The sequence below is a fragment of the Aotus nancymaae genome, unplaced genomic scaffold, assembly GCF_030222135.1.
Source record: "Aotus nancymaae isolate 86718 unplaced genomic scaffold, 86718_ANA_hifiasm-v0.15.2.pri h1tg000040l, whole genome shotgun sequence".
NCBI lineage: Eukaryota > Metazoa > Chordata > Mammalia > Primates > Aotidae > Aotus > Aotus nancymaae.
The window spans coordinates 1283442-1355530 of record NW_026988454.1 but is presented as its reverse complement, the minus strand read 5'-3'; the positions used below and the strand labels follow the sequence as shown (position 1 = coordinate 1355530).

Here is a 72089-nt window from a genome sequence, read left to right as displayed (position 1 = left end):
AGTTAAGAGAACGCGGTGTGAACTCACAGGAGAATGAACGCCACGTGAACACACGAGGGAGAACGCCTGGTGAACAGACTGGAGGGTGGACGCCTGATGAACGCACGGAAGGGAGAACACCCCGCTAACACACAGGGGAAATAACGCTGCGCAAACTCAGAGGGGAGAACGTCGCTTCAACGCACAGGGTGGAGAACGCCACGGAAACACGTCAGGGAAATAATGGCCTGTGAACACACAATGGGGAGAACCCCGGGTGAACACACAGTGGGGAGAACGCACATGAACACACAGAAGGGTGAACGCCAGGTGAACACACACGGCAGAGAATACCGAGAGACCCCACAGGGCGGAGAACACCGGGTGAACACACACGGGGAAAAACGCCACGTGAACGCACAGAGGAGAGAATGTCGCATGAACGCACAGAGGTGTGAATGCTGCGTGAGCGCACACAGTGGAGAAAGCCACGCGGACGCGCAATGGGAGAATGCCTGGTGAACGCACGGGTGGAGGGGAGAATGCCAGTGAACACGCAAGAGGAAAATGCCATGTGAACGCACAAAGCAGGGAGAATGCCAGGTGTATGCACACAGGGCGAGGTACCAGACGAAAACACACAGTAAAGAAAACGCCATGGGAACGCACAGGGAAGAGAACACTGAAAGAACACACAGAAGGGAGAACACACAGAGCAAAGAACTTCTGGTGAACGCACGAGCGTGGAGAACACCGGGTGAACACACAGCGGGGAGAATGCCACACCAACACTGGAAATAACACCGAGGGAACACAAGGGGGCGAATGCCGCACGAACACACATTGGGGAACACCCGAGACTGGAGTGAAGTGCCCACAAGCCAAGGAACTCTGGAATCACCAGCAACCCCGGAAAGCTGGGAGACGGAAGCAGGGACCCTCCCCCAGAGGCTTCCGAGGGTGCTAGCCCTGCGTACACCTTGCTTCCAGCTTTCAGACTTCTGGCCTCCAGGCCTAGAAGCGCAGTTCCATCATCATCAGTGTGTTGTCATTAGTTAGGGCAGCCCTGGGACACTCAGACAAGCCAGACCTCGTCTAAGCTGCGTCACCTACTCTGAGTGCTGAGGACAAACTGCAGTCCCCGAGCAGGAGGGGCTGGGGACTGCAACCAGCCTGCACCAGTGTGTTCACAGGACTGCCTCCCGCCGCCACACTTTGATGAAAGCCTCTCTCCTGCAGGTGAAGCTTACGTGTTCATCTAACAGACACCATGGGGCACGCTGGCCTGATGCCCAGAGGACCACGCTGCTGCTGCTTCGGCCACTGGCGAATTTGGAAGGACTTGGCTGCAGGGCCACCTCCCTGTGCCCAGGGGAGATGGACTAGAATGGGGAGGCAGGCACAGCACTAAGGGGCTGTGGGTCTTAGTCCCCGGGTTGTTGGCTTCCATTCCCATAGGCCTTGCTGCCTGTGATTCATGGGTCACCTGAACCAAGACAAGACAGCCTCTTCATCAGTGACTCCTGCGCTGAGACATCCGCTTCGCTCCCTTCAGAAGCGTTTCTAGCTGGTGCCACTTGAAGGCTGAATCCAGTCCAGAGCTAACACGGACCTTGGCGGGCCGGTACTCATTGCAAATGGCTTCTGTCAGATGTGTTTACAAATGTGAGCAAACCCATTATGCCATTCTTCCTCCCAGGGTTTAGACAGGTCATGCTTGCTGTATCACCAAAAGTTAGTGCTTCAGGACACAACAGACATGACATACGGACACGCACTGTCAGGGAACACTTCTCAGCTGTTACATCAGGTGTAGCCTAAAGCTGCCGCCTTACATATTTTAAGTCTGGCCTAAAGATGTTTCTGTACTTCGTGAACTATAACAAGGAGGGGTAAACAGACTGTAGTCTACACTTGTGCCAATCAACAAGTTTTGGCCAATCAAATGTAGCCAACTGTTCAAACCATGTTCAAATAAAGCAAACGCCGAGCTGTAGGCAATCCAGCTGTTTCTGTACTTCACCTCCGTTTTCTGTGTGTCACTTTCTTTTTTTTCTGTCCATAAATCTTCCATCATGCGGCCACTCTGGAGTCTCTGAGCCTACTCTGGCTCAGAAGGCTGCCTGATTCTCACATTGTTCATTGCTCAATTACACACCTTTAAATTTAATTCAGCTGAAGTTTTTCTTTTCTCACAGCCCACCTGCTAGATGTGGCTGTCACTGGTGCTGGCCAGAGGGGCATGGAGGGACCAGTGCTCTTCCCAGCACAGGCTCTAGGAAGAGGCTGTGCCTGCTCCACCCTCTTCTCCCTGACTCCTGGCTGGAACTCTAAACCCAGGGTTAGATTCAGGGGCCTGTGACCGCCAATGGGAGAAAAATTACATCTTTATTTTTAGTAACCTCAACCTCATAGTATTTCCTTCAATTATGAGTGTAGGCAAAAAAGCACAGTCGCTTCAGCAGGACTGTTTTGCCGGCAGTACAAGGCACATTTTCATATCCTATTCCTGGCCATCCTATGTTCTTTCTTTTATGTGTTAAAAAAAATCTTATTCTGAGACGGCCATTCATCAGGCCAGTGGAAGGGTTCATGGCACAGAAGAGATGAAGCCCAGCAATAAAAGGGAGATGACAGAGCCACTGGACACAAGGAGACTTGCACCGAGTCAGCCCGTGGAGCACTGACGAGCCTCGGGTCCTGAGTCACTGTGTGGAGTGCTGCCCAATGCCAGCAGCAACAGCACTGCACAGTGACACGAGTAACACAAACCTCTGTGCGTTAAGCTACTGCAGTGATGGGAGGTGTTTATCATGGGCTGGCATCATCCTAATCAGCATGGAGACACACAGGGCTCTGAACCGGAGCCTAGATCTGCAGATTGCACAAGCCTGGTGAGGAGACCCTTGCAGGCTGCAAAGCTGCTCTCTCGTTTGCCTCCTCAGTATCCTAAGGGACCTGGGTGGTGAAGGGAATTCTGGGCCAGGAACCTGAGTCAGCCGGAATAGGCCGTTCCTCCAGCAGTTTCCTCAAGCTCTGCCCTGGCCCCTTCCTCGGTCCACCCGCAGCTTACCGTCCAAGGGACATTATCACCCTGACCCTTGTCTCCTCCTGCTGTGCAGGCCTCACTATGGCAGTGCAGCAGCGCCCCTCACGCAGAGGGCCCTGCATGCTGTTCGGCAGTTCTCTTCCTGTGCAGCCAGATCCGAACTGCAACGCCGCCACTTCTCAGGAATGTGACCTCCAGTGGAGTTGGCTAGGAGGGTGTGACCAAGGCACAGCAGGTGAAGGCTGGAGCTTGGCTAGCAGGCAGGGGGTGAGCAGCTTCCTGACCTGCACCCTGGCACCTCTCACCTGGCCGGGGCTTCTCAGGGAGTGACAACTGCTGAGCCTTTGAGACCCCGACACCCGACATGTGCAGGCTCATTCGTAAGGCTTCCTTGCTTGGACTCGCTCCTCCTAACGCTGTTGCGTGGACTAACTCCTCCTAAGGCTGTGGCGTGGACTCGCTCCCCCTAACGCTGTCCCATTTTCCAGACAGGGTCTCCCCCACCCCCACTGTTGCCCCTGCTGCTTTGATTCAGCCCCTCAGCTGTGAATGGAGTTGGTTCCTCATATCGGATCTCGATAAGACTGTGGTGGGAGTCAGCGTAGATCCGGGAAAGGCTGGACTTTCTGTCGGAAGGTTGGGGTGGGCAGTGCCGGCCATGGCACCTCCTGACTCTGTGCATGGGGTGGACAACCCCGACCTGGCTCCTCACACTTCCCTGCCTGCAGCAGTCACCTGGGCCCTGTGAACATGCAGACTGAGCAGCAGGACCACGCAGGGCCCACCATCTGCATTTCTAAACAGCTCCCAGGGGACGCTAATGCCGCAGGCCTAAGGCCATGCTGGTGGAACGCTGGCCGGTGGGCAGCTTTGGGTGGCCTTTAAAGTGGGTGGGGAGCACCCCTGCTGGGCCTGCCCCCACGGCTGCTGCAGGACCAAGCAAGTGACACCACCAGGAAGCACAGCACACTCCTAAGTGATTCGTCACCATGGGGACTTCTGGATTCCCACTGCCAGTTCCTGTGGAGTCAGAGAGATCTTAGCTCAAAAGTGCTGCCAGCAGGGGCTGACTGGCCACTGGCCACGAGGGAAGAGGCAGCAGGAGCCACCGAGAGGCAAACAAGCTGCAAGACGCCGCTCTGCCTGACTTACAGCCCCCAGCACAGGTGAAATTGGCTCAGAACGGCTCAGCATGTCCTACTGAGGGGCAGGAAGGACGCTGAGAAAATCGATCTGAGGGTGAAAAAGGCATGCTGCCTGCAGTCTCTTCCTTGCTCCTTGCAGGTTATATTTTAAATGAATGTCAGAGCCAAGCAGCCGCTGCCAACTAATTCCCAGCTAGGAAGGTGAACACCAGCATCACCTGGGCCTTCTGCTCTACCTGATTCTGCAGCTCAGAGGGAACCACGCAGCTGGCAAAAAATGACAGCGAGTGCAGGACTGTGACCCAATTGAAGGAATGTGAGTTAAAATCTGGGGAGCCAAACACCCCAATTCCAGCCTTCCTGGATGCATGCTGTGATTCCCAGCACTGAGTAGAAAGTGTGGCAGGTGGCTTTGCGACACTGCAAATACCACTGTTTTACCGGCCTGCAGCCTCCCTCCTTTTGCTCACAGCCTTGACTACAGCTAGCGGAGACAGGCACTGCCTCCAGCACAGCCCAAGCGAGCTGGGTTTCCATGGAGGCGCGAAAGGGCCCCATGCCTCCTGCACACTCACATGGCTTCTGCTGCTGGACAGGCACATAAAAGCATGTGTACGCAGCCTTGTGTGGAATCCACAGCAGAGGTGCAAGGAGATCTGGGGTTCTTGACCTCCTGAGAGTCTTTGGTGGGGGTTGTGTAGAGATATTTAAGTTTTTTCCATTCTGGAAACCACAGAGACAGTGGGAGGGGGAGATTCTCTCTTCAAGAAATGAAATAGAGAAGCCTAGAGAAGAGGAATGGGGAAGTTGGGTGGCACTGGGTCTACCTGAAAAAGATGGAGGAGCTGGGTGGTACCAGGTCTACTGAAGAGGGCTGGGGGCCTGGGGAGCAGTGGGTCTATCTGAAGAGGGCTGGGGGGACTGGGTGGTACCAGGTCTACCTGAAAAAGATGGAGGAGCTGGGTGTACCAGGTCTACTGAAGAGGGCTGGGGGGACTGGGTGGTACTGGGTCTACCTGAAGAGGAGGGGGGCTGGGTGGTACTGGGTCTGTCTGAAGAGGGATGGGGTGCTGGGTGGTACCAGGTCTACCTGAAGAAGAATGGGGAAGCTGGGTGGTACCGGGTCTACCTGAAAAAGATGGAGGAGCTGGGTGTACCAGGTCTACTGAAGAGGGCTGGGGGGCTGGGGGGCAGTGGGTCTATCTGAAGAGGGCTAGGGGGACTGGGTGGTATCGGGTCTACCTGAAAAAGATGGAGGAGCTGGGTGTACCAGGTCTACTGAAGAGGATGGGGAAGCTGGGTCTACCTAAATAGGGATGGGGAGCTGGGTGGTACCAGGTCTACTGAAGCAGGATGGGGGGCTGGATGGCAGTGGGTCTACCTGAAGAGGGATGGGGAGCTGGGTGGTGCCCAGTCTACCTGTGCTCCACAGCCCCGGTGCTCACAGCACTGTGTACATCCCCTTTGAGAACCATGGGAGGCATCTGTCCTCTCTGAGGAGCAGGAAGCAGCAGGGACCACATTCCTCCCATCACCTGGGTATTCCCAACCCCTGGCTCACTGTTCCTCCCCCAGAGCAGGAACTCCGCAAATAGTTGCTGAATAAACAAGTGAACCAATGAATGAAATAAATCAAGGTGAGACCCATTGGGAAGTGCAAGAGTTGCCAGGAACAGCAGGGTGACCACACTCCTGCTGGGAGGTCTCCCACACCATGATGCCCACATGCATGATGCCCCCACGGTGGAAGCATAGCACAGGTCCGGGTGTGGAGCGCACGCCCCTCCAGAGCACAGGTCCGGGTGTGGAGCACACGCCCCCCGGAGCACAGGTCCGGGTGTGGAGCGCACGCCCTCCGGAGCACAGGTCCGGGTGTGGAGCGCACGCCCCCCGGAGCACCTTTAGGACATACAGGACACTGGTCAAAGAATTTCCATCCAGGAACCAGCTAGGACTCCCAGGGTCTGTCTCTTCAGGCCTTTCCCACTGCCTTTCCATCATCCCCACAGAGCACCCATGGCCCCGCAGCCCCACAGCCTGCAGTCACGCTGTCCTCCCACTCAGCAGCATGCCCGATAAATCCTAAATTTCTGTGGCGGGCCTTTGTTCCCACCTTTCCTATGCTGTGCATGCTTTCAAACTGAGTCCTCTGGCTTCTGTCCCCACCCTCTCTCCTCTGCGGTCGGTCGCCTGGTCCCCTCTGACCACCAGTGCCCTCCCCTGCGTGACTGCTGCAGGTTTTGCCAATGCTTCTTCCTTCTCCACCTCCAGCACCTTGGCATGGTCCTTGAGGCCTTGAACTCCTTTCCTATGCTGCCCACTCCTGTTCACAAGCTGTGTGCCACCCCACCGTCTCCACCCACCGCTGCTGCATGCCCAGGTCATTACCTGCTGATGTCACTGCTGTCACCATCCACCCCACCTGAAGGCCCAACCCACTCTCCCCACCAACTCCTGATGCCAGCTCACCTCCCTGCCCGGCCCCACTCTTCCCACCAACTCCTGATGCCAGCTCACCTCCCTGCCCAGCCGCACTCCCCACCAACTCCTCCATGCTAGCTCACCTCCCTGCCCAGCCCTGCTCTCCCCACCAACTCCTCAATGCCAGCTCACCTCCCTACCCGGCCCCACTGTTCCCACCAACTCCTGATGCCACCTCACCTCCCTGCCCGGCCCCACTCTTCCCACCAACTCCTGATGCCAGCTCACCTCCCTGCCCGGCCCCACTCCCCACCAACTCCTCCATGCCAGCTCACCTCCCTGAGCAGCAGGCTCCAGCGGACACATGGCTGACTTCCTCTCAGTGTGAGTTCATGAACTGGGGCTTGTCGGTGCTTCTCTTGCTCTCTTACTACCTGGATTGGGTGAAAATCTGCCTGAATGTCTTTATTACCAGCTAGTGAATCCTAATGCATCGGCTTTCTGAGTGTATCTTACTTTAGTCCAGCTTGCATTTTGCCAATGGTTTCTCCTAGTCAACCTCCGAATCAAGGTGGATATCTTTATTAAGTTAGAACATGTGGAATAAAAGCCACTTTGATTCAGGAGTTTTCTGAATGCTCCTCTCCGCTGAGGACCCCCACTCTGTCCCGGAACCCACACTTCGGGGAGAGATGCCAGGTCCTTCCCCCGTCTTCACAGCCTTCCTAGCTGTGGGATGCAACGTAAGCAGCTTTCTCAACTGCTCATCAGCAATGGGCTATTATTAATTTTAAAATAGCCCTTGCATAATATTATTGATTCGTGTGGTTTTCTATGAAACTCAAAGCTTAGTTGCATTGTGCTTGTCTGGGATTTCCTGTTTCATTTTGACCCACTGCCCAGCAAATCCCCCATGCAAAGCTCACGAGAAACTCTTGTAAGATAATGAAGCCACGAGGGTGAGCACCGGGCAGTGTTGATGGCCGCCTTTTGTGTCTGTCCTTGGTGCACCGAGCAGTTTATGGAGGACACGACAGTCGGGGAGAGCTGGCTAGGGCCGGGGGCCTGGGTATAGTGTCTGCCTGGCCATGGACCTGCAGGCCCCTGGCATGTGGCAGATTCTCCAGTGACTCACGAAGGAATCAGTGTCTCCTCACTGGCATCTCATTTGGGGTGAAACCAACATAAGATGGCACACACACAGCAGAAGAGCCGTGCACTAAACATCCATTACATCACAGTTCTGCTTCCTGGTCTATTTGAGGGGCCTTCCGTGGTAAGCCTGGCAGGAGAAAAGCAAACACTCCCTGCTCCATTGCATCCACCGTGGAAACTCTGAGAGGAGACTGCTCCGTCACACCACACCAGGGAGGTAGGATGCTGAATACAAGATTCTGCCCTCATTCATGGGCACAGAACCTTATCAGGACCTAGGCAAATGAGCTCTCTGAAGCCTAAACATTGGTACAGCAATGTGACTTCTCTCTCCCGAGCTCAAGGACATGCTCTCATCCTTGGCTGCTCAAGACAGAACACTGCCTGCTCACCTAGCCTTTCCCTTGAACTGTTGCCTCCCTCTGGGTGACAAGCTCTGCTCTGCTCAGCTCTGCTCAGCCCAGCTCAGCTCAGCCGCCTGCAAGTGCACCTTCTGGATGCTTCCAGAAGACACCTTCCCTCCTGCCGGGCAGACACAGTCCACAGAAGCGCCCCTGTTCTCCCTGCCACTGCCAGCATGGGAAGCAGGAGAGAGAAGAAAACAAATTGTTGTGAAAATATGTTATCGCAGCACCACAAAAATACATGTTATAGGGAACTAGAAACACCACCGTAACTCAGCAGAGGAGGGAACCCGCCAGTCTCCCCGCACGCCAGCAATGAAGCTTCTCCGGATGAACTCTGCAGCCTCGGAGGCTGGCCTTCAGCGGGGACAGCCAGGGCAGCCTCCTTTCCTAACTCTGCGGACAGAGGCCCGTCCCAGTCCTCGCAGGGACTCACACAGCAGATACCTGTGCGTTGGCTGTTAGAACACAACAATCGCATCCTCCTCGCTTTGGCCTTGCGCCTGCGTTTCACTTCTCCGGTGTGAATACGTAAGTGTGCACATGAATGGACTTGACAAATTCTAAAAATGAAAACATGATAACACTTGGAAACATGGTAATATTTCCTTCCCTCTCTGTTCCCTCCCTCCCTTCTTCATCGTAGGGTATTAGGCCCCAGTGGAATGAAGAACTGTGACAGTGGAGGATGGCAGAGGCCTGGCAGGGCATGTCAGTACTCGGGGAGGTGGCACCCCATCTGCAGGGCAGACAGCAGCACAGCCTGGTAGCGTGCACACAGATTGATAAAATAAGTAAAGACAGTGGGAGTCAGGTTTATCAATATTAGGGAAAGGTACGAATATGGACAGAAAGAAAACTAGAATGGTCTCTGCAGTATTAGATTAGAATGAAAAGCATTGGTGCGAACCCACGGCTTGCAGTATATGCGGATCAACGTGGACGTGAATGCAGACGTCCGTGTGTGTGCAGGGCGGCACTTCTCTCCTATGCGGATCAATGTGGACGTGAATGCAGACGTCCGTGCGTGTGCAGGGCGGCACTTCTCTCCTACGCGGATCAACGTGGACGTGAATGCAGACGTCCGTGCGTGTGCAGGGCGGCACTTCTCTCCTATGAGGTTCAACGTGGACGTGAATGCAGACGTCCGTGTGTGTGCAGGGCGGCACTTCTCTCCTATGAGGTTCAACGTGGACGTGAATGCAGACGTCCGTGTGTGTGCAGGGCGGCACTTCTCTCCTACGCGGATCAACGTGGACGTGAATGCAGATGTCCGTGTGTGTGCAGGGCGGCACTTCTCTCCTACGCGGATCAACGTGGACGTGAATGCAGACGTCCGTGTGTGTGCAGGGCGGCACTTCTCTCCTACGCGGATCAACGTGGACGTGAATGCAGACGTCCGTGTGTGTGCAGGGCGGCACTTCTCTCCTACGCGGATCAACGTGGACGTGAATGCAGATGTCCGTGTGTGTGCAGGGCGGCACTTCTCTCCTATGAGGTTCAACGTGGACGTGAATGCAGACGTCCGTGTGTGTGCAGGGCGGCACTTCTCTCCTACGCGGATCAACGTGGACGTGAATGCAGATGTCCGTGTGTGTGCAGGGCGGCACTTCTCTCCTACGCGGATCAACGTGGACGTGAATGCAGACGTCCGTGTGTGTGCAGGGCGGCACTTCTCTCCTATGCGGATCAACGTGGACGTGAATGCAGATGTCCGTGTGTGTGCAGGGCGGCACTTCTCTCCTATGAGGTTCAACGTGGACGTGAATGCAGACGTCCGTGTGTGTGCAGGGCGGCACTTCTCTCCTACGCGGATCAACGTGGACGTGAATGCAGATGTCCGTGTGTGTGCAGGGCGGCACTTCTCTCCTACGCGGATCAACGTGGACGTGAATGCAGACGTCCGTGTGTGTGCAGGGCGGCACTTCTCTCCTATGCGGATCAACGTGGACGTGAATGCAGATGTCCGTGTGTGTGCAGGGCGGCACTTCTCTCCTATGCGGATCAACGTGGACGTGAATGCAGATGTCCGTGTGTGTGCAGGGCGGCACTTCTCTCCTACGCGGATCAACGTGGACGTGAATGCAGACGTCCGTGTGTGTGCAGGGCGGCACTTCTCTCCTATGCGGATCAACGTGGACGTGAATGCAGATGTCCGTGTGTGTGCAGGGCGGCACTTCTCTCCTATGCGGATCAACGTGGACGTGAATGCAGATGTCCGTGTGTGTGCAGGGCGGCACTTCTCTCCTATGCGGATCAACGTGGACGTGAATGCAGACGTCCGTGTGTGTGCAGGGCGGCACTTCTCTCCTATGAGGTTCAACGTGGACGTGAATGCAGATGTCCGTGTGTGTGCAGGGCGGCACTTCTCTCCTACGCGGATCAACGTGGACGTGAATGCAGACGTCCGTGTGTGTGCAGGGCGGCACTTCTCTCCTATGCGGATCAACGTGGACGTGAATGCAGATGTCCGTGTGTGTGCAGGGCGGCACTTCTCTCCTATGCGGATCAACGTGGACGTGAATGCAGATGTCCGTGTGTGTGCAGGGCGGCACTTCTCTCCTATGCGGATCAACGTGGACGTGAATGCAGATGTCCGTGTGTGTGCAGGGCGGCACTTCTCTCCTACGCGGATCAATGTGGACGTGAATGCAGACGTCCGTGCGTGTGCAGGGCGGCACTTCTCTCCTATGCGGATCAATGTGGACGTGAATGCAGACGTCCGTGCGTGTGCAGGGCGGCACTTCTCTCCTATGCGGATCAACGTGGACGTGAATGCAGACGTCCGTGTGTGTGCAGGGCGGCACTTCTATCCTATGCGGATCAACGTGGACGTGAATGCAGACGTCCGTGTGTGTGCAGGGCGGCACTTCTCTCCTATGCGGATCAATGTGGACGTGAATGCAGACGTCCGTGCGTGTGCAGGGCGGCACTTCACTTCTCTCCTATGCGGATCAACGTGGACGTGAATGCAGACGTCCGTGTGTGTGCAGGGCGGCACTTCTCTCCTATGCGGATCAACGTGGACGTGAATGCAGACGTCCGTGCGTGTGCAGGGCGGCACTTCTCTCCTATGAGGTTCAACGTGGACGTGAATGCAGATGTCCGTGTGTGTGCAGGGCGGCACTTCTCTCCTACGCGGATCAACGTGGACGTGAATGCAGACGTCCGTGTGTGTGCAGGGCGGCACTTCTCTCCTATGCGGATCAACGTGGACGTGAATGCAGACGTCCGTGTGTGTGCAGGGCGGCACTTCTCTCCTATGCGGATCAATGTGGACGTGAATGCAGACGTCCGTGTGTGTGCAGGGCAGCACTTCTCTCCTATGCGGATCAATGTGGACGTGAATGCAGACGTCCGTGTGTGTGCAGGGCAGCACTTCTCTCCTATGCGGATCAATGTGGACGTGAATGCAGACGTCCGTGTGTGTGCAGGGCGGCACTTCTCTCCTATGCGGATCAATGTGGACGTGAATGCAGACGTCCGTGTGTGTGCAGGGCGGCACTTCTCTCCTATGCGGATCAACGTGGACGTGAATGCAGACGTCCGTGTGTGTGCAGGGCAGCACTTCTCTCCTATGCGGATCAATGTGGACGTGAATGCAGACGTCCGTGTGTGTGCAGGGCAGCACTTCTCTCCTATGCGGATCAATGTGGACGTGAATGCAGACGTCCGTGTGTGTGCAGGGCGGCACTTCTCTCCTATGCGGATCAACGTGGACGTGAATGCAGACGTCCGTGTGTGTGCAGGGCAGCACTTCTCTCCTATGCGGATCAACGTGGACGTGAATGCAGACGTCCGTGTGTGTGCAGGGCGGCACTTCTCTCCTATGCGGATCAATGTGGACGTGAATGCAGACGTCCGTGCGTGTGCAGGGCGGCACTTCACTTCTCTCCTATGCGGATCAACGTGGACGTGAATGCAGACGTCCGTGTGTGTGCAGGGCGGCACTTCTCTCCTATGCGGATCAACGTGGACGTGAATGCAGACGTCCGTGCGTGTGCAGGGCGGCACTTCTCTCCTATGAGGTTCAACGTGGACGTGAATGCAGATGTCCGTGTGTGTGCAGGGCGGCACTTCTCTCCTACGCGGATCAACGTGGACGTGAATGCAGACGTCCGTGTGTGTGCAGGGCGGCACTTCTCTCCTATGCGGATCAACGTGGACGTGAATGCAGACGTCCGTGTGTGTGCAGGGCGGCACTTCTCTCCTATGCGGATCAATGTGGACGTGAATGCAGACGTCCGTGTGTGTGCAGGGCAGCACTTCTCTCCTATGCGGATCAATGTGGACGTGAATGCAGACGTCCGTGTGTGTGCAGGGCAGCACTTCTCTCCTATGCGGATCAATGTGGACGTGAATGCAGACGTCTGTGCGTGTGCAGGGCGGCACTTCTCTCCTATGCGGATCAATGTGGACGTGAATGCAGACGTCCGTGTGTGTGCAGGGCAGCACTTCTCTCCTATGCGGATCAATGTGGACGTGAATGCAGACGTCTGTGCGTGTGCAGGGCGGCACTTCTCTCCTGGAAGATACGGCCGGCTCCAGCTTTGGGAAACCACGAGCTAGAATGCACTGCAATGCCCAAGAGTAAGAAGGGCTCAGACACCAGCCCAGAGGTGACAGGACGAACCAGACACCAGGCTGGGGTTCTCCCTGGCCAAATGGGGGCGATTTAAGCCATAATGAGAGCAATGGATTTTAACTCACAGAATGAAATAGGAAACAACTCCATACTGACTTAAATATTTACACAACTTCCCAGTCCTATTAATTACAAAGAAGAAATGAAAACCTAACGCTGGAGCTGACAGACCTGGACCCAGTGAGGATCGCACGCCGTCTAACAAGATGTCACAAGGAGAACCCCCAGTGCTTACCCTAGAAGTGTGCCCCGAGGAAATGCCAGGCGAAGCTAAGCTGAGGGACGGTCTACAGAACAACCGCCCGCAATCTTCACAAGTGCCAGGGCCACAGAAGCCAAGAAGTCCCGGGCAGCGTCCCAGACGGAACACAACAGCCAAACACCCTGGGGTCCTGGGCGGAGCCTTTGCGTCAAAGGGAATTGTTGAGACAACTGGTGACAGTGAAATGAGGTCTGTGGATGGGTGACAGTGATGCACCAGGCCCACCTCCTGATCCAGGTGGTTATGCTGTGCGGTGTAAGAGAATATCCATTGTAAAAAGCGCGCCCTAAGTATCTAGGGATGATGTACATCATGGCAGCAACTTAGTCTCAAATGTTTTAGGGGGAAAACAACTCTTTGCACCAGTCTTGCAAATTTCCTGTAAACTCAAATCTTTTTAAAAGAAAAAGAGATACGGAATCAGGTGTCCAGGCATGTAGGGCGAGGTCTCACTTGACTGAGGGACGGGCTGGTAGCGGCCTCACTTGACTGAGGGACGGGCTGGTAGCGGGGCTTAGTTGTCGCCACACTCTTTGGTTCCAGATTTTGGCTGTTTCTACCTATTCTGTTCATGTTGGTAGTAAAATCTGTGTCTGTGCATACTTGTTTTTTCTTGGGAATGGAAGCCGTCCAGGAAGCCCTGCATGAAACCATATGTTATCCCTTCATCTGCCCCCAAAAAGGAGAACACCAGGAACAGCTTAGTGAGCACCCAGGGAGGTCAGGTGCGTGGGAGCCTGTGTGTACCGAGCAGGCGATGTTGACTCATGGTGGATGTATTAGTCAGGGTTCTCTAGAGAAACAGAACCAATAGGATGTGTGTGTGCAGGGACATCAATCTATTTTAAGGAATTGGCTCATGTGATTACGAAGGCTGGCAAGTCCAAATCTGTAGTTAAGCCCAAAGGCCGTGTGCTGGAGAATTCTCTTTTGCTCGGGGGAGGTGAGTCTTGTTGTATTCAGGCCTCCACTGCCAGGATGAGGCCCATCCACGTTAGGGAGGGCTCTCTGCTCCACTCAAATCGACTTACTCGAGTGCTCATCTCATCCAAGAGCACCCTCACAGAAACTTCCAGAATAATGATCAACCAAATATCTGGGCATCCCAAACCCAGCCAAGTTGATGCAGAAAATTAGCCCCCATGTTGGACAGAAAATCTAAAAGGAAAGAAGAACAATTTTTCTGGGCTGTATTTTTATGTTATAATCCCATTATTTTAATACAAATGTGTTAAACTGCCTGAACTTCACAGCTATGGCCAAGTGTAAATGCAATGATATGTTCCCAACATCCATGCCCCTGCTTCCCTGTATTACCATGTGTCAGAAATGGTCCAGTGACTCACAGCAGCAGAAAAGATAACACAAAAGAAGGAACTCGCCTGGCCCAGTGTAAAAATTAGCTACCAGTCTGTTGAAATTAAATGAGTAGAAGATACACCACATTCTTAAGCAATGGACCAACCTTTTCATAGGGAGATTGCTAACTACAGAAAAATCACTGATAAAAGGAAAAAGCATCCCATCAGACAGGAAAAGAGCGAAAGTTTTCATGAAAGAGCAAGGCCAGGCTGGTCACTGTGGCTCACACCTGTAATCCCAGCACTTTGAGAGGCTGAGGCGGGCAGATCACAGGTCAGAACTTGGAGACCAGCCTGGCCAATATGATGAAACCCCATTTCTACTAAAAATACAAAAATTAGCCAGGCGTGGTGGTGCGCACCTGTAGTCCCAGCTACTCAGGAGGCTGAGGCAGGAGAATCGCTTGAACCTGGGAGGTAGAGGTTGCAATAAGCCAAGATCATGCCACTGCACTCCAGCCCGGGCGACAGAGTGAGACTCCGTCTCAAAAAAAAAAATAAATAAAGCAAGGCAAACTTTGTAACACACCTGGTTCCGCCATCCACACTTTCTACTCCTCTGCACATCTGATTTTGATCACCACACCCACACTAGGGACAAAGAGAAGTGACAGCGTTGCCAGCAACAGCATTTAGAAGAAGAGGAAAGAGCTCCTAATTTCTTATTGAACAAGTCCTATCACCTCAGTAGAAACCAGCTGCCCTCTGCCTCCTAGAGATCACCTTAGAAAAATCATCATCCATGTATATATATACATACATGTGTGTGAGTGTATATATATATAACTGTCATTTGTTAACTGTTGTTAAACAAAGAACCTTCACAAGGCACCGGAGAGGCCATAGAGAATGGGTTCTTATACCTAGATGCCTGGTAACAAAAAAGACTACAAAAACACAACTTTACACAAAGGCATCACAATGTGACACAAAAACATGCTTCTGCAAGTGCATTTGACCAGCCACTGCCCGTCCCACCCCGGACTGGTGTCACCTTGTTATTCGTCCTGTAACCAAAGACAATCATCTCAAAACAGTGAAGTAACCCTCTTGTGTTTTCCCTGCAAGCCTTTGTCCTCCTTCACTCCCCGAATATGCACAGTTTACTATGGCACACATATTCCCATTGCAATGCCCTGGGCCCAAAAAAATATTTTCTTTTATAGAGCCTGTCTGTCATTTAGGTGGACAAGCTGAAATTTTCAATTACTTCAGTCAATTAATGCCTTTTTTTTTTTTTTTTTTTGAGATGGAGTCTCTCTCTGTCACCAAGCTGGAATGCAGTGGTGTAATCTCAGCTCACTGCAACCTCTGCCTCCTGGGTTCAAGCAATTCTCTGCCTCAGCTTCCTGAGTAGCTGGGATTACAGGCACCTGCCACCATGGTGAGCTAATTTTTGTATTTTTAGTAGAGATGGGGTTTCACCATCTTGGCCAGGCTGGTCTTAAACTCCTGACCTTGTGATCCACCCACCTCGGCCTCCCAAAGTGGTGGGATTACGGGCGTGAGCCACTGCATGGTCCTAATTCCTTCTATTTTTAAAGACAGCTTCTATTTTTTATTTATAAAAGTATCCTAACTGCTAATCATATATTTGATCGTGTTTACATGTTTATGTTGGGGACATTATTATAAATGTGAAAAGTTTCTGTAAATGGGATTATGGATTACTCACTCACACGCTTGAAAAGCACGGTGCTCTGAGTTATAGTGATCCTGCTTTGTTCATGTTTGCCTGGTATCTTCCACCTCATCTCTCATCATTAGCAAGTCGCATCCCACTGACCCCACATCACAAAAACCACTTGATTTCCTGGCATTGTCACAGGTTAGATTCTCCGTTGTAACAAAATGTTACTCATTGACTTAAGGAGAATGATTAACTTAGGGGAGACGCCAATCACCCTGAATAGAGGCCACTCAAATAGCTCTTCCCATAGCTGGGTCTGTTCTGCTCTAAAACATTCAGAGAAAAACCAATTGGGTGACATTCCAGTTTTGATTAATAAGGTACCAAGCCCCTGAATATTGGGAGCATCTTGGTGACTGGCTGAATCTTCCACATTGAACCAGTGCATGGCTTTTGACCTATATTGTTATCTTTGGGCCACTGCTGACCATCTTTCCTCAGTTCAGGTTAAACATTTTCAAAACACCTCCCATGCCCAAGTAGCTGTGCTGAGTGCAGGGGCAGCAGGGGAAGCCCACGCCTCAGGGTGCAGCCCGAGACATACAGTCATCAAGACAGCAGAGCAGGTGCTGGCAGGTACCACCCACCAAATGGTACACACCAGGTCCAATGTCTTTGCTGGTAGAAATGGACCACTGCCACGCTGCAGACTTTTTAGTCTTAAAAGTGGGTAGGAAAAAGTTATTGTGTAATCCTTGCTCCCTCAAACAAAGGGAATGCAAATGCCTAAGAAAGTACAGGTCTGAAATGTGAAAAGCACATCAGCATAAGTCAGTACAGCATTTAATGGATCTTAACTTTATCCATCTCAACTTTCTAATAACTTACTATCATCTGAGCCTGAAATGCTAATTCTGTCCCTTTTGTCTAAAATAAATGGAAAGCTCATACAGTCACTCGGAAAAAAATAGAATTATCAAGAAAAATTACATAAAACTGGAGCATTTCTCATCATCTGTCAGAGATTTTGCTTCAGATAAGAAAACCCTCACTACCGCCCCTTTCTATGGGAAATGTAGCTCATCCAATGAACAACTTATGTTCTATAGACGCACAGATATTGACTTAGTATCTGTGATTCTATCCTGGTAAATTCATGAGCTAGAGCTTGTGAGGAAAACTAGCATTTTAACTTCTGAGTCTTTTCCAGCCTTCTGCAGTGTTATATCTAGCCAATATAGTTGAATTTTGAAAATATTTTACAATTCTTTGTTGTCTTAGGACCTGGATTAAATTATTTTTATTCCTGATCCAGAAGTTCACAGAAACAAAAAGAAAAAACAGGCCATTTGTGTGTTTTCTTCCTCTGGGCGTCGTGAGAGGCCAACAGCAGGCACCTTCTGCCCGGACCACCATGTCACATGCGCTTTTTGTTGTTGTTGCCCGCTGGAATACAGTGGTGTGATCTCAGCTCACTGCGCCTCTGCCTCCCGGTTTCAAGCAATTCTCCTGCCTCAGCCTCCCAAGTAGTTGGGACTACAGGCGCCTGCCACCATGCCCAGCTAATTTTTGTATTTTTAGTAGAGACAGGGGTTTCACTGTGTTAGCCAGGCTGGTCTTGAACTCCTGAGCTTGGAATCCACCTACCTTGGCCTCCCAAAGTGCTGGGATTACAGGTGTGAGCCACCATGCCTGACCTCTTTTCTATTTTATTCATTTGTTCACTTCGTCACTAGAGAACGCCGGCTTAGAGCCGATGTGCCTGAGACACAGGGGTGCAATAGTGGAGCAGAAGCAAGTTGGGCAAAGTCTGGGTCTCTGTGGTGTGACGCGGCCATTAGGGTCCTCAGGTCCTTCCCACGGCTGCTGTCTCCCTTTCTTCAGGTTCTATGGAAGCCTTCCCTGGCCGCCTTCATAACCCTGACCTCCTCCCTCCCTCCCTCCAACCTTCCACCATCAAATGCACCAGCCACGCTCCTCTGTTCCCTTACTGTGTCGTCCTGCACCAGAGGGAGCTCCCAGAGGAAAGAGATCCCTCATGGCCACGACCCAGTGCCTAGGAGAGAGGCGGCTCATGGCAAGTGTTGAAAAAAGTGTGGAATGAATCAATGAACAGCTCTTGGTTTAATGGTAGGAGACAAACAGGCCTCACCTCCACTGCGCAGGCCTCATCTACACCATCCAGGCCTCACCCCACTGTCCAGACCTCACTTCTCCCACCAGGCCTCTACCCGGTCATCCAGGCATTTTCCCTGCCATCTAGCCCACACCTACACTGCCCAGCCCTCACCTACACCATCCAGGCCTCATCTACGCCATCCAGGCCTCACTCCTGCCGCCCAGCCCTCACCTCCGCCGTCCAGCCCACACCTACAACGTGCAGTTCACACCTCCACTGTTCAGGCCTCATCTGTGCCACCTAGCCCTCACCCATGCCATCTGGCCCTCACTCACACTGCCCAACACTCACCTCCTCCATCCAGGCATCATTTCTGCCATCCAGTCCTCACCTACACTGCCCAGCCCTCGCCTTCCCCGCCCAGCCCTCACCTCCACCATCCACCCACCGCCTCTGTTGTCCCATCCTCGCCTCTGCCACATCACCTGCATCTGCCCTGTACAGCCCTCCCCTGTGCCATCCAGTCGGCACCTTCATTGTAACACAACAAGAGCTGGAAGAGTGGAGGCCCCGGTCCCTGGGCGTGGAGGCCTAGAGCCGCCTAAGACTGCAGAGAACTCAAGGGCCAGCCACGGAGCTGGTGTTGACATCCAATGGAACTTGCTAAACTAGATGAGGAGAGCACTCCAGGCCATCCAAACTGCGCGGAGAATCCAGGCCGGAAGTGCTCAGCAGAGCCCTCACGGGCCATAGGGGAGTGGGTGGAGTCACTGCCAACAGGGCGGGTGGAGTTGAGGGAGGATCCCTGAGCCACCATGCTGGGCTGGAGGCATGATCGGGGAGCAGAGAGCTATGGTTGATTAAGGAGAGTGGCACAAACACGGTGCCAGCATCCAGCACTGACAGTCAGGTGGGGTGGCCGTCAGTCATGGCCCAGACAGGAAACTGAGGCTCCGAACTAAGTCAATAAGGAGAATGAGAAACTGAATATAATTGAGAATACTTTCATAATTTAGGCAAAACTGAAAAAAAAGTTTTGGAGTTCACTTTGAGGTTTCTACCTGGAAGACGTGGATGGTGATGTCATTTGCTGAGATAGAGGCGAAAGTTTCAATGGAAATATGAGATACCTAGGCCGGGCATGGTGGGCTCATGCCTGTAATCCTAATACTCTGGGAGGCTGAGGCAGGCAGAGCACCTGAGGTCAGGAGTTCTAGACCAGCCTGACCAACACAGTGAAACCCCATCTCTCCTCAAAATACAAAAATTAGCCATGTGTGGTGGCATGTGCCTGTAGTCTCAGCTACTCAGGAGGCTGAGGCAAGAGAATCACTTGAACCCAGGAGGCAGAGGTTGCAGTGAGCCTAGATCACACCACTGCACTCCAGCCTGGGCAACAGAGTGAGACTCTGTCTCAAAAAAAAAAGTACTTAGTACTTAGAACTAGATTCAAAGTTCTGAATATGATACAATTGCTAGTGTTAGTAATTCAAACACATAATAATCTTGCACTACCAGCTTGGAGGGAGGTATTGCTTTCTAGTGACAAAGCATTGCCCCCTCCTGGGCAAGAGAAATGCTCTCGGGCACAGCAACAGCGCCACTAAGAGGCTGATCTGGAGGAGTTTCATGGGCACTTCGTTTTCTTTTCTCGCTTTTATCTACGGTGTGTTTCCACTGTAAGTTCCTCTCATCGCTGCGGCCTCGTTCCAGGGTCCTCTTTTCCACGGTGCTGCAGAGATGCTCGAGGCAGAGGCCTGTCCTGGCCGAGACCCGGGCCAGCTGCCCCTCCTGGCTGTTCTGCATCCTGAGATGTGCCTGCTCCTCTGTCTCCGTGGGAGACACTCGTGCCCCCAGCTCTGATCCCAGAGCCCAGCCTGCCCCTCCTTCCACACATACAAGCCTCAGACCCCACTCACGTGGGAGGCCTTTCTCTACCACCTCTGCCAAGTGTTACAGTGAGAACCACGTGGTCAGAGTTGCATTTTCCCGAGTTGAATCTGGAAAACACGCATGACCTCCTTGTTTAATGATGTAAAAACACGTGCTTGGACCTGATCTCCGTCACTGAACCCTGAATGCTGACTCTTCCCCCTCTCTTGTCTCCCGAGGTTCATGAGTGCCTCGTACCACGTGACCTGACGCAGGTTATCAAACGCTTATGCTAATGAGCTCTAGGTCAAAATAGAAATATTGAGGGATCCAAGCATTTGCCTGTGCCAGCCCGTCGAGTGCTTTCTTCCACTTAGCAGAGGTGACAATGGCAGGAAACCAGCACTCAGCGTTCCACGTTATACTCCACAGCCCACTCCTCCCACCAGGATGTGCCCCTGTTAGTGACCCCGTCCACTCTCAAATGCTCCGATTCATATAATAAATACATGCTACTTAAAAAACAAGAAGGGCTTGTTTAAAAACCACAAAGGCAGCTGACTGAAGACAGCCTCTGAGGCTGCTTTCCTTGATCCCCCAAGGCTACAGAATCAATGCAATTTGAATAGGAATTCTGTTCAAATCCGCCAGCTCATCTGGGAATAATGAAGATAAAACCCTAGCCTTGAGCCCTGTGTTTGCAAAGTGACTCAAAATAAAAAAGAATTGCCATCTTTTAAAGGACACCGAGGCTTAAGGGCCCACATCCTGAAGTACACCCACTGCCTGAGCACATGGAGCAAATCCAGGAAATCGTGCCTTGCCAGGGGCAAATCAAATCAAACCTCGACCCTTTCCCAGGCATCCAGACACAAACCACCAGTGCTGCCCTGCCAAGCTGACAGAAAAACAGTGGAGACAGAAAGGAGCTCAGAGAAGGGCGCAGGGACAATGAGAGCATGGGGACCCTGGACCCTCGGGCTCCACTGGCCTTCCCCACAGCTGCAGAAGAGGGCTGAGGGCCTCCCTCTACTACAGAAGAGATAAAATAAACGGACAGCTTCCATCAAATCCCTGATGGTCTCAGTCTGTCTGTCTGAAGGAGCTGTCAGTCCCGGCCAGGTGCTCCCTGAGCTCGTTCCTGAGGGGCCAAGGGCCTTCCTGCATCTCCGTTAATGCTGGCAGGGGAGGCAGAGGCCACTCGGTCTGGGATCAGGGCTGCGACACCTGCTTCCTCACTGTCCTGTCTGCCTGCTGAACCTTTGTCTCTCTCTGAACATTTTGCATTTCACATTGTCTGGCAGACACTATGAAGCGAGGTTTTGGTTTGAGCCAATTCATCTCTTCTTTAAAAGGGCGAGTAAAGCCATTCACAGGCATTGATACAGCTGTTTTTTTAATTTCTTTTTTGTAAATTATGTTGACAACACGGTTATTCTGAGGATTAAATATTCCACGTGTTGAACACAATGCCTGCCACATAGTAAGTTCTATTTTAAATGTATGTTGAATAAAACATAAATAGGATATTAAATAAATAGGATGTTAACATGATTAAGACAAACAGAGAAAAGGATTTAACGAGAGCAGAGGCCAGGAGACCCGGAGAAGACAATGCCAACAGGGGGTCTTAACACGTGGAAAGCACCGCCCTGCACAGTCCCGCGCCTCAGTCCACAAGCAAAATCCCTGCATGGCGGGCCGAGACTGTGGGTGCAGCAGTCTGCCTGACGCGACAGCACGTCATCCCGTATCTAGAAGGAAAGGGCGCCTCCCAGTTCTGGAACACACGATGTAGGCCTGGCACATATCACTGGGGACTCCATTTACATTTCTAAATACTTATCAGTGCATGGATCTGGCTACCCTCTGATAAGAAGGAAGTGAGGCCTGACAGAAACTAGTCTTCCAGTAACCCAGAAGAGACTGCTTGATGGAGACAGGGGCTTGCTGCTCTGAGAATACACCCAAATCTCCTCGGGCAGGAGTGGCAAAGTCACCGTTCCAGGACACGCCTATGACCAAACCAGGCCTCCAACAAGGGAGCAGCTGGCCAGGGAATGATGTCCTGGGGCTCTGGCCACCTGAGACAGGCACGCTATGCGCTAGGGACACCCTCCAGGACCACCAGGCACTGGCTCCCGCCATGTGCAGAGCTCTTTGTCCCGACAGGGTCCCCACACCAGAAGGCAACAAGCTCCGAGGGGAAAATTGAGAAAGGGGGTCCACTGAATCGGTGCCATCTGCCTGATCTACCAGGGCACTGAAGAGCTTAATGGAGAAGAAAAAAAGGATCTCTGAGCTTTATTATCCCAAGCACAAAGCAGCCACTCAGGCGTGGGAGAGCTCCTTTCTCCCACGAACTTCACACGCACACCATCTCTACACGGACTACTAAACCCAGTTCACAGGCAGGGAAGGAAAACAGCAGAGCACACGCAAAGGCTGCTGTTCTAAAGCAAACGTGAGACTTCACTTTGGAGTTGTTTTATAGAAAGCTGCAGTCTGTGAATTTTTCTTGCTTTTTAAAACACAGAAAAGTTCCCAAACATGGGCATCAATGCTTGGCCTTTTTAGGTGGGGGATAAAAGACCGGGCCATCTTCACAGACCCGCAGACCCCGGCTCTCGGTGCCCCCACCCGCCAGCCAGACTTCCTTCTTGGGGGGCGGCTCCTGCCCCGGCTCAGTACAGTTCCGCAGTTTCTGGTCTTGCTTAGTGAGGCACAGTTCTATCTGACCAATTGTCTGTACTTCCTCATCCTAAAAATAAACAATGAAAGACACTTTAGGATTCGGATCTTGGGTTATCATCAAGGTCTTACGATCATGAACTTTTAGAACTTGAAGATAACAAAAGCAGAGGCTCCATAGCTCAGGTTCCAGGTTCGAAGAACAGACCCCTTCATTTAGCAGGAGGCTGGTGCACGCTAAATTGGAGCAGGCAGCCCCAGGTGACTTGCTTGTGGGCAGTGGAGCTGGGTTTGGGGCTTGGGGCTCCTGGTTATCACCAGAGGCCAGCCTGGCAGCCCTGGTGAAAAGCCTCTGCTTTTATCTTAGAGAAAATTAATAAGCAGTTTTTAGTTTCCACATCTACAAAGACACACAGATACAACAACACACAACATACCTATCAAGATATTAGGAGAAGAAATGGGTTTTATAGGCCAAAAAGGCAACAGTACTTTATTGCTAAAAAAACAGGTACACTCTTGATAAAGATGAGCAAGAAGACAAACCGTGTCCTAGCATGGTGTCAAGGAACCATGCCTGCTCACAGAGACACACGTGTGCCCACAGCCCACATGCACAGACACACAGGCCTGTGTACACATACAGAACAGGCCCATACAACCACACATCACACACACAGCACATACCCACGTGTACACGTTCACATGTACATGCACAGAGATGTACAGGCCATGTACACACACCTACACAGATGCACTGGCCATGTACACATTCACACACCCACACACACTGCACATGCAAACAGATGCATAGCCCCATGTACACACACATACCCGCACACATGCACAGCCCCATGTACACACACATGCCCACACACACTGCACATGCACACAGATGCACAGGCCCATGTACACACACACACCCACACACACTGCACATGCACACAGATGCAAAGGCCCATGTACACACACATGCCCACACACACTGCACATGCACAAAGATGCACGGGCCACGCCCACACACACTGCACATGCACACAGATGCATAGACCACATACACACTCACACACACCCACACACACTGCATATGCACACAGATCCACAGGCCACATATACACGCCCACACACCCTGCACATGCACACATGCACAGGCCACATACACACTCACACACGTCCACACTGCACATGCACACAGATGCACAGGCCATGTACACACACCCACACACACTGCACATGCACACAGTTGCACAGGACCATGTACACACACACACCCATCCACACACACTGCACATGCACACAGATGCACAGGCCATGTACACATTCACACACACCCACACACACTGCACATGCACGCAGATGCACAGATCCATGTACACACACACTCTGACATGCACTGCACATACACACAGATGCACAGGCCCATGTACACACACACACACACTGTACATGCACACAGATGCACAGGCCATGTACACACACACTGTACATGCACACAGATGCACAGGCCCATGTACACACACACACTGTACATGCACACAGATGCACAGGCCCATGTACACACCCACACACAATGCACATGCACACAGCTGCACAGGCCATGTACACGCACACTGTACATGCACACAGATGCACAGGCCCATGTACACACACACATGCACACACGCACTGCACATGCACACAGGCCATATACACACACATCCACACGCACTGCACATGCACACAGATGCACAGGCTATGTACACACACTACACACGCACTGTACATGCACACATGCACAGGCCCATGTACACACTCATGCAAGCCCACACACACTGCACATACACAGATGCACAGGCCATGTACACACACACACACACACAGAGCACATGCACACAGATGCACAGGCCGTGTATACACACACCCACAAACACTGCACATGCACACAGATGTACAGGCCCATGTACACACACACACCCATCAACACACTGCACATGCACACAGATGCACAGGCCATGTACACATTCACACACGCCCACATACACTGCACATGCACACAGATGCACAGGCCCATGTACACACACACACACACACACTGCACATGCACACAGATGCACAGGTCCATGTACACACACACTGTACATGCACACAGATGCACAGGCCATGTACACACACACTGCACATGCACACAGATGCACAGGCCATGTACACACACACCCCATACACACTGCACAGGCCATGTACACATTCACACACTCCCACACACACTGTACATGCACACAGATGCACAGGCCCATGTACACACACACATCCCCACACACAGCACATGCACACAGATGTGCAGGCCATGTACACACACACATCCCCACACATAGCATATGCACACAGATGCACAGGCCCATGTACACACACACATCCCCACACACAGCACATGCACACATATACAGACACAAATGTACAAATACAAGTCTGCCCCTGGGAACTGCATGGTGAAGACAAGGCAGTCAGGAAAGGAGAACTCGTCTTCTTGAGAAAAAAAGGAAGAGAAAACTTAACTGTCTAACCTGGCTTGGCGGAAGGCAGTGGATTTTGGGTATCACTCTATATACTCTGGCAAGGGCATCTTTAAAATCTGCAACCTGATATTAAACAAAAGTGCATTAGAAATTAAACTTCAACGGAAAAGACCTGAGAGTTCTGGGCTAACCTGAGTGCAGCAGTCACAGTGTCCCGCTTTCCCCTGGCTGGCAGGGACAGAGCCATCGCGGGTGTGAGAATGAAGCCCCCACCCCCCCACCAGCGAAGCAGGGGCTGCTGACAGCCTGGGCGTCATCCCAGACCACAGGCTGCTCGCACGGCTGTTTTCTCTCTGCTCCTGTTTCTCTGGAGGGCAGAGCTCGCCTTCTCCCAGGGTCTCTCTGGGCCCCACCACTCCTTCCCGGGCTGTCTCACCTGAAATGCCACCTGCCACAGCCACCCTCAACCACCGACTCCTACTCCGCCTTTCACGGCTGGCAAAGCTTTCTTGCCCTCACTCTCAAGCCTCTCTCTCTCCCGGCCTCCTCCCCATGGTGAACACGTTCTCCTTCACAGAAGACAGACCCTGGGACCCCTCACCTACTGATCCTGAACTGCAAACCTAGACCCCTGTGCTGCAACCTCCTCACGGATGAGGGCTCCTCCCCACTCTACTGAGGGAGTGCTCCCCTGCTGCTTCTACCTCCAGCCTCTGAGTCCAACCTAGGAGGGTACTTGCATCCTCTCAGCCTCTTGCTCTGGCTTTGGGGGGCAGTGAGTTGGGATTGCTCCAGCAGGAGCCTTTCGCCCCTTGCCTGCCTGCCCAGATCGTCCACTGCTTCCAGGAAGCTCTCCCGTGGGCCTCCTGAGCGCCTGCTCCTCTGACGCCCTGCTGCCGGCTGCCATTCCTGCCCCAGCTCCGTGGCCTCCTCTTCCTCTTTCCCATGGGAAGTTTTCACTGCCCTCTATTGGAAGCCTTCTTTTCCGCCCACAGCTTCCCTCCCATCCATACCTCTCTTCCTGGACTTCACAGAGAGCTGTTCCGACAGGGTCTGAATCACCTTCCTCTTGCCAAGTTGCTGACCCCAGCAAATGTCACTCCTATGGAGGCTCCAGGCAGGACCTGTCTCTCCCATCCCCTTGTCCCAAACGGCCAAATCCAAGCTCCCCACATTGTCTCTTCCTCTCCAGCTGCATGGCCATAGGCCCAGATTCCTCCACCATGTGGCCTGCTTCGAGGGGCTCTGTCCCTCTCTCTCCCTGGCACCAGGCAGCCACAGCAACAGGCAAAGACCCCAGCCTGCTCAGAGCTCAGCACTGCTGGAGGATGAGGTCCTCATGCCTACGGCTCACACCCAGCCCCTTCCCAGCCCTCCTGCTCTGCCTCTGAGCCCCCTCAGGAGGCAACTGCTCCCCCATCTCCCAGCCCCAGCTCCGCTCTATGGAGCCAACCCCGCCAGGGCCTGGACAGGCTGCAGGTCTCCATCTCAGCAACGTATTTCCCAGATGTCTGGGTCGGCAGCTCTCCTGGGCGCTCCCGCAGCCCCGATTTTCCCATAAAACAGATGAGTAGACAAGTGGCTGGATGCTGCATGCAAAAGCATAAAATCTCTCCTGACAATAAATCAAACTCCTTTCAAGGGACACCACTCTGAGTATCCGCCTAACCAAGTGCCATTAGCACATGGAAGCAGTCCGGCAAACAGGCGGTCGCTGTGCCTCTGACTACCACTGCAATCAGACACCAAGATCAGGGCAAACTCGGCAAGCACATCCCCCTATCTATCCGCACAGGAGTCCAGGCGAGGACGGTGAGAGCCCTGAGAGCGCTCATCTCACGGCTTCCTGGGGTTGTGAGGGGGATGGTTCTGGAAAGGGCTGACAGACTCCTCCCTCAAGCCCACTGCTCCCCTCACCCCCGCAAAACGGCTGCACAGGCGAGCAGATGCCACTGAGAGCAAAGACACTGCTGCCGATTTATTTCACAAACTGTCAAGATAACCAAAATAATTGTTCAACATCCAGCCATCACCCAGAACTGCGGAAGTTAGTGACTTTCAACCTGTTTCTAAATCCACAACCTGTGACAAATATGAAAACTATCTCGAAGAATCTAATACATTTCTGTAAGGCGAGGGTCTGCAAACATTTTCCGTAAAGGTCCAGAGAGTAAACGCCCTGGGCTTCGTGGCTGTCCCATCAGCCTCTGCTGCGGCTACACCGGGTGGCACGAGCACCCCCGGGTAAGAAAGGAGTACACCTTTGTTTCCAAAACAGGCAACCAAGACTTGAAAACAACGACTTTTTTTTTTTGTAAGAGATGTAATCTGGCAATCTGGCTGTCGCCCAGGCTGGAGTGAAGTGGGGCGACCCTGGCTCACTGCAGCCTCATGTTCCTGGGCTCAAGCAATCCTCTGACCTCAGCCTCCCAGGGTCCTGGGATTTACAGGTGTGAGTCACCACGCCTGGCCAAAAACAACCTTCTGTATATGTTTACCAGCTAATAACATCTTGTCATGCTTAAATGTCTATAGTTTTATCATAAAACAAATCACAATTTTATCATGAAAAACCACAAACAAACGTTAAGACTGTTATAAAAGTGAATGTGACTCTTCAAACTGCAGATTTCAACCGCCCTGCCAGACAGACCCTGGAGCACGTGCTTCTCACAAAAGAGGCCTCGAATCTGTGCTTCAAAATCACTGGTCTAGGAAGCGTTCAGCTCCTACTCAACATGCACAGAAAATAAAATGCAAATAAAATCTGTTTAATTATAAAAGTTAAATAGGAGTGGGGTTTGCATTGGGTCACTTTGCAGCCCAGCTGGCTCACGGGCTGAAATGGCCCTGCTGGAGGTCCCTGGAAAACACACACAAGAAGAAAAGCAAGACTTACTTGGTAGTAATTGATGGATGGTTTTATCCCCAATTTTAGGAGCACACTAAAATTTAAATTTAAAAAAGTTAGCTGGATAATGAAGGTTCATTTTCCTTTCTTGTTCCTTTCAGATATCACGTTTCACAGTAAAAATGAAGACACTCTTAAAGGGAAGTGCTTTTATATCTATTACTTTATGCAACAAATGTGTTAACATGGACAGCAAATGAATGGTTCCTAGCCCCTGCCTTCCCCTCCCCTTAGCACACACAATAACTGCTCCAGGCGCCCTTTCCAGTTCCTGAATCCTTCTAAGCGTGGGGGTGCAGGGGCCCCCACCAAGTGGAACTGGCATGCAGAGCACCACGTGTCTGCCACCCCCCTTGAAATATAGTTAGCAATTGAAATTGGATGCCAGGCTTATCCTGGAAAACTGCATTTGGTCAAATGTTAAACAGTCGTGTGCTACATTATGACATTCAGTCAGTGAAGGCCTGCACGTACGAGGATGGTCCCACATGACCATATTTCTACTGTGCCTTTTCTATGTGGAGATACGTTTAGATGCACAAATCCTTACCATCGTGTTACACATGGGTGCCTACAGCATTCAGTACAGTTACACACCATACCTGTATGGCTATACCACAAAGCACAGGTGTGTCACGGGCTGTCAGCTGAGTACATACACTCCAAGATGTTCACATGACAACAGTCTTACACCGCATCGCTAAGCAATATATAACTGTATGCTAAGTCCCTACAGCTTTCACGTCCTGAAGCACTGCTATAGAGAATCCTACCAACCTACCACATACGGAATTTACTCACTAAATTATGAAGGTACATGATAAAAATTCGGAATCATTCCAGAAGAATATTCTAATTCCCCATCAAGCCTTTGTAGAAAATTCTAGATCATGATCACACAGAGTGGACACAAAAGCTTAGGCAGCCTCTGTTGGCACGAACTTGTCATCAGACTGTCTTGGCCACAGAGTTCCTGGAACAAGGACCGAGATGTCAGGCCGGGTCCTTTCAGCCCCAGACACGGCCAGAACCCACAGGACCTCACCTGCCCTAGCTGTCAGTGTGGTATGAATAACAGGTTTCAGACTTTGCAGCAAAAAGGAAGGTAAACTATCTCAGTCTTTCAAAATATTTATCCTAAGTTTCAGTGATCATATTTTTGATACGTTGAGTTTAATGAAATATTTTGAAATTAATTATACCTGTTTCTTTTTGCTTGGCCTCCCAAAGTGCTGGATTTACAAGTGTGAGCCACTGCGCCCAGCCCATAATGACTTCTGAACTGCTAATTAGATACATTTTTGGGGTGAGAAAATGTTTCCTAAAATATTGCTCTTACTGCAAGAAAGCAATCCTTCTTCTATGAAAAACCTGATTCAATTATACAGATGAAATCATGTAGGGCTGTTGGCCCCACAGCGTCGTGGGGTGTCCCTTATGCTGTGCTAAGGTGCAGGATCCGAGCAGTAAAGAGACTGGACACTGAAGAGCTGGTAAAGAGCATATGGACTCGGGGGGCCACGCCACCTGTGAGCGGAGATCAGCGAGGCCCCGAATACGCAGTAAGCATCTGTATTTATTAGGTACAAGCAGGGGGAACGGTCGTAAGTGAGGTCATCATCTACAGGCTTAGTGATAGGGCACACATAATCACGTGAGGCACAAGTGGGGGGCCACCCCATTATGCCTCCTGGGCAGAGAGGTGGGCCGTGTGTAGTAGGGGGTTGTGCCGTGTGCAGAAAAGGGGTCCACCCCCACTAGGTCAGCGAGGCAAGAAGGTGGGCTGTGTGCAACAGGGGTCGTGTGCAACACTTCTTATCTGGGGGCTGGAGACTTCAAAGGATTTCCAATAGAAGGATACTGTAAGCCAATGCAGTGGGAGCTGACAGACTTGTGCTCTTCTCTTAAGATATTTATGGGAGGATGATTTGAGCTGGCACAGAAGTGAGAAAAGACTGACAGGGTGTACAGCCGCTGTGACTGGTCACACCAGAGGGGTTCTTCTCCCTCGGTTAATTCCAGGATCTCAGACCTGAGGCCGACTTTTCACAGGAACTGGATGCAAGGTGCTACAACTCCTTTATCAGGAGGAAAAGCTCCTGCTCCAAGCCTGCCATACAGCGTGTGCCCTTTCAGGCAGGGACGCCACCACCTGGGTCTTTGGTTCTCGTCCTGATCTGGCTGTTTTCCCATGTACTGCTTCTGTTCTGTGACTGCTCTAGGCATTCCTCCTACTGCAAACTACTATATGGTTATATGGAAGGATTCTATAAATCAGCACTAAATGTGTCAGTACAGCTCCGACTACAATACCTATATGATTATATAGAAAGATTATATAGAACTAAGTATGCTAGATATAAGTACTAAGTATGATTATATAAGCTAGATATATGTAAGCAGTAAGATATACTTCAGGCACTAATCCTATAAACAAATATATGATTATATATAAGGATTATATAAAGGAAATAGCTGAGCAATAACACTATAAACTAAGATATCCCTCAGGCACTAATTGTGCCTGGGGTCTGGACAGTTATCCTTCCTCGGTGCCCATGGGGGGTGTTACCCACAAAATTATATACACAAACTACATACAAATTCCAGTGCACAGGATCTGTAACATGTCCTGTGTGTGTAACTGTCTTAGTGTATATACTTGGTAGTGCAGAGTTTAAGAGCTAGAAGAGACTTTAGGATTGAGGGCCACCTATCCAATTATTTTACAGCATGAAAATAAGATCTAGAGGTTAGACACACAAATCACACAACGAGTTAGTGTCAGAACCAGGATCAAAAGGCACACCTAAAGCCACGAGCTCTGGGAGCAGGTGATTTTAAACGCTTATTCACAGGGTATTCTGACGTAATCTTGGTCCCTGCTAACAGTGCCAAGCCCTCTTCGATCAGCGCCTGAGCTGTATCCCACCCAAGTCGCAGCTGTTAGACCGTGCTCGATCAGATGACACAGGAGACCATCTGTGTGAGACGCTTTTGTGCGCTGAGGAGGCAAAGCACATGTCTAGAGAAGCAATGGAGGTTTATTCATCTTTTAAACAGATTTGATTCAGAAACCTTAAATACAGCTGATTAGCAAAGGCTCCTGATATTGTTCTGATTTCAAGGAGAATTGCTCTAAAACAAGCTGTGTAAATTGCAAACAGCAACAGAGAGGCTGTGCAATCGCCTGTCATGTTTTTTACAACGACTTCACTGGTTTATTGTGACCTCTCATGATGAAGGCCAGTGACAGCAGCTAAGACACTGGCATCCCAGAACACCCAGATGGAGAGGTAAGGGCATGCCCTGGCTTTCCAGCGGCCAGATTCGGACAGTGAGTGGGCTGGGCCATGGCCCTCAGCAAGCACTTTGTTTTACAAGTTTACTGGCTTGAGTAGTGACAAAATATTCCCCTTCTCCAGAAATGAGGTGAGGGTAGGCAGGGACAATTCAGGCAGGTTTGGGTCATTTCTGGGGCTTAAAGAACCCTCACCCACATCTCTTTCCTGCCTGCTTGTTCCAGGAGCTCTGCAGCAAAGACCCACAGACTTCCTGAGTTTGCGTCTTTCTAAGGAAATGACCTGTTAATGCACTATCCTTTATCCGGAATCATGGCTGAGAAACGCATGCGCTGGTCTGAGTCCTTGTTTTCCCTAGGGCTGACTCTGATGATGAGATGATGCCCTGACAGGCAGCCCAATACTCTGCACCCTCTCTGTGTGATCATGACGTAGAACGATCTGGAAGGCTTGGTAGGCCCAGAACATTCCTCAGGAATGATCCTACTAGCCGAACAGCGCACATGCAGAAGCCGCTGAAGAGGGCAGCATGGTCTACACTCAGAGAGACAGCAGAGGTCCCCACCGGGAAGTGCAGCCAGGGGAAGGAAGGGCGCACCCACCTGCTGAGGTCCAGCTCCCGGTACAGTTCCAGGGTTCTGCCGAAGTACTTCCTCTGGGAGTTGAGCGCATCCACCTGGGCAGCACAAGTCCCATGCTTATGCCACTCATGATTCCTGTGAGGATGAGAAAAAAATCTCCACTTACAAGTAATGAAACAGGCTAGGTGCAGTGGCTCATGCCTGTAATCTCAGCACTTTGGGAGGCTGATGGGGGGTGGATCACCTGAAGTCAGGAGTTCCAAACCAGCCTGACCAACATGGTGAAACTTGTCTCTACTAAAACCACAAAAAAATTAGCCAGGTGTGGTGGTGAGCACCTGTAATCTCAGCTACTCGGGAGGCTGAGGCAGGAGAACTGCCTGAACCTGGGAGGTGGAGGCTGCAGTGAGCCAAGATCACGCCATTGCACTATAGCTTGGGCAAAAGAGAAACTCCATCTCAAAAAAAAAAAGGTCATAAAACTGATTCTCGATTAAAATGCTCAAGCATGTTTTCTCTTAGCACAGAATATTCCCATGCAGTAGGCATGTCATTTCTTTTACAAAGTAGGAAGGATACAATTCCGTATTTACAACATTGGCAATTACTTAAATCCCCCACGATTAAACAATCAGTTTCAGTTCACCTCTACAATTACAGCTTGCTCAATTAACAGCAAATCAAAGCTGAGGAAAAAGAACATGCTACCGCTCCAGCCCCCACCAGTTCACAAAGCAGCAGTGAGGTCTCCTGCAGTGAGTGGGTGCCTCCCAGCCAGGGAATTTCGCACAGTGGCACTAACTGTTATTTCTAAGCAATCAGCCACAAAAAGGCAGGACAGCTAATTACCAGGAAACGCCTCAGGCCCATTTTCCATTTCAGCTTCTACAAAGTCTAGTTTCTGCGTCCATTCTACATAGAGGACAATAAGAACAACTGTAACAGCCTACCCAAAGGGCCGCACCTGAACAGCAATTTGTATTCCAGAAAAATGTGGTTACTGATAATTCCTGATATTTTATTGCAAATTAAAGGTTTACAAAAATCTTTCACATTCTTCATTTGGTTCTCAAAACTCTGCAAGGTGAAAATATTATTGCTAGTTTAGAGACAGGGAACAAAGCTTAGAAGGACCAGGGGACTTGCTGAAGGCCACTCTCAAGTCCAAGGTCAGCGCCCTTCCCACTGCACTGGGCTGCCATCCAATCAACTCCTGATGAGAATGTACAGCCGCCTTCAGAATGACCGGCGTGTCATTCAGACGTTTACCACTGTTAGCATGAAAAGACAAAATCCCCACTTTCCTCAGCTTTATCAGCGATGAATCCATGATGGTTTAATAAATAACATTCATGCAACCACTTATAAAGCACTCATATGCAGTCTTAAAAATGCAATCTAAATGTGCATTAATACATTGGCAAAATTCACCCAAAATACTAGTTTTAGATGACTGCTATGGATTTAAGTCTCAGAAAACGATGAAAATTTGAAAACAGGAAGGATAAAAGTGGATGAGTAACTATCTTCATCTCAAATACGTTCCAGAGTGAATTACCTGATAGCTTCCTATATTCTGTGGGGTAGAAAAAGGAAATTATTTTAAACTAATCGAAATGTAACCTGAATTCCAGGTGACTTAGTTTCTATAAAACAGGGATAATTCCGCAGGTGAGATGAGGTGTGCCGAGCCCTTCCACATGAATGAAAACAGTTCCTTGCTTACCATAAACAGTAAACGTCAGCCATCATTATTCTTGGAGCAAGCTTAACGCAACACATGTTGGAGATAAGACTGATATTCACAAAGCTCACCACATTCACTCGCACTTCACTTGGAACTGGACCTTTTTTATAACCATCAAAAGGGTCAGTCACCAACGCAAAGTGACTCAGCATGTTGCCCTCCGTGCAGAGAGACACCCTGACTCACCCACCAAGCGCAGATGTGACCGGGAGCAGATGTCCTGGGGTCAGCCGCCCAGTGTCGCCTGGCCCGCCTCAGCCACAAGTGGCAGCCAGTCCCCAGGCCGGTCACGCCCAAAGACACACTCCACAGCAGTGCTGCAGCGCCAAGTCTGCGTGACCCAAACCTGGTTCTTTTTCTTACAAGAATGAAAAACAAAAAACAAAAATACCTACTTTGTAGAGGGACACATACGTAATAGTTCTCAATATGGCTAACCTTAAGGAATTATCCTGAGCACCAGGCATATAAGATCCCTATTTTGCACATTGATTCTACTTGAGATGAAAAAGAAAAACGTTTTTTGACAGAGCCTCCCTTTCCTCTGCCAAAGGAGCAGAAGTGGAGAATCCAGAGGCCACTCCGTGGAGCAAGTCAGGTGACCTGAGCGAAAGGCACACGACTGACTGCATGACACAGCCCAGACGGGAAGGAGCTCCTCCCTGAAGTAAGCTATTTTGCCTTTACTGGACCACAAAATAAATGCATACTTTGCCCACACTGTTCTGATTCAATGCTTAAGACCCAGCTCACTGAAGGCCTCTGTGTGTTTGCTGATTTATTTTAAGCCATTTGGCTAAAATCTGACAGACTCTATCATGGAACATTGTAACAACTGGAAAAATACTCTTTCATGTACTCAGTTACCATAGACTCATCTTCTGAAGTACACTGTGAAGTGGCATATTTTTTTTTCCTATCTTCTTCCATTTCAACCCATTATGGCCATGATTTTGAAATAATTTTCTAGAACACAGGTTTGTGCAGAACAAGTGACTGAGCCTGAACCATACACCAGCCATATTTTCATTAAGAGTGGTTCTCTGTACTTAAGGGGGATTGAATGCACACATTGAGGGTCCGTGGATCCCAAGACCACTTCACTGCCACACCGATGAACCAATGAAGAGATGAAGAGGGACATCACTTCCATTTAGCTTTATTTTTAAAAGTTTTCCTAAACTTAACTTTCAATTTTCCTGAAAATTATACACAAAAATATTTCTAGGTTAAATTAATCTTCCTGCCCAGAATTTGATGGGTTATAATCTGAAATATAAATTGCAATATTGAAGTGGGATATAGAAAATAATTACCTTCAGTTAATATAATGTTAATATAAGGAATTCAACTTTATTTTCTTAAAAAAGCAATGATTTTAAAAGCTATCTTGAATTCAACCTGGCATTTATGTCCTGGGAGCTTCTGCTGAGCTTGAAGGCGTTTCACTGTGGCTGAGGTCTCAGCCTCACATGCCAAGTCTCACTTTGTCTCCTCCCTAAGTCACAGGCATGAGATCAACATCTTAGAAGACATTTTTTTTTTTTTTTTCAGATGGAGTCTTGCTTTGTCGCCCAGGTTTGAGTACAGTGGTGCAATCTCGGCTCACTGCATCCTCTGTCTCCTGAGTTCAAGCGATTCTCCTGCCTCAGCCTCCCAAGTAGCTGGGACTAAAGGCATTTTCTTAATACATTTCAAGACAGGAGCACAATTTCCTTAAGAAATTTTCTCTTCTGTCTGATATGGACTAATTCTTAGACATGCAAGCATTTGACTTTGGTGAGCCTCAGAGGAGAAAATTTCTATTTTTATTTCTTTTTTCTTTCTTTTCTTTTTTTTTCTTTTGAGACAAGGTCTCACCCTGTATAGGAAATAAGAATAAATAAAAGGTTTCTCTTTAAAGTTTTCCTCTTAGTTCATTACAAATAAATAATAGTTTCTCCAAAGGTTAATTTACTGTAAGGCTTTTGCTAATAAAGTCGCTGTTATTATAGTCATGATAAAGAAATAAGTGCATCGGTGTTCTTAGTTCTTACACTTTAACCTAGATATTTGCCCTGACACGCCTGGACAAGCCCAGGTGAGGCTTAGGTCACAGCTTCTTCCCCATCCGTATTTGGAAATGTCACTGCTTCTCTAAGCATTCCTCAAGTTACTTCCTCTTTTCCTTTGTTCTCCTCTGCCTTTATCTCTTTAGAAAAGTTTTAAGTTGTTAGCCAACTGAGTGCAGCCTAGACTTTGAAGTCCAGTTCCAGCCAATGGAATCAGGACCCAGCAGCAGGGCAGATGTGTTGAATATAAATGTCCCTGCCTCCTTTGTTCAGGGTCCTCTGGTGACAAGATGGCTAATGGGAGCACCCTTTCTAAAGAAAGTAAAGTTGCCTTGCTGAGAAAATTAAATTTATATTCAAGTGCTACTTCTTTTGCGGCACCAAAAATTTACATATAACACCCTGTCACCCAGGCTGGAGTGCAGCAGCATGATCACAGCTCATTGCAACCTTCATCTCCCGGGACCACAGTGTGCAACACCACGTCTGGCTGACTTTTAAAATTTTTGGTAGAGACAAGGTTTTGTCATGTCTCAAACTCCTGGGTTTAAGCAATCCACCATCTCAGCCTCCCAAAGTGATAGGATTAAAGACATGAGCCACGTGACTGGCTGAGAAAAGTTTTAAAGCAAAGTAATAAATATCACATAGCTTAAAAAACAGGCTTATAAGGTGAATTCCACTTGCTTTCATTTTATTACACATTGGAGAAAGGCACCAAAGATGCTGTAACAGAATCAGAGCTCCTGAAAGGCTGTTCAACCTGCTCAGCCCCAAAAGACAGATTCTGTTATGTTGCTTCCCACACAGTTTCCACTGAGAGCGATTCATCACGCTCCCCACGCCCGCTCAGACAGCAATCCGAGGCTGGGACTTACCAGAAGCTGCTGCGATTGGGGAACAAGTGAATGAGATCAGGCCAATATTCCTTCATTTCCGGCAAAAGATCCTATGCATTAAAAAAAAAATTAAAAACAAAAAAGGTCTACACAGGATCTTAATAAACTGAAACCCAGAAGGTAAATTTGGTAAACTGACACATTCAAAAAATTGAGCTCTGCTAATTAACAATACTTTGTGAATAAAATACTCCGACACTTATTTTGTATGAAGTGCTAAGACACATCTCCAAGTGCAGTATGAGGAATCATAAAACTGCACGTGAAAATACAAGCTCTTACAGGCAAAGGGATAAAGTGTGGCACATCCAGACAGTGGAGTATTTTCAGTAACAAAAGCCAATGAGCTGGCAGGTCATGAAAAGACACTGCAGGAAGTGAAAATGTATACTAAGTGCAAGAAGCCAACCTGCAGAGGCCACACTGGATGAGTCCAACGAGGTGACAATTTGGAAAACGTAGTCTGAAGAGACAGGAATGAGATGTGCAGTTGCCTTGGGTTCAAGGGGAGGAAAGAAGGGAAAGTGTGGCTCAGGGGGCTGGGGCAGGGTCTGCCTACACCGCGCTGTGTCTGACTCGCACCCGGGTCTGCCTACACCGTGCTGTCTACACCGCACTGTGTGTGACTCGCACCTGGGTCTGTCTACACCACGCTGTGTGTGACTCACACTTGGGTCTGCTCTACACCGCGCTGTGTGTGACTCGCACCCAGGTCTGCTCTACACCGCGCTGCGTGTGACTCGCGCCCGGGTCTGCTCTACACCGTGCTGTCTACACCGCGCTGTGTGTGACTCGCACCCGGGTCTGTCTACACCGCGCTGTGTGTGACTCGCGCCCGGGTCTGCTCTACACCGTGCTGTCTACACCGCACTGTGTGTGACTCACACCCAGGTCTGCCTACACCGCGCTGTGTGTGACTCGCGCCCGGGTCTGCTCTACACCTCGCTGTGTGTGACTCGCGCCCGGGTCTGCTCTACACCGCGCTGTGTGTGACTCGCGCCCGGGTCTGTCTACACCGCGCTGTGTGTGACTCGCGCCCGGGTCTGTCTACACCGCGCTGTGTGTGACTCGCGCCCGGGTCTGCTCTACACCTCGCTGTGTGTGACTCGCGCCCGGGTCTGTCTACACCTCGCTGTGTGTGACTCGCGCCCGGGTCTGTCTACACCTCGCTGTGTGTGACTCGCGCCCGGGTCTGTCTACACCGCGCTCTGTGTGACTCGCGCCCGGGTCTGCCTACACCGCACTGTGTGACTCACACCGTGTCTGCTCACACCGCGCTGTGTGTGACTCACATCTGGGTCTGTCTACACCGCGCTCTGTGTGACTCACGCCCGGGTCTGCCTACACCGCGCTGTGTGTGACTCACATCTGGGTCTGTGTACACCACGCTGTGTGTGACTCACATCCGGGTCTGTCTACACCTCGCTGTGTGTAACTCGCGCCCGGGTCTGCTCTACACCGCGCTGTGTGTGACTCGCGCCCGGGTCTGCTCTACAATGCGCTGTGTGTGACTCGCGCCCGGGCCTGCCTACACCGCACTGTGTGTGACTCGCGCCCGGGTCTGCTCTACACCTCGCTGTGTGTGACTCGCGCCCGGGTCTGTCTACACCGCGCTGTGACTCGCGCCCGGGTCTGTCTACACCGCGCTGTGTGTGACTCGCGCCCGGGTCTGCTCTACACCTCGCTGTGTGTGACTCGCGCCTGGGTCTGTCTACACCTCGCTGTGTGTGACTCGCGCCCGGGTCTGCTCTACAATGCGCTGTGTGTGACTCGCGCCCGGGTCTGCTCTACAATGCGCTGTGTGTGACTCGCGCCCGGGTCTGCTCTACAATGCGCTGTGTGTGACTCGCGCCCAGGTCTGCTCTACACCATGCTGTGTGTGACTCACATCTGGGTCTGTCTACACCGCGCTGTGTGTGACTCGCGCCCGGGTCTGCTCTACAATGCGCTGTGTGTGACTCGCGCCCGGGTCTGCTCTACAATGCGCTGTGTGTGACTCGCGCCCGGGTCTGCTCTACAATGCGCTGTGTGTGACTCGCGCCCGGGTCTGTCTACACCTCGCTGTGTGTGACTCGCGCCCGGGTCTGCTCTACACCGCGCTGTGTGTGACTCACATCTGGGTCTGTCTACACCGCGCTGTGTGTGACTCACGCCCGGGTCTGCTCTACACCGCGCTGTGTGTGACTCACACTCGGGTCTGCTCTACACCACGCTGTCTACACCGCGCTGTGTGACTCACGCTCGGGTGTGCTCTACACTGCACTGTGTGTGACTCGCACTCGGGTCTGCTCTACACCACGCTGTCTACACTGCACTGTGTGTGACTCGCACCCGGGTCTGCCTACACTGCACTGTGTGTGACTTACACCTGGGTCTGCTCTACACCGCGCTGTGTGTGACTCACACCTGGGTCTGCTCTACACCGCGCTGTGTGTGACTCGCGCTCGGGCCTGCTCTACACCGCGCTGTCTACACCGCGCTGTGTGTGACTCGCACCCGGGTCTGCTCTACACTGCACTGTGTGCGACTTGTGCTCCTGCACTTGTCCAAACCCACAACACTGCACAACACAGGAGTAAACCCTGTTAATGCTATACTTTGGTTAACAATAAAGTGTCAGTACCAGTTCATTAATTGTAACAAATATACACACTATGGAAGATGTTAGTGACTGGGAAACTTGAGGGGGAAGGGAGCAAACTGTCTATAATCTCCATCCAATTTTTCTGTAAACCTAAAACTGCTCTAAAAACAACGTCAATTACAACAAACAAAGGACAGGCTCTTTTTCCCAGAGAAGCGCTCGTGTGCGCTGGGCACCCTGGGCTCTGCACTGCACTGGTCATGCTAAATCCGAAAGGGCTGGAGTTTACTTTTCAGTTTCTAACACCCTCTACACCAAAACACCCCAAAAAGGTCAGTAAAAAGGTGTTAAACAAACTTCAGATAACCACTTTCCTTCCCTTTCTCCTGTTTTCCAGCACCCTACAGGAGGGGTCCTTTCCTCTGCCCGTTCATAACGCAGCCCCCGCCCCGCAGCCCCTGCCCGTGTGGGCGCAGCTCTGTCCCCGTCCTCCTCCCCTTCAGCCCCCGACTCCGCCTTTCCTGGCTTCACCATACTGGTTTCAGACCACCAGCCTTCCGGGATGCTCTAGGGCACAATGTGATTGAGTGTACAAACTGGGCTACCTCTGTTTGGGACGATGCAAAGTTGGAGCTAACACCAGCAACAAGGAAGCCAGGGCTACTCTGAGGAGCGGCGGCTCAGGCCACCACGAACCCGCGACCTGCCACGACCAGACGCGCCTCCACCCAAAAGGCATTTCAGCCTTCCTGTCATGGACATCCCGGGGGTACGCAGCCCCAGGGGTGCCTCTCCACGACTCTCTCCTCTCCTGGGCTTCCGCCTTTCCCGGCTGCATGGTCACACACCCGTCTTCACCTGGCTGTTAAGATGGGGCTCCAACAGCACTGTCCCCTCTGCCCACGAGGCCCACACCTGTCAGCCTTGTCCCCTTAGCCAACCCACATCCATCAGCCCTATCCCCTCACCCGCTCACACCCACACTTGTCAGCCCTGTCCCCTCATCCAGTCACGCCCACACCTGTCAGCGCTGCCCCCTCACCCACTCACGCCCACGCCTGTCAGCCCTGCCCCCTCACCCACTCATGCCCACACCTGTCAGCCCCACCCCCTTACCCACTCATGCCCACACCTGTCAGCCCCACCCTCTCACCTACTCACACCCAACCTGTCAGCCCCATCCCCTCTCCCACTCACGCCCACACCTGTCAGCCCTGCCCCCTCACCCACTCACACCCACACCTGTCAGCCCCGCCCCCTCACCCACTCACACCCACACCTGTCAGCCCTGTCCCCTCACCCACTCACACCCACACCTGTCAGCCCTGCCCCCTCACCCACTCATGCCCATGCCCATGCCTGTCAGCCCTGCCCCCTCACCCACTCACACCCACGCCTGTCAGCCCCGCCCCCTCACGCACTCACACCCACACCTGTCAGCCCTGCCCCCTCACCCACTCATGCCCATGCCCATGCCTGTCAGCGCTGCCCCCTCACCCACTCACGCCCACGCCTGTCAGCCCCATCCCCTCACCCACTCACACCCACACCTGTCAGCCCTGCCCCCTCACCCACTCACACCCACGCCTGTCAGCCCTGCCCCCTCACCCACTCACGCCCACACCTGTCAGCCCTGCCCCCTCACCCACTCATGCCCACGCCTGTCAGCCCCGTCCCCTCACCCACTCACGCCCACACCTGTCAGCCCTGCCCCCTCACCCACTCACACCCACGCCTGTCAGCCCCGTCCCCTCACCCACTCACGCCCACACCTGTCAGCCCCGCCCCCTCACCCACTCACACCCACGCCTGTCAGCCCCGTCCCCTCACCCACTCACGCCCACACCTGTCAGCCCTGCCCCCTCACCCACTCACACCCACAACTGTCAGCCCCGTCCCCTCACCCACTCACACCCACACCTGTCAGTCCTGTCCCCTCACCCACTCATGCTCACACCTGTCAGCCCTGCCCCCTCACCCATCATGTCTACACACCCATGTCCATGCCCACACCTGTCATTTTGATTTACCATCCTCATGCTAATTACGCTTAAAGCCACGTTTCCTCTGACCCTGAAGTCCCTCAGTGTCACCACCTGGAGGTCTCAAGGGCCCTCTGAACTCAACATATCCTGAAGTGTGCTCTTCACCATGCCTCCCCAGAGCCCACTCCCCGAGTAAGTCCCGAGGAGGAGGAGTCTGCGTGAGGAGCCAGAGACAGCACCAGGCTCTGCGGCGCCCTTCTAAGTCTCATGGCGGCCTCTGATCTCTGCAGCCTCCTGGCTCATCCCACAGAAGGTCTTCATGGGAAGGAAAAAGAAAACAATTCCAAAGGGATTACAATTTGTGATGGATTTGGAACTAATGACCTTGGGGGACGTACCGTCCTTTGGAAGGAGCCACAATTCCTGCAGATCCTTCAATTCTACCCCACATTTTAAGGACAGCCCTGGTTACCCCCGCTCCCTGGGGTCCAGGACATTATCCTGACATACACTGGCACCCCTAAGGAAAGATGAGGGCGTGTGCATCAGAGTGAAGCGTGTAGACTCCGTATGCCCTATGAGGTACGGGTAACTGAAAGGAATGCCTCTGCTAGTATATCTAATAAATTCTCACCCTGTGAGTTTTCTTTAATCAAGCCCTTGTACTGCAAAGGCCCAGCAGGTCCTCCCTGCTCAGAAACCCAGCCACCCATGGTCAGAGAGGACAGCCCTAGGTCTGTGCTCACTGAGCCTCAGCTGTCTAGAGATGCCTCGAAACACAGCACACCAACCAGATTCTCACGTCGGTCACCCGACCCAGGAGTCCTGGGCCCTGGGACGAGGTGGGACTGGCAGGCAAGCATCAGGGTCTGCACGAGGTCTGCATGGCGGAGTGTCAGGGCTTGCTCCGGCGGGAGCCCCTCACTCAGGTCCCTCACGCAGTGGCTTGGGCACAGGGCAGGGGAGGGGAGGAGAGAGGCCAATTTGCATAACTTATGGGGTGGAGATAGTTACTAAAACAGCACCACGGGCTCCATCCTGGTGAATACACTCATGACCCCACAATTGTAAACATGACTTTGAAGGCACACTTGTGAAGAATCTAGGTCAACATTCTGCAGTAGAAATATAATTAGAAGTCAATACCTGAATCTCTTTTAAATTAAACTTCCACGATCCATTACAGTTTTCACTCTTGTCAGGCCTTGAAATTCAAATTTAAAAGAGAAAATAAGACATATTAGTCTTGGTTGGGCAGCTTCTACATGACCTTAGAAAACACTTTCATTAAAGTCTGAAAAAAATAAAAAGAGAAATTATTTTTATTTATTTATTTGTTTGTTGAGATGGAGTCTCCCTCTTGTTGCTGAGGCTGGAGTGCTACGGAGCAATCTCGGCTCACTGAAATCTCCACCTCCTGGGTTCAAGCAATTCTCCTGCCTCAGCCTCTCAAGTAGCTAGGATTACAGGCATGGGCCATCATGCCCAGCTAATTCTGTATTTTTAGTAGAGACCGGGTTTCTTCACGTTGGCCAGGATGGTCTTGAACTCCCGACCTCAGGTGATCCATCTGCCTCCACCTCCCAAAGTGCTGGGATTATAGGTGTGAGCCACCATGATCAGCAGCAAGAGAAATTCTAATTGGGAATTCCTTATCCCATGCAGGATGCTTAAGAAAGAAGGTGTAGGTAAGAGTAGTGAGAGTTCGAATTTCTTAGAAAAGAAACTGTGTGAAAAGCATCCAGGAGTAACGCAAACAGGCCACTGCTTAGTAAAGGAAGCACCATGGATCGCCTAGTAACACCTAGGAGCCGGGGCTCTGGGCTTCGCCCTGGCTGGGTGGACAGCAGCCTCTGCTGCTCCCTAGCACTGGGACCTAAGTGACCTGACCCCTGGCCAATCTCCACCCGAAAGCCGCAGCATGAGCACAGCGAGTCTGTCCTTTCAGTGGGGAGGAGGACTCCAGGAGATGACAGATATAACATGTCAGAAAGTGTCTGGCGTATGCAGATCGGCTTGTAGGATTTTCATTTCATGTTTAGTAGCAAACGCACTCACACCATCTGCTTTAGAACTTTAACTCCATCCTCACACATCCAATTCTGGACATATCAACCCTCATTCGTGAGTGCTGCTTAGTCCACAGGGTCACCAACCTACTCCCTAAGACCCTGAACCCTCAGAGCCCCAGAGAGGCCAGGGTCAACAGCTGGACCAGCTTCTCGGACTTGCCTGATCTCACCCACTGGACCGGACAGTGTTGCAAAGCTTCATTCCAGGCTCAGAAATGAAACGGCTACAAGGAGCAGAGGTATAATCAGAGCATTTGGCAACAGCCGGGGAGAGGGCACCGTGCGAAGTCCAGGAAAGCCAGAAGCCCAGAGACAGGAGGTCAAGGTCATCCGACCAGCCGAAGGAGAAAGTGAAACCCAAAGCCAAGTACCCACGTCTCCCAGTTTAACTTGATTTCCACCAATCCCTCTTCCTAAGGAGCCAGGAGGAACCTAGTAAGTTAAAAGGGCCCTTTCCAATCCCGGCATCGAGGCAGCAGGACAAAACTGATCCTCTGGATGGGGCGATTAATGTACACAGTGCAACGTCGCAAATATGTCCATGTTGAAAAGAATTTACTATTGGCAAACAGGTTGTACTAAAAGTTTCCTTTAAAAGAAAAAAAGAAAAAAAGGAAGAAAATTTACTAAACGAAAGGCAGACAAAACCAGAAAAATAAATGTGAGTATCTCTGAAGTGTGTACTACAACAGAGTTACACACATTTATGTATTTTCATAGTTATTTATAATGGACCACAAGAGAACAAAATAAGAAAATTAAAATGTATTGACCCAAACATGTGTCCACAACCTGTAAACACATATCTCAAAAAGTATTATTGTCTGAGTGTGGTGGTTCACACCTGTCATCCCAGCACTTTGGGAGGCCAAGGTGGGTGGATCACCTGAGGTAAGGGGTTTGAGACCAGCCTGGCCAACATGGTGAAACCCAATCTCTACTACAAATACAAAAATTAGCCGGGTGTGGTGGCACATGCCTGCAGTCCCAGCACTTGGGAGGCTGGGGCAGGAGAATTGCTTAACTTGGGAGGTAGAGGTTGCAGTGAGGTGAGATCGTACCACTGCACTCCAGCCTGGGTGACAGAGCAAGACTTCATCTCAAAAAAAAAAAAGTATTATTGTTCTATGAAGGCAGAATTAAAGAACAAGAGAATGTGAGTTCTGCTAGAAAGACTGAAGATACTTTTAAATAAGAATCTGGTCTATTGGATGAACTCCTAACAACAATGACAAGAATAAACATTAAGACTACATTCAAGCTAGCCTTCCCAGTCAGTGAGCAGCTTCTGCCTGTTTCAATTGTGTGAGACACTTGCCACAGTCCATGTATCGTCCAGTAATCCGGAGGGTTTCTGCAGTCCTTTTGAACTTCCTAGAGAGAAAATATAACAAGAAAATGATTGGCTCCTTGTTTATTAAAAGACATTTAGCAATCCTACTTCTTGCAACACACACCAACGAGATACAGGTACCATGCTAACAACACAGGCTAAAACCAGTGTTAGTTCAAAATAAATTGCTTACCACAATACACCCATGAGAAATCTACACTAGGGCTGGATGTTCTAAGCCTATCCTAAAACATTTCACTTAACAGAAACAGGTGTTTTTATGCGCTGGGCGCAGTGGCTCATGTCTATAATCCCAGCACTTTGGGAGGTCAAGACAGGTGGATCACCTGAAGTCAGGAGTTCCAGACCAGCATGGCCAATGTGGTGATTCCAAGTGGTAAATCCCTATCTCTACCAAAAATAAAAAAATTAACTGGACATGGTGGCAGGCGCTTGTAGTCCCAGCAACTCCAGAGGCTGAGTTAGAAGAATTGCTTGAACCCAGGAGATGGAAGTTGCAGTGAGCTGAGATTGCACCACTGCACTCCAGCCTGGGTGACAAGAACGAAACTCCTCTCAAGAAAAAAGAAACAGCCATTTTTGTTAAGCCAATCTGATGGAAACACTCTCATTTGCCCAGAGATAATTTGCTTAACATACACCCAAAAATACATGTTTAAGGACAAAAGGCTGAGAGTACCCTGCTAGACTGAAGCTTGTTCAGGTACCAAGTCTAAATAGATTAGTGAAATAATAAGTATCAAAAATTTGGAGCCATAAAAATAAAATGATAAGAATAGGAGTACATCCTTAATCACCATCATAAAGATAAATTCATAGAGAAAAAAAGTTGCAGCATTTTTTAAGGAGCTTCAAATTTTTTAGCTAAAATTGAGTTTTTCCAAAATAGTCATCCAGAAATATACATGGGCTATGGGAGCGGATGAAGCACAGCCCATGCCTGGTCACACACAGCAGGGACAGCAAGTGACAGCACAAGTCTGAGCCCGAGGACCCACCTGGGCACCAGGGTACCCCCTGCCCAGTGTTTTCCCTCAAATTGCCTTTTGTAGGAGGCAGCTTCAGTTCACGTTTGATCTCGAAAGGAGGAGAGTCTGATTCAGCTGAGAGGTATCAGCTACTGAATGCCTGAGCTGCAAAACGCCTGAAAACGGAGCAACCTCAAGTATTAGAAATGAGCAGGAGAGGGCCAGACACAGTGGCTCACGCCGGTAATCCTGACACTTTGAAAGGCCAAGGTGGGTGGATCACTCAAGGTCAGGAGTTCAAGACCAGCCTGGCCAACATGGTGAAACCCCATCTCTATTAAAAATACAAAAATTAGCCGGGCATGGTGGCGGGTGCCTGTAGTCCCAGCTACTTGGGAGGCTTAGGCAGGAGAATGGCTTGAACCCGGGAGGCAGAGGTTGCAGTGAACCGAGATCTCCCCACTGCACTCCAGCCTGGGCGATAGAGACTCCATCTCAAAAGTACGAAAAGAAAGAAAGAGAGAGAGAGAAAGGATCAAGGACATAAGTTGGTCCAGATAAGCAAAATTTCATTTTCATTTGTCAACAGAAAAACAAATCATTCGAGAAAGTAGAAGAGAAAGTCATTACTGCTCAGTGCTAGAGGAAGAGGCCAGAGGGCAAAACCTGTAACTTCTTTTTTTTTTTTTCTAAGTAAACTCTTTAATACAACATGATACTTTATAACTGTTACACATTATTCCCCCTAATTTGGTTTCATACTTGGACCTTCAAACCATCTTGGAATAAATAAGAACAATTTTAAATGCAAAAATGAGTAATACACGATTTTATCATTTGGAGATAATTAAATCAATAAATATTTTCCTGGGACTTAAAAAAAATAAACAATAGGAGTCATCAATCTTGTGTATACTTCTGGACTTAAACTTGTAACAAATATATTGTAAGCATATAAAATGTTTTTATCTTATTTTGAAAGCATTAAATATGTAGGGTTGTCCAAAATATGTGTATTGTTTTTTAAAAATGACTCCAATGCATCCACATTCTACTAAAAACAAACAAAATAATCAGACTGATGTGCACTTTTTAGGAAGCAAGTTTAAAAATTTGGAATTTTTTTTAAAGTGCTGAGATTTGGAAGAGGAATATCTTTAAACATGCTAACCATTCACTTCCTTATGATGAACATAACAAGGACTCAAACTCAAGTTTAGAAAAAAAAATAGAGGTTCTATGAAAGGAAGATTAGTAACAAACATTCAGGTAAAACTGCCCTAAGCTGCTAAAGGAGAGGTACCTTATTCCCTGCAGAGTGAACGCTCCTTCTGAAGCGTATTGCAACATATAAATGCAATTGGCTTTGTTTTCATAAAATGTAAACTAGATAACATTATGTATAGTTCAGTAATTGGAATGTTTGTTCAATATAATGAACTAGAAGGAATGCAATTTTCTGTAGATGAATGAACCAAATGGTAACCATAAAACCTGTAACTTCACCTCTGCCACGCCCAACTCTATCCCTCAGGGAACCCAGTTCAAGGCCAGAAGCTGGGATCCTTTCCTGCGGGAAGCGCGGAGAGCAAAGCCTCCATCCGCCGGGGCTCTGAGCGCTCTGCACAGGCTTCTGCGCACTCAGTTCCTATTTCTGCCTGCAAGGAGCTGGGCGAGAGCCCAGGACACCAGGAACCCCAGACAGACCAAGCATCTTTGACACAAGCATCTCATCAAGGAGGGCACCAGGGACAGCACTCACTGCCTAGGAGGACACCCGGGCTGAAACGGAAACCCTCACCACGGCCAAGTGGAAGTGCATTCCCTCAAAATGACATTTTGTACAGACTTTGAAAAATCTCTTTCTAAAGCCTCAAGGCAAAGATGTGCCTCCATGCATATTAACATTCAGTGTGCAGGGACACACTCACATTTTCACATGCTCTGCCTCCCTGAGGGCAGAGCAGCCTGGTCTCAGGCCCTGGAGGCAGATCCTTCCCTGCAGGTCAAACACGGTGCTTCGCAAGTTCAAGCTCTCCCTCCACAGGGCCCTTCAGTGGGGAGGACTCCAGCAATCCCTCACTATCCCAGTAACACCAGCTACACTCCTAACAACCACAAGTTGGTGCTGGGCAGCTTCCTGCTCCTCCTATCCACCACCCCCACCCCAAGGCAAGGAACAGCACCAGGAGCGCAAAACGGAAATCGGGGCAATCACAAATGAGCAAGATAAGGAAATTTTCATTTTCATTTGTCAACAGAAAAATCAGTGAGGAAGTAGAAGAGAAAGTCATTACTGCTCCGTGCTAGAGGCAAAAAACACAGCCTGTGTGCTCCTAACAGAGCCTGATGACCAGCATCTATGCAGCAACTAACAACTGGCCACCTCCCGCCTGCAGTCGTGAAAAGGCCTCACGAGGGAAGACTCAGGCCCAGATTTCAGAAGCCCTGTCAATAAAATTAGGGCTAGCTCAGCAGCACGATCAACCCCCGTAGAAGAAGTGTGCAATGGACATCAGAGTCGGCTTGACACACTGAGCCCACAGGCCCTGAGGGGCAGATCCAGCCAGCGTCCAGGCTACTGATGCTCCAATGAGAAGGGCCTGGACACGGACGCCCTGAAGGGATGTGAGGCACGACGCGAAACACAGCCAGGTGAGGAGAGGCCAGCCTGGAGGGCCGTGGTGCCATGGGTGCCAAGCACCGCAAAGGAGGCAGGGATGCTCCCAGGTCCTCTTCACCCACAGGACATGCTAATAATATGTCCAATACTGTCTAATACATGGAGGCAGGAGACAAACCGAGGCCCACTGTGGGTTGCACTGTGTCCTCCCAAAAGATAAATCCAAGTACTAACACCTCCAGCCCTCTGAGAATGTGACCCTACATGAACATTTAGTCTTTGCAGATGTCATCAAGATGAGGTGACACCAGATTAGAGTGGGCCCTAAATCCAATTACTGATATCCTCCTCATCAGAAGAGACAGAAAGACACAAAGTGGAGAACACCTGTGAAGGAGGACGCAGAGATTGGGGAGATGGGTCTGTCTATAAGCCCAGAAATGCAGAGGACCACAGGTCCTTACTAGAAGCAAACAGAGAAACAGAACAAACTCTCAGAGCCCGGCAGGAGGAACCAGCCCTTCTGACCCCTGGGTTGAGACTTCCCCTTCCAGACTATGAGAATAAATTTCTGAGGCGCTCAGCGGCTGGCTTCTGGTACTTTGTTACAGCAGCCCTGGGAAGTTCACACACAGCCCACCTGGGACCAGTCTCTGCAGGGGCCCCCGCCTGCCGCAGCAGTGCCCACCTCCTGCACCAGCAGTGTGGGTGCCCTGGACGGGCACACAAACCCCTCTTCACGGCGCTCCCAGGTCCCAGGGCCTGTCAAGATAGAAACACTCACCTCGCATACTGTCTCAGGCCAATGCTGAACCAAAATTAGTTTTTTCCACTCATGTCTGTCACTGTTAAAACACAAGAAATGTATTTTTCAAGAACTTTTTTAAAGTTACAGAAAAAATTCATCCACCCATCCATCCCTTCAGTCATTCATTCAGCATTGAGTGCCTGTGGGACAAGGAACACTGCCGGCCCCGCTGCTGTGCACACTCCTGTGAGGAGGGCAATAAGAAGGCACATGTGGGGGCACACAGCGCTGAGAGGAGGGGGTGAGGAGGAAGGGCGGGGGGCAAGCCAGGAGTGCAGCCAGGAGGGCCTCACTGGAGGGAAGTCACCGAACCACAAAGCAACTTTCTCCTCAGGATGCTCAAGAGAAACACAGGCCCACGATCCCTCTCCTGCATTTGTGAAACGCATAGAGGCCTGAAACCTGGAAGTTTCTGTAATTCATTCAGCAGCAAAACATAACCTGAACTAGCATAATGCTATTTATCATCACTACCCTGACTCAGTTTTTAGATTTCACTTGCTTCTCTGCAGAATTTGTCATTTGATTTTAGGGGGCTACTTCAGGTGTGCCACCAGGACTGTTAACTTGAACACGGCATGTGCACTGCTGCATGAATGTTAACCAGAACATGCCAGTACGCAGCACTGCATCACACGTGACACCCAGAACATGGGTCCACACTCCGTCACAAACCGGAGCACTGTGAAACTCGTCTGACTCGAAGACCTCAGAGAAGCCACTGTGGAGCCCCAGCTTATTCACTGAAGGAGGCCTCTCACCAGATTTGCAAAGCTTAACAGAGAGTGAAGAAAAAAGTGCAGCTTACAAAAAACACACATGGGAAAAGCCAGCAGCACACAGGGATATAAGTCAAGCAGACACTTCAGGATAAATCACATTTTAGAAGAGAAGACTCAAAGTAAAAAATCAGGTTGTTACACATTAGCTTTTGTAAATAATCGAGTCCCGTTACATTTGTATAGAATTCATAATTAAGATGGTATGAAAACTTAGTTTTACATTGGAACTAATTATGCAAGCTCTCAGTATAAAAGAAAAAAGCGATCGAGCATGGTGGCTCACACCTATAATCTCAGCACTTTGGGAGGCGGAAGCGGGAGCATTGCTTGAGCTCAGGAGTTCAAGACCAGCCTGGGCAACATGGTGCAACCCTGTCTCTACAAAAATTAGCCAGGTGTGGTGGCATGCACCCGCAGTACCAGCTACTTGGAAGGCACTGAGGCAAGAGGATAGCTTGAGCCCAGGAGATGGCAGTTGCAGTGAGCCCTGATTACATCACTGCACTCCACCCTCGGTGACAGAGCCAGAGCTTGTCTCAAAAAAAAAAAAAAAAAGATGAGCTGCAGGGTGAGAATTAGAGCTGAGAAAAGCATTAAAACTTTTTTACCTTTAGGTACAAAAACCTTATTTTACATGAGTGGAAACTGAGGCTGGAAAGCTAAGCAATACCCAGGAAGATGAGACTATCAATACGCTTACAATAAAATACCAAGACTCAGAGCATTTGTAACAAACTCTCCATCTACAGCAGGCAAAGAGTGGTGTGAGTGTAGGAGACCCCCTCCCACACACACACACACCCTCCCCTACTCACAGAGAAAGTAATGGAGAAGCTAAAGAAAGACTAAGCAGAGGAAAAACGAAAAATCACCAAGGTCTCAAACCCAGTTAGAACTTGGGGAAATGCCCGCTGATCTATGAAGCCCTCGTGCTCTGAATCAACTGTTCTCGAAAATCTTGCCTGCTCAAGACCATCTAATTATATCAGCTGCAGGAATTATGGGGAGGAGTCGGGGAGCCACATGTAACAGCCCATTTTGGCGAACGTTTACTTCCAGCCAGACATCATTCCAAGTACATTCTGTACCTTAACTGATTTCTCCTGCAGCCAACTCTACGAGGCAGACTGTTACTGTTTCTACTTTATAGATGAGGAAACTGCAGTGCAGAGAGCTCAAAGGTCCCACACCTGGTGTGAACTAGCAGTTGACACTCAGCCAGCATACCACAGACCTCCCTAGTAAGACTCTGAACCTCATGGCCAATATACAAGGACATAAATGTAGCTCTTTTTCAGAATACAATGCTACCTTTTAATGTATAGGATTTAAAAAAAGCAAAAAAAAAGCAAAGGTGTTTAAAAAGTAAAACTCTGGTGGGGCACGGTGGTTCATGCCTGTAATCTCTGCACTTTGGGAGGCTGAGGCGGGCAGATTACCTGAGGTCAGGAGTTCAAGACCTGCACAGCTACTAAAAATACAAAAATTAGCCAGGAGTGGCGGTGTGCTCATGTAATCCCAGCTACTCAAGAGGCTGAGGCAGGAGAATTGGTTGAACCCAGGAGGCAGAGGTTGCAGTGAGCTGAGATCAGGCCACCGCACTCCAGCCTGGGTTACAGAGTGAGACCCTGTCTCAAAAATACAAAAATAAATAAGTAAAAATAAAAAGTAAAACTCACCTTTCCCACAGTTACTATGTAAGTATGAAATCCTCCTATTAACCCGATCATCACCCAAATAGAAGGAAAAAATATGGAATTCAAATATTGGTATCCTCCACAGAATTAAAGTTGGAATTTTTTGCAGCACCACCTGTTTATCCCTAATTAATTTGGGTGGCTGCCACACAGACAAAAAAAAAAAAAACAGGGAGGGCAAACCAGGGTAAGGGAGTCAGAACAGGATACTCAAAAAGAGGAAGAACTGCTGTTTCACCACCCGCTGCAGTGGAAGCTAAAATTAAGTGTCCCCTCGGCGACTTCTCTGGGAGAACTTCTAGTGCAGGAACCAAGCCTGCCGCGTCCTAGGCTGGGAGCCCTCAGTGGATTCCCAGTTTAGCTCCAACCCAGGACCCCACCCACCACTCCTTAAGGGGTCACCCCGGGGCATGCTCAGGGCTCCCCACAACCCAGTCCTTCCCGGGGGTCTCTGCTGGGTGTGTTCAGGACTCCCTCTCGCCCCTTACTCCTTCCCAGGGGTCACCTCGGAGCGTGCTCGGCTACCCTCCATCCTTCCCAGTCGCTGACCGAGGCTCAGAGAGCGCGGACCCAGAAGGCTGCAGCCTGCATCCCATGGAAAGCTCGAAGGCCCGACTCCCACGCGCCCCACTTTACCTCGCAACGTAACTCACCGCAGGCGCCTGTCCGCACCGCCCAGACAGAGCAACGCGAGGCAGAGGCAGCCCAGCAGGGCCCCGCGCAGGGCTGCAGGGCGCATGGTGCCGACCTGCGGAGAGAGGACGCCGCTAGCTGCCGCCCGGCCCCCGCTTCCCACCCGCCGCCCGAGGAAGGCTTCCGGGTGAAGCGCTGACTCCAAGGACCCCGCGCCACCGCGCTCCTCCCGCTGCAGCTGCGGCCACGGGGTGCGCCGGGGCCCTGGGACGGCCTGAGCCTCGCGAGCCCGGCGCCAAGCTCCGAAAACAGCCGCAGCAGCCCCCCGCGACCCGAGCCCCTCGGAGCTCCTCTTCAGGCTCGTGAGCCAAGAATGCACGCCCCGCGCCTGGCGCCGCGACCCCACCACGACCCCTGCTCCTACGCGCTGCAGCCACCGTCCGCCGGCGGCTAGGGTTAGTCGCGTTTCCGCCCAGCCCAGGGCGCCCAGCGGGCAAGGACCCGAGCAGAGAGCCACGCCCCCTGGAGAGCACACCCCGCCCAACGGACACTCCCCACTCCCCAGGACGCCACGCCCCGCTCCGGCGGACACGCCCCCGCCGGCGTCTCCCCATAGGACGCCACGCCCCCTGGCGAGCACGCCCCGCCCAGTGGACACGCCCCCCGCCCCGCGGAAGGCTTGGAGAGGCGGAGGCCGGAGCCGCTCCGCTGGCCTGGCGGGCGTGTCAGGCGTGTCAGGCGTGCGAGTTCCTTCGCCAAGCAGGCGCCCCGCGCCTTTCCACGCAGCTCTGCGCCACTCTCTCACTCCCGGGTCCGAGCTAGCCTGGACCACCCGTGAGGACTGCCCTCGGGAATCGCCCGTGTCTGCGCCACCCACCGCCTGCAAGTGGGCGTGCGTGCCCCAGGGCCACCCGGCGCTCCAGGGACAGCCCCCAGACCAACCCGCGCACCCCGCACCCGCTCTCGGAAGGTGCGCCCTGCACTCGGCCCGGGACCTCCTGACTGCAGACGAGCTTGGCCGCCCCGGCTCCCCGCAGCTTCCCGCCACCCCGCGCTCCACTGCGCAGCCCGAGGGACGGCCCCAGAATTAAGCGGGGACCTACGCGGGCCTCTCCCTGGAAACCTCTCGGGTCTCCCCGAGCTAGGTGCCGGGAGCACCAACATTCCTAGAAGGACCTGGCCCTCCCCAGCCTTGGCCCTCACCAGCCCCTCCCCGCGGGCCCCAGGAGCCCAGAAGGCATCTCTGTGGGGTCCACAAAGAGCCGCCTCGGGCCGCGACCTGGGAAGTCATCTTACGAGGGATCCTCTGCCAGAGGGACCGCCCACTCGCCAGGGATGAAGGGGACTTCATGGCAGCCCCAGCTTGGCGCAGCCAGGCCCAGTCCCAGAGGCCAGGGTGCCTCCCCCAACCAACACCCTGGCCTTCCCCGCCCCTCAAAGGCGTGGGCTCCCCCCTTCCCACCTCCCCCACACCCCTGCCCACGGGCTGTGCACGGGCAATGTCTCTGCAGGTGCGCCTCCTCTCTCCCTTCCCCGCCCGCACACCCACAGCTAGTGAAGGCCATTACTATTCATGTCGAGTAAACCGTGGCTTCCTCGGGATCCTCCGGCACCCGTAACTGTCTAATGCATTACCATTCTTTGAAACAAAGTATTTAAATGATCATTCAGTTACTATCTGTCTTTCCCTCTAGACGGCGAGGTGAGGCCCGTGTTTATTTTGCCCACCTTGAGTCCCGCCACGGAGCGCAGTGGATGGGGGACAGTCGGTGCTCAACGAAATGCTGCCTGTGGAACAGATGGGGGACGGCCGACACCTCCTTAGCTCTCCCAGGAGCTCCCTCAGGCCGTGGTGTTATTCTCATTCTCCTCTTCCCTAACTACTTATTTGTTTCCTTCTGGCTCCTTTCATTCCGTCCTCTCAAGAACATAGGCACATGACACAGTTTTTTTTCTCTTTTCTTTTAAACTAAAAATATTCATTTTCTTAAAACAAAAGCTCTTCCGAGAATCCTCATTTTCCCTTAAATCACAGTCGGGTCTGTTTAAACATCTTGTCAAGGAGGGCTTGTGACCACTGCCAAATATGAAGCGAATCTGGACTGGGGGGGAGCGGCGTTTTGAGGAGCATTATTGCAGCCGCCTGGGGGTGGGTGTTGCAATAGTGGGAGGAGAGGATTGCAACCCTGAGAGCCTCTGACTGAAGAGGGAGACCCAGGCATCTCAGATCAACTTCCCCTTTTTCCTAAGACTGTAAACTTCCCCTTTTCATTCCTAAGACTGTAAACTGAAGCCCTTTTCATATGTAATTCCTGAGACTGTAAACGGAGATCCTTATCATATGTAATTCCTAAGACTGTAAACGTCCCCTTTTCATTCCTAAGACTGTAAACTGAAACCCTTTTCATATGTAATTCCTGAGACTGTAAACCGAGACCCTTTTCATATGTTAAGCTATACACCTAAGATTCTTCCACGTGTAACATCTAAAGTATAAGCCTATATAAAGATGGAACCTTCCTTTGTTAGGGGAGCTTGGCTGTTACGCAACTATGCCACCTTGCTCCTGGCTGAATAAACTCCTTCCTCCTGTATTTGGTGTCTGAGAGATCTGTTTCCCGTGGCCGCTCCTGCTACATGACCATAGATCTGTAAGAGTCTTCAGGTTCAGCAAAAAGAGTTTGCTTTATAAAGAGGAGTAAACAGGGCTAGAAAGAACTGGGAGTGGCCGGGTGCGGAAGCTCACGCCTGTAATCCCAGCACTTTGGAAGGGCGGCCGGCGGATCACCTGACGTCAGGAATTCGAGACCACCCTGGCCAATATGGTGAAACCACATCCCTACTAAAAATACAAAAAAATTAGCTGGGCATGGTGGCAAGCACCTGTAATCCCAGCTACTCAGGAGGCTGAGGCAGGAGAATTACTTGAACCTGGGAGGCGGAGGTTGCAGTGAGCCGAGATCATGCCACTGCACTCCAGCCTGGGTGACAGAGTGAGACTCTGTCAGAGAGACAGAGAGAAAGAAGAGGGAGGATGGAAGGTGGGATGAGAACCTGCCTTTATAGGACAATAGGACAATAGATCAGAGAAAGTTGACCCTTGGCCAGCCTGTTCTCAAGGGGGACTGACTCAGGCTAAGGTGAGGCCAAAGGTCCTCAGCTTTGGGAGAAGAGAGGAGCCTCATCAAATTTGCTTAACAAGTGTTTTATTCCTATTGATAGGCTCCTCATTGATGAGAGGAATAATGAGAATTAGAGGGTCTGTGTCTGGCTTTGTCCTAGGTACTGGACGCAGGGGTGGGAGTGAGGGGAGCAGCCATCACTCTTATCTCTCTTATCTAAGTCATGTGGGGAAGAGGGGTTCTCTTGCAGGCAGCCATTTTCCAGAACTCACAGGGGAGTTTTAGTTGGATTGTAGCAGGAGCGGCTGTGGGAAACAGATCTCTCGGACACTGAATACAGGAGGAAGGAGTTTATTCAGCCAGGAGCAAGGTGGCATAGTTGCCTAACAGCCAAGTTCCCCTAACAAAGGAAGGTTCCATCTTTATATAGGCTTATACTTTAGATGTTACACGTGGAAGAATCTTAGGTGTATAGCTTAACATATGAAAAGGGTCTCGGTTTACAGTCTCAGGAGTTACATATAAAAAGGGCTTCAGTTTACAGTCTTAGGAATGAAAAGGGGAAGTTTACAGTCTTAGGAAAAAGGGGAAGTTGATCTGAGATGCCTGGGTCTCCCTCTTCATCCCACCCTTTGAGACCCTCACCACTTTATAATATTAGTGAGAGGTCTCACTTTCATTCTCACTTTCCAGATTTTCTGAAGAAACTGACTGATAATGTTTCATATAATACACTTGTGATGTCATTTTTGGCTAACTACAGCCGTGATGAAGCCCCTAATCATCTGAAGGAACGGGGGAGTAGACAAGGGAGCAGCAAACAAACACCTATTATTATTATAACACTTATGATGAGGGTTTTGAATCTTCCCAAGGATGAGAACCAACCTCCAAATAAGGACTCAGGGTTAAATCCGTGCCACACCTGTACAGGCACGTGTGCCAGTTTGGTCATGTCTCACACAATACCTTCCACTGCTTGCCCCGGTCATCTATGTGCAGACGGCAGTTGGTTAGATTGAATTTTCCACAGACTCCTCCTTTGGCTGCTAGCAAATAATCTAGGGCCAACTGGTTCTGATAAATTGCGTTTCTCATTTGAGTTTCTTGTCGGACCAAGAGGGACAGAGCTTTGCCCGTTTCATTAGTGAGTATTTCCAAAATAGCCTGCAACCGGATGATCCGGTTGAGCATGTAAGTAGGGGTCCTGTATCCCCATGAGCCATCTTCAGCCCACGTGGCCGGCCCATAGTACTCAATAATTCTCTCTGGTGGCTGTAAGGTCTGTTTTCACCGAAGATGAAACGGAGAAACTGAGGCCAGCACGCAAATAATCCAATGCAAGGGAATTTATTCAGCCTCCTGGATGAGGTTCTGCAGTCCGGACAGGAAGGGCCGGAGAAGTCACCCGGACTCCTCTCAGGCATGGGGTTTTATAGGGAGTGGAGGCATCCGATTGGCTGTGGCCCAGGTGGGTGGGACAAAATGGAGGGGAGTGGGACCCGGATGGAAGGAGGCGTGTCTGAGCTCCTGGCGAGGGGAGGGGGCGTGTCCGAACTCTCCACGCCGTGGCCAACCTTACAGTGGCCACTCATCATCTGTCCAATTCCCTGGTCTTAGGTCTCTCTTCTCCCTATCGGAGAAAACTGGATGCCCTAACAGGCCCCCTGTCTTAACAGGTAATAGGAAGAAAGAGGGCTGAATGATGCCTATGACACAGCTACCTGTCCATCTCATGGATTACACACCTTATACTGAGTACCATTATATAAACAGGTTCCCTTCTGTGTCCCCGTACATTTATAAGAGCTGCAGGACAAAAGAATGGCAGTAACTTTTATGCCCTACCTGGTGTACATACTGAGGGCATTCTTTAAAATTAGTTAATGTTCCTACTGTACACGTACAAATATTAAGAAGAACAAGTCCCACGATGAATCTCCTCATGCTTTGGCCGTGCGTGGACCAGCCAGCTTCTGGGATGTGGCTGGAGCAAGGCTTGTTGTCCTTTTTAAGGTGATTCTGCAGTCATTGCCTTGGTCCAAGTCTCAGGTGTTGCTGGTTCTTGCACGGCTGTGGTGGATTCAGGCTGGGATTCCCTCCACCTTCACGGCTGTGGGATTGGTCAGGATCAGGTCTGAGGACCTTTCTATTGTGGCTTTAGAGGGGCTGTACTCCCGTCCTTTATCCACACGTGATTACCCAGTGAGAAAGGGTGAACTGGGGAGAAAAAGGCTTACAGGACATTTGTTGTTTACTCAGGTTGAAGTATCCTAAGTGATTCTCCTTAGAGCTGGTAACTAGCAACCTAACTCAATCTCTCCCCACTCCCGAGGAGTTCCTAGGAGTGTCCAGAGTTGGGGAGGGGCCTCTGGTATAAGACTTCATAGGGGAACATCCTGTTTTTCCTAAAGGGGGTGCCTCTAATTTTGAATAACCCCAAGGGAAGTGCCTGCACCCACTCTAATCTTGTTTCCCAAACACTTTCCCTAAGCTGTTTTTGATGGTCCGGTTCATTTTTCCACTTTTCCAGAACTCTGAGGTCGGTAGGCAGCATGCAGTTTCCAGGTGATACCTAAGACCGTTGCTGTTTTCTGGACTAAATCCTCCACAAATGCGGGTCCGTTGTCTGATCCGATGCGTAGTGGCAGTCCAAACCTAGGGATAAGATCTCAAAGCAGCACACGGGTTACTTCATGGGCCCTTTCAGTCCCACCCAGAGTATGTGCACACCTGGACCAACAAATACTTATGTCCCCCACACTTGGACATTTCAGTAAAGTCTACCTGGAGATCTTCAAACAGAGCTGCTCCATAAGCTTGAATTCCAGGGGGAATAGTTGAACCCTGCCTTGCGTTGTGTTGACGACATGTGATGAATGCATCGCTGTGCCACAGTTTTGGTCTAGGCTGTTAACTGTGAGATGTAAAAGTACCAGCCCAACATCTTTTCAATCGACTCTTGACCTAAATGAGTGGTCTCATGTGCGGCTTGTACAGCTGCAGCCCCCACAGCTGCGGTACTGCTATTCTTCCATCTGGCAGGTGGATCCATCCTTCTCTAATCAGTTGCCCCCTTCTGTCTGGAGAAAGTCTCTTTCCTCCTCAGAGTAAGTAGGTATTAGATCAGGGATCTGGGGAATCAGCAGGGCTGTAACTGCTATTCGGTGGGGGGCAGATGCTGCCTTATGAGCTGCTGAATCTGCTCTGGAATTTCCCAGGGCCACGGAGGTGTGGGCCCACTGATGTCTTCGGCAATGCATGACCGCCACACTCTGGGGCTTCCAGACTGCTTCTAGCAGCTACAAAATTTCATGCTGATACTTTATTTCTTTTCCCCCTGAAGTTAGCTGGCCTCTCTCTCTGTACAGTGCTTCATGTACTTGGAGAGTCGGGAAGGCATATCGAGAGTCAGTGTAAATGTTTACAACCTCATCTTTACTCAGCTCTAGGGCTTGAGTTAAAGCAATGAGTTCAGCCTTCTGAGCTGAGGTGCCCTGAGGCAGGGATTTGGCCTCGATTACAGTGTCCAGAGTTACCACGGCGTAGCCTGCACACCTTTCCCCTCGTGGATTGACAAAGCTGCTCCCATCCACATACAACACCCAGTTTACTACTGTCCATGGCTGATCCCGAAGATCGGGCCTGCTGGAATAGACTGTGTCCAGGACTTCAACACAGTTGTGTTCAACCGGACCCTCTGACATTGGGAGCAAAGTGGCAGGGTTTAAGGTGTTGCAGACTTCAATGGTGATGTGCAGATTTTCACATAGCAGGCCCTGGTATTTGGTCAGCCTAACATTTGATAACCAGTGGCACCCTCTGGTATTCACTAGAGTCACTACTGCGTGAGGTGCCTTGATATTTAGATTCTGTCCCAGAGTTAGCTTATCTGCTTCTTGTACTAGCAGAGCAGTTGCTGCCAGGGCCCTTAAGCATGGGGGCCATCCTTTGGAAACTCCATCCAGCTGCTTGGAGAGGTAAGCTACAAGCCTGGGCCAAGGTCCTGCTGTTGGGACTAGGACCCCAACTGCCACTTTTTCTCTTTCTGCCACATATAATGTGAAGGGCTTCATTAAATCAGGCAGCCCCAAAGCTGGAGCTGACATTAGTTTTGTTTTCAGTTCCTGATAGGCCTGACGCTGCTGGGATCCCCATTCAAAGGGCTCCTTGTCTCCCCACTTTGTCACATCATAGAGGGGTTTGGCTAGTACTGCGAAGTTTGGAAATCCACAATTTACAACACCCACCACTCCCAGGAGCTCTCTCACCTGCTTTTAGTCTCAGGTTCTGTCACTTTGCAAATGGCTTGCTTCTTCTCTGCTTCTAGGCTGCGTTCCCCCTTCCAGATGGTGAGCCTCAGATATTGCATTTGCTTTTTGGCAAATCTGGGCTTTGCTTTTAGACACTTTATACCCACAGTCCTCCAGGTGCTGAAGTAAGGCATTTGTTTGCGCACTCGACTGCCGTGGGGTGTCCCAATAGCAGGTTATCAGCATGTGGGGGCAGCGTGCAAGCAAGAAGCTTCTAGGGGGCGGTCACAGGCTGATGCCTCCCCAGCGATGATGAGAGAGTTTCTGAGCCCCTGGGAAGCTGGGTCCAGTTGTATCGAGTGGTTACACCTGCTTCTGGGATTCTGCCATTGAAATGCAAATAGTTTTTGACCCTCTGAGGCCAGTTCAATGCTAAGGAGGTGTTCTTTAAGTCCAATTAAGTGAACCAACTATCCTCTGCTGGCAATAATCCCAACTGCATATATGAGTTGGGTGCAAAGCCATGCAATCCCTGCATGGGCCTGGGTGATAATATCAGCCTTCTGCTTCTGGCTAGGAAGGCTCTACCCTCCTTCCCAAGGGACAATGAGAGCCTGGATGACCCCTGCCTGAGGCATTTTTAGCTGCAGGGAGTCTGTTTTTTTTTTTTTTTGAATGGGATAGTGGTCCTTGATTTGCACAACAGGTTTTGCTGGAGAAGGAGGGCAGGGGCGGTCCATTAAGTACAAGAAAGTCTGTTCTCTTAACACCTTAATAGCTCTAACAATATTGATTGTGTTTTTTCCATGGGGGGTTACAGGGCTGTCATCCGGACTGTGGGCTCTTTGGGGGCATATGAGTTCGGCCCCCCTCTCTTTTAGTCCAGTGGCCCTTCCATTAGATTGAACAGAGCCCCTTCACTTTTTATCTGGATCCTCATGATTAGGATCACCCTGTTCTCCCATTAACTGTGGGCATTTTTTTTTCCAATGTCCTATTTCTTGACAAAATGCACACTGATCGCGTTGCAGGCATAGGTGTGCATACTGTGGGGCTTTCCAGGAACCCCCCTTTTTCCACGCTTTTGGGGGCATTCCTCTCATAGCAGCAGCTATCAAATCAGCCTTCCATTGAACCTGACTTTCCCTTTCCCTATGATTTTCCCTCTGGCTTACTTCCTCTTGGTTTACAACACCTGGTTAGCTACTTCCAATGACTGAAGTATTCATGCATGCAAATCCTGCCTGTTTCTGCCACTGAATTTGCCTGGACCTGTGAGTCCATGTTTCTCAGCAGTGAGGGGGCTGGTGGTTTCTAGCAGTCTGTCCCTTGGCTACTAAAACAGTCGCTGCCTGCTCTCTTAGCCACTTCGGAGGGTTTAACACTAACTGCAACCACGAGTCTATGTATGGAAATTGATCGAGGTGTTCTAGCTCACCGTATATAACCTCATGCCTTACTTTGGAGGCAAGGGACCCATCTAGGGTCACCTCTGGGGGCCAACCTACCCTAAATGCTGGCCAATCTTCCCTACGTAAAACCCTTAATTTCTCTGGTGTCATAGTTACTTTAATTCCCACTAAATCCCTTCTTGAAATTTTTCAGCATGGTTTCTAAAGGGGTGGGCTTGCTATGGGAGTGAGCCATATTACTTCAAAGAAACAATTCCCACACTTAGGAGAGTGTTAGTTCACTCACAGCAGTTCCCGCCTAGGAAGACGCAGCACGGAGCACTCTCCAATTTACATTCCTTTCAATCCTTTCACAACGCCCAGAGGCTTCTTCACTCAGCCTTATGTGGCTGTCTCTAATTCTTACAAATTGCTGAATGCATGAGGCCCTTCCTAATGGGCCCAATACCTTTTATGACAGATGAGTCTGGCTGGACACATCTACACACACAGACATACATCCAATTGCTCTCCTTCCTATTCAAAACCATAAGCAGAAGCTTCCAAGGGTACAGAGAGCTACCTTCCAATGTGCTGATCTGGCACCTGTGGGTGATCAGGCCATGCTTCCACCTGGGTTCAATCTTACCACATTGCTCAATGACACAGACACATATCCACACACAGACACACATCTGAATGCTCTCCTTCCAATTCAAAACCATAAGCAAAAGCTTCCAAGGTTACAGAGAGCTACCTTCCTGGGTTCAATCTTACCAAATTCAGTGAGCTGGACTTCCCCAAATGCTCATTCTTCCTCGGTGTTCAGCCACTGGGTGGATCCACACTGCAGGGCCTCCCTGCTCCACTCTGGTGAGACTTTTCCACTGGGCAAATACCTGCCAGGAATGCTCTCAGGATGTGTCACCCCAGTGAGCAGGAGTCCCTCTGCAGGGATGCTCCACAAGGCTAGGCAAACCACCTAAGAGAATTCTTCCTGCCGCCTGCTATCTGAGACTCGATTCCCGGCCAATGCACCAAAATGTAGCCGGAGCGGCCACGGGAAACAGATCTCTCTGACACTGAATACAGGAGGAAGGAGTTTATTTGGCTGGGAGCAAGGTGGCATAGTTGCCTAACAGCCAAGCTCCCCTAACAAAGGAAGGTTCCATCTTTATATAGGCTTACACTTTAGATGTTACACGTGGAAGAATCTTAGGTTTATAGCTTAACATATGAAAGGGTCTCAGTTTACAGTCTCAGGAATTACATATGAAAAAGGTTTTGGTTTACAGTCTTAGGAATTACATATGAAAAGGATCTCAGTTTACAGTCTCAGGAATTACATATGAAAAGGGCTTCAGTTTACAGTCTCAGGAATGAAAAGGGAAGTTTACAGTCTTAGGAAAAAGGAGAAGTTGATCTGAGATGCCTGGGTTTCCCTCTTCAGGATCACAGTGCTCAGATAAATTCAGCAGCATCCTACCCAGCCTGAAGAAGCCATGCAATCATTTCCTGTTTCATTTTCTTGTTAATATTCAACATCACTCTCCCCACCCCTGAGAGTTCCTGTCACCTCCTCCTATATTACCCACTCCTTCTGCTCCACCCTCTGCACCAGAAGCTAATGAGGAGCTTCAGGCCCCTCGATGGCATGCACCCCTCCAAGACTCCATATCCCATTCCATATTCACAGTTTTACCTTCTTGTTCTTAAAGGACATCCAAATTGAAAAGCTCTCAACCTGTGGGTAACACCCCCCATGGGCATTGAGGAAAGAGAACTGCACAGACCCCAGGCACAATTAGTGCCTGAAATATAACTCACTGCTTACTATATCTAGCTTATGTATATAATCATACTTAGTTCCATATAATCCTTCTATATAATCCAATAATGGATGTAGTCAAAGCTGTACTGACACATTTAGTGCTGACTTATATAATCCTTCCATATAACCATATAGTAGTTTGTAGTAGGAGGAATGCCTAGAGCAGTCACAGAACAGAAGCAGTACATGGGAAAACAGCCAGACCAGGACAAGAACCAAAGACCCAGGTGGTGGCGTCCCTGCCTGAAAGGGCACACGCTGTATGGCAGGCTTGGAGCAGGAGCCTCTCCTCCTGATAAAGGAGTTGTAGTACCTTGCATCCAGTTCCTGTGGAAAGTCGGCCTCAGGTCTGAGATCCTGCAAATAACCGAGGGAGAAGAACCCCTCTGGTGTGACCAGTCACAGCGGCTGTACACCCTGTCAGTCTTTTCTCACTTCTGTGCTAGCTCAAATCATCCTCCCATAAATATCTTAAGAGAAGAGCACAAGTCTGTCAGCTCCCACTGCATTAAGCTTACAGTATCCTTCTATTGGAAATCCTTTGAAGTCTCCAGCCCCCAGATAAGAAGTGTTGCACACGACCCCTGTTGCACACAGCCCACCTCCTTGCCTCAGTGACCTAATGGGGGTGGACCCCTTTTCTGTACATGACCCTCTACTACTGTGAAGAGCATGGCCCCCTACTGTGCACAGCCCACCTCTCTACCCAGCTGACATAATGGGGTGGCCCCCTCGCTTGTGACTCATGTGATGATGTATGCCCTATCACTCAGCCTGTAGATGATGACCTCACTCATGACCCTTCCCCCTGCTTGTACCTAATAAATACAGATGCTTCTGGGCATTCAGGGTCTCGCCTGTCTCCACTCATAGGTGGTGTGACCCCCAAAGTCCAGATGCTCTTCCCCAGTTCTTCAGTGTCCTGTCTCTTTACTTCTCAGATCCTGCACCTCAGCACAGCATAAGTGACACCCCACGACCTGTGGGGCCAACAGCCCTACATCAACTGCCCAGAACTTGGATGTGAACCTGGGACACATCATCTGTCTTGTTCACTACTTGTCCCCCTAGCAGGATCCTAAATGGAACCCCAAGTGGGGAAGAGGCAGAGGCGGTAAAGGCTGGATTTGGCTCTGGAAGCTGGCCAGCTTTACAGAAACAAAGAAGACACCAGCATCAAGCAGGTGGGAGGGGGCCGGAGTGGGAATTACATTGGATCCCACAACACAGTGTAAAAGGGTACAAACTATGAGGTTTAAAAGATGCTTGTGTAGAAACATGTCCTCAGGAGGGGGGACGGGGACAGGATGGCAACAGCCATGTCTATGAACAGACACCCTGAAATCCCTGTTAACACTGAAGAGACCAGGATGCTCTCACTACACAACGTCTTCTTGGCTTTCACTCCTGGTTTATTGTTTCCACGTGAGCTTTTGCTGGGTAACGCTGTAATAATACACTGCCCCAAGTCTCAGTGGCTCATTTCTTGATTGACCATTTATCATTCATTCGCTCACATTCCATGCCGGCTATTGGTCAGATGCCACTGTGGTCCACGATCTCTTTCACTCTGGAACCCAGGCTATCGGAACAGCCCATATCTGGTGCTGACTATTCCAATGGCAGAGCGATGGCAGAACTATGCAGTTTAGGATTCTCAAACTCGGAAGAGCTTTGTCACACTTGGAAGAATCTCACCTTAAAAACTCCTTTGCATTTTGAATTACTTATGTACAGAGAAAGTGAGGCCAGGTGCTGGGTGTTTCCCTCTCCTTTCTCTTCTTCTTCTTCTTCTTTTTTTTTTTTTTTGAGACAGTCTGTCTTTGTGGCTCAGGCTGGAGTGCAATGCCACGATCTCAGCTCACTGCAACCTCCATCTCCCAGACTCAAGAAATTCTGCCTCAGCCTCCTGTGTAGCTGGGATTACAGTTGCGTGCCACCACATCTGGCTAATTTTTGTATTTTTGGTTGAGACAGGGTTTCACCATGTTAGACAGGGTATCCCAGCACTCTGGCCTTGCCATGCCAGCCTGGCCACGGAAGTACACATTTTGTGGAACTCTTTTATTCTGAGCTGTAGCTATGATAAAAAGAGGACAGGAAAGAAAGACAAAAAGACCAGTTATGTGTTTCTCACAATATAATTTGTTCTTCATTTGTGACTTAACCCACTGGAACCACAGGGAAGAAACTTTTTGGAACTGGCAATAAGAATAAATCAGATCAAACAGCATGCTATTATGAAATGTCAAGCAAAGCAATATATTACATTTAATCATGGATGTTCAATTTTCTTTTCTTTCTTCTTCTTCTTCTTTTTTTTTTTTTTTTTTGGAGAGATAGGGTTTCATCATGTTGGTCAGGTTGATCTTGAACTCCTGATCTCATGTTCCGCCCACTTTGGCCTCCCAAAGTGCTGGGATTCCAGGCATGAGCCACCGTACCTGGCCTCGGATGTCAAATTTTCAAAGCATATTTACTCTGAAAAAGGAAAAGGAAAAAAAAAAGCCCATGGGCTTACACACATACACATGCAGCCACAAACATGCTCATATATATGTAGATATTAGGCTGTTTACTTGGGCTATTTTTGAATTATTTATTGTAAAAGGATAAGCAAGGCACTGAAGACTTCTGAGATTTTACTACATAACTGAGCTCTTTTCCCTTAGATAAGCTCTTCTGCATTACAAATAATAGGTTAATATTACATTAACAGTTAATTTTGGCTGGGCTCGGTGGCTCATGCCTATAATCCCAGCACTTTGGGAGGCCGAGGGGGGCAGATCATCTGAGGTCAGGAGATCAAGACCAGCCTGATCAAAATGGTGAAACCCTATCTCTACTAAAAATGCACACAAAAAAATTAGCCGGCCTTGGTGGCAGGTGCCTATAATACCAGCTACTCAGGAGGCTGAGGCAGAACCCAGGAGGCAGAGGTTGCAATAAGCTGAAATGGTGCCACTGCACTCCAGCCTGGGCAACAGAGCAAGACTCTGTCTAAAACAAAAAACAAAAAACAACAAAAAAAACCTGTTGATTTAATAGATATTTAATAAGTATTTAAACAAAATAATTTCAAGGCCGGTCATGGTGGCTCACGCATGTAATCCCAGGACTTTGGGAGGCTGAGGTGGGTGGATCACCTGAGGTCAGGAGTTGGAGACCAGCCTGGCCAACATGATGAAACCCCCACATCTGTACTAAAAATATGAAAAATTAGCCGGGCATGGTGGCAGGCGCCTGTAATTCCAGTTACTCAGGAGGCTGAGGCAGGAGAATTGCTTGTACCTGGGAGGCAGAGGTTGCATTGAGCCAAGATTGTGCCATTGCACTCCAGCCTGGACAAGAAGAGTGAAACTCAGTCTCAAAAAATAAAAAAAATAATTCCAACTTTTGTTTTAGATTTGGGAGTACAAGTGCAGGTTTCTTACATGGGTATATTGCACAAGGCCAAGGTTTAAGGCACGTTGATCCTGTCACCTGGGTAATGAGCACAGTACCCTATAGTTTTTCAACTCTTGCTCCGCTCCCCACCTCCCTTCTGTAATAGTCCCCAGTGCCTACTGCTGCCATCTTGTCATCCATGGTTACCCAGTATTAACTCCCACTTTTTTTTCTTTTTTTTTTTTGGCATGGAGTCTGGCTCTGTTGCCCAGGTTGGAGTGTAGTGGCCCAGTCTTGGATCACTGCAACCTCCACCTCCCAGGTTCAAGCAATTTTCCTGTCTCATCCTTCCGAGTAGCTGGGATTACAGGTATGGGCCACCATGCCTGGCTAATTTTTGTATTTTTAGTAGAGTTGGGGTTTCACCATATTGGGCAGGCTGGTCTCAACCTCCTGACCTCAAGTGATCCACCTGCCTTGGCCTCCCAAATTTCTGGGATTACAGGCATGAGCCACTACACCCATCCTAGCTCCCACTTTTAAGTGAGAACAAGTGGTATGTATTTGGTTTTCTGCTTTTGCATTAATTTGCTTAGAATAATGGCATCCAGCTGCATCCATGTTGCTGCAAAGGACATGACTTCATTCTTTTTTAATGGCTGTATAGTATTCCATGGTATATACATACCACATTTTCTTTATCCAGTCTACCATGGATGGGCACCTAAGTTGATTCCATGTCTTTGCTAGTGTGAATAGTGCTGTGGTGGACATGACAGGACATCTATCTTTTTGGTAGAATGATTTGTTTTCTTTTGGATAGATAGCCAGTAATGGGATTTCTGGGTGGGAATGGCAGTCCTTTTTTAAATTTGTTGAGAAGTCTCCAAACTGCTTTCCATGGTAGCTGAATGAATTTACATTCCTACCAACAGTGTAGAAATGTTCCCTGTTCTCCACGGTCTTGCCAACATCTGTTGTTTTTTGACTTTTTTTTTTTTTTTTTGGAGACAGGGTCTCACTCCGTTGCCCAGGCTGGAGCACAATGGCATCAACATGGCTCTCTGTAGCCTTGATCTCCTGTACTCAAGTAATTCAGCCTCCTGTGTAGCTGGAACCACAGGTACACACCACAGCACATGGCTAATGTTTAAAATGTTTTTGTAGAGATGGACGCCTCACCATGTTGCCAAGGCTGGGGTTTTTGACTTTTTAATAGTAGCCATTCTGGTTGGTATTGTAGTTTTGATTTGCATTTCCCTAACATTCACTGATGTTGAGCATTTTTTCCTATATTTGTTGGCTGCTTATATCTCTTGTTTTAAGAAGTGTCTATTCATGTCTTTTGCCCACTTTTTAATGAGGTTGTTTTCTGCTTGTTAAATTGTTTAATTTTCCTGTAGATTCTGGATATTAGACCATTGTCAGAGGCATAGTTTGGAAATATTTTCTCCCATTCCATAGATTGTTCACTCTGTTGATAGTTTCATTGGATGTGCAGAAGCTATTAAGTTTAATTAGGTCTCACTTGTCAATTTGCATTTTTGCTGCAATTGCTTTTGAGGACTTGGTCATAAGTTCTTTCCAAAGGTCGATGTCCAGAATTGTAAGTCCTAGGTTTTCTTCCAGGATTCTTATAGTATACGGTCTTTTAAATCTTTAAACCATCTTGTGTTAACTTTTGGTGAAAGATAGGAGTTGCATTTTTCTGCATATGGTTAGCCAGCTGTCCCAGCACTATTTTTGAATAGGGAGTCCTTTCTCCATTGCTTATTTTTGTCAACTTTATGGAAGATCAGATAACTGAAAGTATGTAGTATGTGGCTTTATATCTGGCTTCTCTACTCTATTCCATTGGTCTATGTGTCTATTTTTGTACCAGTACCATGCTGTTTTCTTTACTGTAGGCTTATAGTATAGTTTGAAGTTGGATAGAATGATATCTCTAGCTTTGTTCTTTTTGCTTAGGATTGCTTTAGCTACTCAGGCCATTTTAACAATATTGATTCTTCCAATCCATGAGCATTAAATGCTTTTCTCTTTGTGTCATCTATGATTTCTTTCAGCAGGGTTTTATAGTTTGTCTTGTAGAGATCTTTCACCTCCTTGGTTAAATGTATTCCTGGATATTTTATTGTTTTGTGGCTATCATAAATAGAATTGCATTTTTTTCTTGTTTTTTTTTTTTTTTTTTTAAAGGAAGAAAGAAAGAAAAAAAAAGAAAAAAGAAGAGGAAGAAAAAGGAAGAGAAAGAGAGAGAGAGAATGGGAGTATTGCTTTCTTGCCCAGGCTAGAATGTATTTTAGAAATGGGTATTGAAAACCTCTTTTATACCAATAATTATACTTAATGATGTAGACAGGAAGGAATAAGGGAAGAAAATAACAAACAAGCAGCCAACCAATATTTCATTTTAACCTATGAAAATGCTATGTGATTACTGAGGAGTGATTTACTTCCGATTATGTAGTCTCTTTTGGAATAGGTGTGAGGTGGTAATGTGCGTTTTGTGTATTTAAAGTGGAGAGCTCTATAAATGTTTATTAAGTTTACTTGTTCTGGGTCTGAGTTCAAGTCCTGGATGTCCTTGTTAATTTTCTGTCTCATTGATCTATAGAATCGTTAGCTCTTCTTGTTACATTGATCTTTTTGCCATTATGCAATGTCCTTCTTTGCCTCTTTTGATCTTTGTTGCTTTAAAGTCTATTTTATCAGAGGCGAAAATTGCATCTCCTACTTTTTATTTATTTGTTTATTTTTACTCTCTGTTTGATTGGTAAATCTTCCTCCATCCCTTTGTTTTCAGTCTTTGTGTATCGTTGCATGTGAGATGGATCTGGCATACTAATGGGTTTTGGCTTTTTGTCTGATTTGAATATATATGAGTTTAATACTGCCATTTGATGCTAGCTGGCTGTTTTTCTCATTAGTTGGTGTAAATTTTTCATTGTGTTAATGCTCTTTGCTTTTTGATATATTTTTGGAAAGGCTGATATTGGTTGTTCCTTTATATGTATAGTGCTTCTTTCAGTCGCTCTTGTAAAGCAGGCCTGGTGGTGGTGAAATCTCTAAGTACTTGCTTGTTCGCAAAAGATTTAGTTTTTCCTTTGCTTGTAAAGCTTAGTTTGGCTGGATATAAAATTCTGGGTTGAAATTTCTTTTATTTAAGGATGTTAAATATTGGTCCCCACTCTTTTCTGGCTTGTAGGGTTTCTGCTGAGAGATCTGCTGTAAGTCTGATAGGTTTCCCTTTGTGGGTAACCTGACCTTTCTCTCTGGCTGCCCTTAGTATTTTCTCCTGCATTTCAACCCTAATAAAACTGGTGATTATGTGCCTTGGGGTTGGTCTTCTTGAAGAATATCTTTGTGGTGTTCTCTGTATTACCTGGAGTTGAATATTACCCTGCCTTGCTAGGTTGGTAAAGTTTTCCTGAATAATATCCTGAAGAGTATTTTCCAACTTGGATTCATTCTCTTTGTCACATTCAGGTACACCATCAAATGTAAATTAGGTCTTTTCACATAGTCCCATATTTCCTGGAGACTTTGCTCATTCCTTTTTATCCTTTTTTCTGCAATCATGTCTTCTCGTTTCATTTCACTGAGCTGATCCTCGACTTCTGATATCCTTTCTTCTGCTTGATCAATTCAACTGTTTAAACTTGTGCATACTTCACGAAATTCTTGTGTTGTGTTTTTCAGCTCCATCAATTCACTTATATTCCTCTCTAAATTGTCCATTCTCGTTAGCATATCGTCAAACCTTTTTTCAAGGTTCTTAGTTTCTTTGCATTGGGTTAGAACAAGTTCTTTTAATTCACAGAAGTTTCTTATCACCCACCTTTTGAAACCTGCTTCTAGATAATGGAACACACTCGTTCTCCATTAAGCCTTGTTCCATTGCTGATGAGGAACTGCGATCCCCTGTAGAGGGAGAGGCATTCTGATTTTGAGTATTCTCTGCCTTTTTGGGCTGGTTTCTTCCCTTCATTATATATTTATCCCTCTGTTGTCTTTGTAATTATCGACTTTCTAACTAGGTCTCTGATCAGATGTCCAACTTGTTGATTCCCAGCACTGAAATCTGAGCAATTCACTGTGCCGGCCAAAACAGCGGTGTTAAGATTGATGGTGCTTTTCTGCCCGGGAATCTCCGGACTCTGCACCAAGAACTGCCACACTGAGGCACCAGCAAAACCACCGCACCAGCCACAAGAGTCGCCCTGGTGACCTGTGGGGCTTCTCCACTGGGAATCTCTTGGTCTGTGAGCAACAAAAATTCATCTGAAAGTGTGGCATCCTCTCGTTCTCTGCACTTTCACTGGGAGCTATGATCCCGAGCTGCTAGTGATCAGCCATCATGGATCTCTCTGCATTTTTTTTTTTTTTTGAGATGAAGTCTTGCTCTTGTTGCCCAGGCTGGAGTGCAGTGGCATGATCTCAGCTCACTGCAACCTCTGCCTCCCAGGTTCAAGCAATTCTCCTACCTCAGCCTCCTGAGTAGCTGGGATTACAGGCACCCAACACCACACTTGGCTAATTTTTGTACTTTTTAGTAGAGACAGGGTTTCACATTGTTAACCAGGCTGGTCTCGAACTCCTGAACTCAGGTGATCCTCTCACCTTGACCATTTCAGCTCAATGCAACCTCCACCTTTTGGGTTCAAGCCATCTTCTTACCTCAGCCTCCTGAGTAGCTGGGATTACAGGTGCCAGCCACCACACCCAGCTAATGTATTTTTAGTAGAGACAGAATTTTGTCATGTTGGCCAGGTGGTCTCGAACTCCTGACCTCAAGTGATCTGCCTGCCTTGACCTCTCAAAGTGCTGAGATTACGGGTGTGAGTCTGCACCTGGCCCTGGAATTGCATTCTTGATTTGGGTCTCAGTTGTACATTATTGGTGTATAGAAATATACAATATTGGTGTATAGATTTTTGTATCTTGATTTTTGTATCCTGAAACCACTGAAGTCATTTGTCAGTTCCAGGAGGCTTTTGATGGAGTCTATGATTCTCTAGGTATAAAATCATATTATCAGTGAAGAGAGATAGTTTGATTTCTTCTTTTCCTGTTTGGATGCCTTTTATTTCTCTTGACTGATTGTTCTGGCTAGCTCTTCCAAGACTATGTTAAATAGGAGAGGTGACAGTGGACATCTTTGTCTTATTCTGGTTCTCAAGGGGAACACTTCTGGCTTTTTCCCATTCAGTATATTGGCTATCAGTTTGTCATAGATGGCTTTTATTATTTTGAAGTATGTTCCTTTGATGCCTAGTTTATTGAGGGCTTTTGTCATGAAATGATGTTGCATTTTATTGAAAGTTTTTTCCATTTTTATTGAGATGATCCTATGGTTTTGTCTTTAGTTCTGTGTATGTGATGCATTACATTTGTTGATTTGTGTATGTTGCTACTGAATTTGGTTTGCTAGTATTTTGTTGAAGATTTTTCTGTCTATATCCATCAGAGATATTAGCCTGTGGTTTTCTCTTTTTTTGTTGTGTCTTTGCCAGGTTTTGGCAACAGGGTGATTCTGGCTTTGTAGGATGAATTAAGGAGGAGTTCCTCCTCCTTGATTTTTTGGAATCATTTCAGTAGGATTGGTACTAGCTCTTCTTTGAACATCTGGTGGAATTCAGCTGTGAATACATCTGGACTGGGGTTTTTTTTGTTTCGTAGATTTTTATTACTGATTCAATTTTGGAAGTTGGTATTGTTCTGTGCAAGGTTTCAATTTCTTCCTGATTCAATCTTGGGAGGTTGTGTGCTTCCAGAAATTGATCTGTTTCCTCTAGATTTTCTAGTCTGTGTGCATAGAAGTGTTCACAATAGTCTCTGAGGACCTTTTGTATTTCTGTGGTATTGGTTGCAATGCCACCT

The 72089-nt window shown here is 49.5% G+C and overlaps 1 protein-coding gene across 1 annotated transcript; it reads right to left on the bottom strand.

Moving 5' to 3' along the window:
* Positions 1 to 22318: 22318 nt before the first annotated feature.
* RNASET2 (ribonuclease T2) lies at positions 22319 to 52337 on the bottom strand. The gene is made up of 9 exons (XM_012471048.3): positions 52243 to 52337; positions 49087 to 49147; positions 44676 to 44731; positions 42432 to 42489; positions 36696 to 36766; positions 32041 to 32154; positions 28125 to 28170; positions 25274 to 25348; positions 22319 to 22803 (listed from the first exon to the last, which is right to left on the bottom strand). The coding sequence occupies exons 1-9, from the start codon at positions 52326 to 52328 to the stop codon at positions 22600 to 22602; spliced, it is 771 nt and encodes a 256-aa protein (XP_012326471.1). The 5' UTR covers positions 52329 to 52337; the 3' UTR covers positions 22319 to 22599.
* Positions 52338 to 72089: the final 19752 nt, after the last annotated feature.

What these genes read in the sequence shown, in the direction of transcription:
- RNASET2 (XM_012471048.3), bottom strand. Translation starts at nt 52,328, where the DNA reads ATGCGCCCTGCAGCCCTGCGCGGGGCCCTGCTGGGCTGCCTCTGCCTC. An exon ending in TTAATTTAAAAGAGATTCAG is followed by an intron (nt 36,767 to 42,431) that starts GTATTGACTTCT and finishes TTTAATGCATAG; the next exon opens with GATCTTTTGCCGGAAATGAA. An exon ending in CCCAATCGCAGCAGCTTCTG is followed by an intron (nt 32,155 to 36,695) that starts GTAAGTCCCAGC and finishes TCATCCTCACAG; the next exon opens with GAATCATGAGTGGCATAAGC.